The sequence below is a fragment of the Athene cunicularia genome (assembly GCF_003259725.1).
Source record: "Athene cunicularia isolate RWA chromosome 13 unlocalized genomic scaffold, athCun1 chr13_part1, whole genome shotgun sequence".
NCBI classification, from domain to species: Eukaryota; Metazoa; Chordata; class Aves; order Strigiformes; family Strigidae; genus Athene; species Athene cunicularia.
Genome location: NW_020799117.1, coordinates 12,547,398 through 12,619,486, shown reverse-complemented (window position 1 = coordinate 12,619,486; position 72,089 = coordinate 12,547,398). Strand labels below are relative to the sequence as shown.

At 38.9% G+C, this 72,089-nt stretch overlaps 1 protein-coding gene across 1 annotated transcript; it reads right to left on the bottom strand.

Annotated features, from left to right (window-relative positions):
* Positions 1-13,875: 13,875 nt before the first annotated feature.
* Positions 13,876-47,980, bottom strand: ADRA1B (adrenoceptor alpha 1B). The gene is made up of 3 exons (XM_026858191.1): positions 47,906-47,980; positions 31,719-32,999; positions 13,876-14,975 (listed from the first exon to the last, which is right to left on the bottom strand). The coding sequence occupies exons 2-3, from the start codon at positions 32,689-32,691 to the stop codon at positions 14,413-14,415; spliced, it is 1,536 nt and encodes a 511-aa protein (XP_026713992.1). The 5' UTR covers positions 32,692-32,999; positions 47,906-47,980; the 3' UTR covers positions 13,876-14,412.
* Between the last annotated feature and the right edge of the window lie 24,109 nt (positions 47,981-72,089).

The window sequence follows — 72,089 nt, the reverse complement described above, 5'->3', positions numbered from 1 at the left end:
GGCCCTTTTGCACACCTGGAAGGGGGCCTCTTGTACTTGGTTGGGCTCCCTGGAAGGTTAGAAGTTACACCTTGAACCTGCGCCTGTGAGCAGGCCCCTGTTAGGCTGGGTGCAGGGTAGCTCTCAGGACATGAGCCTGGGGGCTGTTGGCCCAGAGGAATCTCAAGGGATCAGGTGCAGTTAAAGCTGTGGGAAGTCCTTGGGGTGGTAAAGCTCTGCTCCAGTTCTCCACATCCACGGTGAGGGCCCTCCTCTGGCTCACCAGGAGGTGGTTGAGGGATGGGATATGTGTGGGAGATGAAGAGACACAGGGCATGGCTATGGATGATATGGGTGGGCCGTGGGAGAGGCGTGGTCTTGGGCAAGTAACCTGGCTTGGAAGGATAAATCAGGGTGCAAACATGATCAGCTGAAAAAAAAAGTTTTGGTAGACAGACAAAAAGAGGGATCATATCTACAGCAGCAGATCAGTGTTACTGATCCAGGTTCTGTTGCCTGCACTACTTTAGCCTAGAGGTGAGTTTATCTAGTGAGTGACTAGCAGCATGTGATAGCTGTATCCCTTCTAAGGCGCCATGAACTGGTGGTTTCCAGTGCAGACTTCCAGTTTTGGGTTTTCTGTTCCAGTGACACGTGAAGACGTAAATTCTATCTAATCAAGCACTGGCATAAAACTCCCTTTCATCCTGTTTGCATGTGTTCATTGAGTACCCTGCAAATGGTTATCCCAAAATTTTGAAACAAAACTGAATTTTCACAGATTTTGAAGTCAAAGGTATGTGAAACTGTATTTTTATTGCAAATCACTATGTCAAGCCATGATGTGGTTAAGGCATATTCTTATGAGGTTTTCCTTGCTCTAAGGAGCTTTTCAGTAAGCAAGTTCTGATGAGAGATAAAGTTTAAAATGTTCCTCTAAATTAAAGCTCTTAAATGCTCTAATTTAAGAAGAAACCCTAATACCAAAACCCAACAGCAACAAAAAAGCCCCTGCAATATATAGGCTGTTCCAGATTTGGATTAGGTAGAATCTGTTCTGATCAGTGGGTCATGGTTGCGGATTATCCTCAGAGAACACAGGTTCTTACAAATGAGGTAATCAATCTTTTACTGAGAGGATGATTCTCATTCTTCTTTCTCCTCATACTGTGGGGAAGTATGCTGCACTTTTGGAGTTACCAACCACCATTGCTAAAATACCAAGAAAGTATTAAATCTGGCTGAACTCCGTTAGTGGACTCAAGTGTATCTATCCCATATGAGGGTGCTGAGGAGGAGGTACATCTTTAGAAATATTTTGAGAGGAGTCCTGACTTCTGAACTTCTAACTGACATCACCAGACTTTGGTTGAAGCCTGAAGGGCCTGTGGGATGTTTGGCATTTCAAAGTTGGGGTAGAAATTGAAGATTTGGATGTCAGATTCATTTTTGGTCTTAATTTGTTTGATTGCTCTGCTAAATGAACATGTCTGATGACTGAGTCTGTTGGTGCCAGTGATGGATGTGAGTATTAACAGAAGATTGGAACACTTTTCAGTAAGTTGGCAAGAACATGGCTAGTTACAATGAAAGCAAACAGGAGCTCTATGGCTGATTTTTCTCCCTCTCTCTCTTGATAAAAAAAGTAGATTCAGCGTTCTGCAATAGCCCAGCTGCAATGATTTAGCCCACAAAAATTTGCCTTTCTGCTGTTCTGCTAGCACTATGTAATTTGTTCTGACTTACAGAAAATATTTCTGAACCTTCACACTGTCCTGTTAAATATCATGTAATTTGAAAAGAGAGAAGGAAATTACAGCTGTGGTACAAAATCAATCCATGAAGTTTTGAATTTGTGGAAGTGCTTTTTAAATCTCCTCTGGGTGTGCAAAGAGCACAGGTGGTTGCATAAGTCATGGTGTTTCATCCCCAGAAGGAATTGAACCGATAAGAAGAATACTGGACATCAGGTGGTGTGCTAGCCTTTATTTTAACTTTTCCAAAAAAGAGTTTATTTGCTAGCAAAAACTCTACAGGAATTGAACCTCCTTGGAAGTTTTGAGCTGCTGCTGCTCAGTGGCAAGATACTACCTTGCGTCTGTGTGAGGCAGGGTCTTCTGTCTTCCACACAGCTCTGAACTTAGTGGGAGCCAGGACTAGGAACGTTTGCTTTTCAGGAATGCTGTGGCTCCCAATTCCAGTACCGGGCCAGCCCTGTTGCAGACCATCCAAAAGCCTATCTGCTGCCTTTGGCTTCTATCCCATGGGGTGACTATTCCAAAATGACTGACAATTTTTCCTTATCATCACATTTTAAAATAGATTTCCTCAACTTTGATGAAACATACTGTCTTACTGACTTCATAGGAAGAAATGTCAGAAAAATTGGCAAATTTTACCATATAAATTTTCTGCCTGCACCTCCTCTGATCTGGAGAAGCTTTGGGTCTCCCTGAACTTTATAACTGGGGGCTAATCAGCATTTTAGTTTTTTCCAACACAGCAAGGGGGAAAAGGTTCAACTCCCCAGGACCCCAGTTCCCTGCTCTCATTAGGGATGATTTTCCTTTATGAATCTTTACCCGAGATGTAACAAGAAGGGCAAGCTTTCCCATGGTCTTATTTTATTAAAGACAGGGTTGTCCCCAGGAGTCCTTTTCAGCAGAGTGACCTTTGAGCCTCATGGCCACTGTTTAGGGTTGTTGGTTGCCGCGGGGGTGAGCCCTGAACAAGCTGCAGCTCAGTGGAAGTCTCTGAATCTCTCCCCTGTGGAAGTGCTCCTCAGTGCCACTGTGAAGTGAAATTTCAAAGGCCTCACTGGCATTCAGGGAATTGACACCTGCCAGGAGAACTGGGGGCTCTCTTCCCTCCGTTGGGGGACCAATCCTCCACCTAGCAAATGAAGAGGCAGAGGCTTTCTATCCCCTCATAAGGCATCGATGTTAGTCAGTGCCTATGACTTTCTGTCTTTAAGGTTCCCATGTCTGTATGTCTCACTTTCTCTTCTTTAACTTTCCTCACAGGAGTGTTGTGTTCAGAGGTTACTTTATGTTTGAAAAATACAAGAACAAGTTGTCTTACAATATTTTCAAACATACGCATTTTAGTAAGAAACACTTACCCTGGAGGTTATAGGGCAGTTGCCAGTTCTACCACTAAATCTTACTTGTTCAAACACAGAACATGTTACTGCTTTAATCAGTCTAGGATTAGAACTTCTGATTCATTGCTCTAAGTGGAAGTGTATGAACAGCTGAAGATTGTATATATACAAAGAGAAGACTTGGTATCATTTGTTTAATCTTCTTGGTGCTAAGGGATTTTTCAGAGCATTGGTGTTTGCTTAAGTGAACACCTGTTGAAAAAATCAAGAACATATAATCCTGAATAAGTAGATATGTTTGGATAAGTGTTCAGTGATGGAAGCCTTAGCTTGTATTGTTGAGATTTACTCTGTGTTTTGAATGGGTTTACCTCTCTGGGTGAGACGCAGCAGAATCCAGGGTCACAGAGTACCTCAAGTGGAACGCTTTCATACTATAACACAGGCATAAATTGAAGAGGTAAAGTCAGAGAAGGAGTCTGTGTCTCAATACTTTCCTCCAGCAAAAACTTCCTTACCTTAGATTTTGCCTACCTCTTGTAACTATTAATACTATTATAGAAGACAAGAGGGCAACTGGGAGGAGTGGAGCATTTTATTCATATTGTTAAAACCACATTTTAAAAATGCGTAATAGTTCCTATTTTGCAGCAATGCCTGATTGGCAGTTGGTGAAATGACTCTGCACTTTTAATAGTTATGGAAATTCATAGCCTAATATCCTTGAGTTCACTAAAACATCTTCTAGCAAGACTGAAGACAATGAGAATTTCTCGTATTTCCAAGAATAAAATGTTCATAAAGTGTAACAACAGACACACAGTAGTTTAAATATTACAGGCCAGCTGATTTTATGCTGAACAAACTCCTGGCAACAACACCTGGCAACTAAATCTCACACTGGGAGTTTTAGCTCTAGTATTTATGGCCACATTTTCAAGAGGGCTCTGCACACAATTAGGCATCTCATCTGCGTGCATAATTACAGTGATTTCAGGGACACATTGGTTGACACGTTACTGTTGAATTTCATTGTTTGCTCATTTGCTTGATTTATGTGAAAAAGCAAGAAAGCTGAGCATAACAAAAAAGATGTACCTGCATTTTGAAAAAAATAATTTGGAAAACATTCTGGGTCTTGTGATAAATAAAAGCAGGTCTTTGCTACAGCTTGCATTCCCTCCTGAAGACCTGTGATACCCACATATTTCATTTGTCTTTGTGGATAACAATTATCTAATATTTAATTCCAGAAAGTTGCATTGTTTTTCTAAATGTTTCCATGAACTGTGAATTATTCCAGTTCTGAGCTCCTCTGACGAACATTTCATGTTTATATAACTCAGGAATATGTGGATTTTCCCATGTAACTTTGAGATGATCCTAAACTTGTTTAGTCTCACATACCATTATGGTTTCATATGATATTAAAGGTGTTAAGGTATTTCAAATCTGAGCCGGAAGGGAGGTTTAAATTTTCCCAGTAGAACCAAAACCCTGGATTCAAACAGCCAGAGACTATGAGGATATGCATTTGAATCTTGCTGTCTTTAGGCATTCTTAAATACTAATATTTACAGCAGAGGATTCACGCGGTAGAGCCAATGTGAGGCCCACAAACTGAGCAATGTGTATTGCATGCTTCTTGTTTTTCACACAATGTCTAAACTTTGCAGGAGGACCACAGCAAGACTAGAGCAAATGTGGGTTATGAATTCTGTATATCAAAAGGATCTTTTCTCTGTAGCCTGTTTTGGGCTTGCTCTGTTGCCCAAGTGCATCTCCTCTCAGTTAAGTATTGCACTACAATCCCTACGCTGGACTCTATTTTTACCCAGTCATGGAGGCAGGAGCCTTTGTTGTTGGGTGAAAATGGCTAATTTGCACTCAAACTTGTAAAGTATCTGCTGCTGGTAACTCCTGATGTATTTTAAAAGTATGCATTCCTTGAGAAAAATAACAGGCTTGTGCTGCTTAAGACAGGAATGATGTAAAAAACCAGGCATACAACAAGAGTTTGTGAATGTGGACATTAAGGCACTTCACGCCACGTTGGGTGCAATACTGGTACAGTACCAGCACTGCAAAGATGCATATAAATCATTGCACTCACAGCTAGGGTACAGACGGGCCGTCTGGTGTGTACTGCAGCAGAGTGCAATTTGTGCTGCTAAAACTCAGCATCCTGGAAAATAGCTTCTATTTTATTTTTTATTATTATAGTAAACTCGTGTGTTTTGCACAAGAGGTGAATTATTTTAGAAATGAACGAAAGAGCTCCTACTCAAAGAATGTGTGTTATATCTGGAAGCTTTCAATCAAAGGAAGAGGTGCTTTTCACAGCTTTCCTTTTTTTTTTTTTTTTAATAGGTTCTAGAGCCAAGTTGCTTGAACAGCATTCTCCCTTTTTAAAAATAAACCAGAATAAAACTTCAAGACACAGGGATTTCTGTGGAAACCAAATTGCCGCTTCATGTACTTAAAGTTTAAGGAGGGGAGTTCTGAAGGTATCTGCAGTATTTAGTTATCTTTTTTTTTCCTGTAAACTTGTCAATCAACTTTACTTCACTGATTTTACTGTAAAAAAATTCAAAACCAACACGTTTTGATGAAACAAACTGAGCTTTGGGAAGTCATCTCTTCTGGAAGAGACTCAGTTGAAACTGAAGACAGGATATCTAAGTCCTTTTGCTGCCCTAAGAAAAGGTCTTCCTGATTTACTGTTAAAGAGGCTGAATTTGTGGTATGGGAAACGGGAATCTTAACTGGATTAGAGTATTTGTGAATCTCACCGGGAATAGAAATCCAATAGGTGGCGATGTTGGATTTTCAAAGCCAGGTCCCCATTCCTTTCCTTTCCTTGTAAAACCGATCCAGTTCTTACTGAAATCAGGGCTGAAGCTCCCCTGTCTTGCAGTAGTGCAGGACTGGACTCGAAGCTAACTATAAGAGGGATGAACTGTTCCACAATTACCTCGGGCTCCAGAGCATATGATAAATTTTCTTTTTGGGACAGCTGTTTTGATCTTCATTGTGAAGAAACCAAAGCTCAACAAATCAAGCAAAGAAAAAATAATTACCATTTTCCAGAGGTCATATAAAGTTCAGGTTCTTTGCTAGAATTAAACATTTGCACACAAGTCTCAGTGGAATCAAATTATTGTTCTTCCCAAAGAACATTTTAAAGGAAATTGTGAAATAGGCAATTAAAGGCTTTTTAATCACAGCTATAAATTAAAGTTTTACTACATCTGCTTTTTAAGTTGACTTATTAAAGAAATTGTGAACCATTCTTATTAATTTTGAACATCCATTCTGTCTTTCTCCATGTCTTGGCTGGAGTCCTATAAAGATTATGGGAATTACTAGATAGAGAGCATGTTCTTCATTGGTCAAGCTAATATATTTTGACATAAGAAATTTCCAGTAACACCAGACTTCCTTTCCCTGTCACCTTCCACTTATCTGAATGACCCTATCCCAGTATTTTTTCAAGTCTTCCATTGCTTTCATCAGTTTGACTCAAATTCACAGGGTATAAAATAAGGGCCCAACCTGTTAATTTGGACTATTTGCCTTCATCACTCTTTACATGTTTGGTAGAGGATGGATGCTGCTTGTTCAGTCAGTGTGAATATGTCTCATTTGAGCTCAAAACGATGCCAATTCACATTGTTAGAGTATCTAAAGCAGGGTTTGCCATAGTGAAGTCACTGACTCATCTGGTGGGATAGCATGCCCTAGCAATGACTTTCATTTGGGGCATGCTCCTTCTTACACTGGTTTCAGACTTACACCCTCAGCAATGCTAATGGAAAAGTGAAGTGACTGAGACAAGTTTATAATCTCTGTGGTATTCACTAGTTACAGGAATAAATAAAAAATGCAAATTTAACATTAAGCCAGTGCTTGATTAAAATCAGCAATAAGTGCATAATTGTGAATGACTAAAAAGCAGAAAAAACTTGTTTCAGATTAGTCATATTAGAACTGTGTACTCAAATTTGAATGTGATATTCCTAAAATTATGGATATTCTAGGAAAAAGCTCAGCCATAGATTACAACTGAGTATAAATTGTGCTTTACAATTATGCTTTTACAACCAAGGCAAGAGAACAGAGGAATGCAGATTCATCTGTCCATGTCAGTGACATAAATTGACATAATATCCTTGCTTTACTCTACAGACTTTGCTTATCTCCTCATTTTAGTTACAAACCAATCAGATAAACATGGTATAACAAGTTGTCCTGTGACCATAAGGATGAATAAAGGCTGATTTATGGATTTGCAGCCTTTATCTCTTAACTCTGCTCCATTGGTATTTTCAGCACCCTCTTTGTCTTCCATGTTGTCCTCCCACATGCCCTGTTCCACGTTGCCCTATCTTATTGGGCAAATGGGAGCATGTGCCTTAGCTGCCTCTGGACTATGTGTGTGCTGACTAGCTAGTCACAGTATCCCGCAGAATCACAAAATCACCTAGGTTGGAAAGGACCTCGAAGATCATCTAGTCCAACCGTTAACCTAGCACTGACAGTTCCCAACTACACCGTATCCCTAAGCGCTAGTCAGCATGTACAAACTTAGTAGTCAGCAGGCTTTGAAATTGGTTAAGGGACAGACTTCTAAAGATCTCCTCCTGAGAGGAGGCATTCATTTGGGTCTCTTCCCTTTATTCAGCCACAAATTTTTATAATACAGAATTGATTATCTTTCTTAATTTAACTTCTTGTTCAATTTGGTAGAAATCAATGAAGAAGCTCAAAGCCTAATAAGAAGAGGATGAGAAAGAAAGCTGACAGATGGATGGACAGACAGAATGATAGTGTCTCATTTCTTTAAAATATCAGGGTAAGGATTCATGCAAGTTAATGAGCAATATGTTATTTGCAAACTTTTATATGTATTCATATGTTTATCTACAATTAAAGGTGAAAGCAGCTTTCCAGTAATGTATCGGAATAAAGTCTCTGTTCCGGAGTCCAGAATTTTCTATGAATAGGCTAAACCACATCTATTTTTATATATAGATTTCATTCTCTGTTTCCCAGAAGATGTTACACACTGTCCAATATATATGAATTTCGTTGATGCCTTCAAACGTCATGCTTGTTCTCAGCTGGGTGGCACAAATATCTCTATGCAGACGGGAGAATGCAATAAAAAAATTTTGTGCACTTTACCACAGAAAGCATGGTTAATGATGCTTTGATTACTGTGTGTTCAGAGAGAAATTTCTCTTCCATTTCATAGACAAACCAATAATTACATATCCCAAGAGAATAATGAGGGAGTTTAGAGGTGTTTGTGTGTATAAGTATACAAACCTAAAATAGTAATGGATAGAGGGAGCTTAAGAAGATAGATCGTTTCTGTCTGCTTGTAATGTCAGCTGAGCAGATGGCTCCAATGAGCCACTTTACGTGTAAAAGAGCTGTTCCCTTTTCTTCTGTGAGTCTTTGGAGGTTTTCTTTCGTACTTAACATATTTGCTGAATGCTATACATAGGCCTGTTAAAAAGTATTAAACTCTTGTAAGACAAATATGTGAAAAAATAGTTGCTGAAAGAAAAAATATGCTTCATAAATAAGGGTTATCTAGGGTGATAATACAAGACAACAAAATACTGTTGTCTATGGACTGTGTGCAATGCAGAGTTAGGTGTTTGACAATGGGATCTAATACAGACTACCTGGGAGAACCTGAGCTAAAAGCTGCCTGCTGGCATGTACTAGGACATTGCTGGGAGGACAGAAGGCATTCTGAAACCAAGGACCTCCCCAAAACCTTGTTGTATGCTGCAGGAAGGTATCCCCAAACACTTGGGATCTGCAGTCTAGATATATCTGCTGAGAGTATGCACTTTCAACTGTACTTTGAAGGGAAGAGCAAAGTTCATTCTTTCAAAAAATACAGTTAGAGGAGGCTCAAGAGTTACAGAACAGCAACTGGCATATCACTCATTATGTACGAGGGACTCATAGGTTCAAATTTCTCTTCACTCTAGGGACTGCCTTAAACCGTTGAGAAAAAGTTTTTCTTGTCGAAGCCATGCCACTGTATAGGTGTGACCTCAAGATGCGTTGTGCAAGGGGGAGGGAATGTCATGCCACAGTGCTGTGCGCAGGCCCCTGAAAGGGAGGAGTACTGTTCTCTGCTGCTTGCACTGTCTGTGCAGATTATTAGACAGCCTGGGGATGAAACACAAAACTGTTGTTAAGGGAGAGGCTGGAATTTTCCTAGGTTAGTGCTCTGTCCACTGTGTTACTGCTTCAGGTGTTTTACTGATCTTGGGAATCATGACTTAGCTTTTGCACAAATGACATGCTTCATGAGAAAGGTAACTAGTACCCCTTCAGTCTAAAAAACTTCATAGTGGGTGGAAACATTTTTTCATTCCATTAAAGTGACTTAAACTAGCATGATGTGTGTTCATATTCTGAAGGGGTTTTTTTTTGACCATTTCAGGATGAAAATGGTATTTCTTTGTCTGATGCATCATCCCTGCAATACCATATTCTGTACTACAAAGTGTGTGACCCCCAGCGCTGCCAGCATGGTTTGGGAAAAAGGTAAGCATATCTGTTGTTAAGTGTATCAAAAGAGAATCCAGTTTATTCTTACAGGAATGAGCTGGTTAGTTTGTGGCCACTAACCGGAAGAAGCAGTTGTTATTTATACTGATAACCTCATAGCATAGCCGCTGTGGTTATCATCTCCTGTCTTGTGCAGTTTTATGCTCATTTGTATCAGGTGAAAGTCAAGCACAGAAACTGAGAGCAGAGTGCACATCTGTTGAATAGGAAGTTGCTATTTTTACATTTTCCAAACTAGAACTGCACTTTATAATATTAATGTCCCCTCTTCTCTCCCTGTCACATTTAGAAAGATAATAGAAAACTGCACTTCCAAAGAGTAAAGGATGTAGAATGGTCTAGAGTTTCAGTCTCATTCAGCTGGATTGATTTTACCATAACTCTTTTATAAATAAGAAGCACTTTTGTGATAGCTGAGTGCATAGAAGCTTAATGGGTTTAATTTATGTGCAGCTGGGCTGTAACAATACTCCGTGAGCCATTACAGCTGTGCCTCTCAACTGAATGGCCTTGTACAAGCCCCTAGTTAGTGATTAAGCTCCACACAGTAGCTTAACCTGGAAGAATTCACAGTGTTTTATGAACACCTTCTGTGCTAAATGGCAGCAAGTCCTCTTTGGAGGCAAATCTATTTGCTCACAAAATGGGTTAATCAGAAGGTCTGTTAATATGCATAAAAAATATGCATGATGGAGTATAGCTGCATCTGATAGACCACCATCGTGTGCCAATTGTCATTTCACTAGCTTGTGGATGTTCTGCTTGTCAAACTAATTTTGGCTGCACTAAAAAAATGGGCTAATGTGGGCTCGTCCCACAAGGTTTGATGATGATGCCCTGACCCAAATAGATTTTAATTTAAAGGAAAACATTGCAACAAGTGAAGGACTAACAAAGGGAAGAAGGTGATTTGTATGGCCTCATTTGGGCTGGCTTTGCCCACTGGAGGTTGTAGAGGATTCCAGTTGTAAAAATAAAGGTATGTAGAATAGATTTGTTCTAGAGAAGTCAGGTGACCTTGCAAGCGTTTAATATTTTAAGGTGGTGTATCAGACTTTCTCCTCTATAATCTTTGTGGTCCCTCCTTCAGATCCATATATTTTTTTCCATTTTTACTATCATTTTTATTGCCTGTATCTTAATTGAAGCTGTGACTGGAGGTGAAGCAGGTGTTGTTGGCAGCTTATGAGTAGATGTGACATGACTCATTTGAGCTCTTAGGTAGTTTAGCTTATTTGCATGGATGGGACCCCACTGGTACAGTGTTCCTGAGTATGAGAACAGGCTATATGGGACCCTACAAAAATGGGAATTCATGAGGCAAAAAGTAAAGAGCTTAGAAGAAGAGCAGTCATCTACTTGGTTTTGGGCAGTCATGTAATATCATGCATAGCTATGAAGAGCCCAGCATGGCAAGATATGTACATGACCTGGAAAAAAGCTTGGAGAAGAGAAATGTATTTTTGAGAAATATTTGGAATCCTTCCTTTTTATATTTTTTACAGCTACAGGTTCCAGGCTCTCCAAATTTAATTGGGTAGTGATGAGACACAGTTTGTTAAAATTCTATCTAAAGTATATATCAGGTATTGCCTGAACTTGTTCTCACTTCTTTCTGTTATCACTGGTTGCTTAGCTGGAGCCTACAGTTTGTCGTTCCTTCCTCTTTCTGATGGTAGGGATTGTATGAGATGATCCCTTAGGATGTGACCTGATGAATATAAAAAAGGGGCCTGATATAAATGTCTGTGTTAGAAATGACAGAGTGTATTTGTTCTGATTGCCTGTGATTATTTCCAAATTCTTGATTTCCAACTTCAACTTGTTGAATAAACTTTTTTACCCTTCTTGTTTTCCCTAGTATCAGAAATTCCAAAGCAAAGCTTCTCTTAGTTTCCTGTTTTCTTGGCAAAGCAGCATAACCTAGTCATGTCCCCAGGGAGGTTGCCCTTAACATACTTGCAGGACTCGGGCTTGAGCAAGGGTAGAGATCTTGTGGCTTTTGAGCCACATATGTTTTAAGCATGCAGTTCAGATGTGCCTCCCACGCTAGGTAGGACACAGGAAGAGCAGCAGTGCTCTGGCTGGCTGTGAGAGAAAGTGGATGAGCCTGTGTCCCTGCCCCTGCACAGTCCAGCAGCCTTCCCACCTTAAGCTTGCAGAAGGGCAGTGCAACTCTTGAGGAAAAGTATCACTGTCTGCCTGTGGAATGTCTTCTCTTCTCTACTCTTTAAGGCTCATGAGACATGCATCTTGGGGTTTTTGGCTCTCTGAGGATTTTGGTATATGATTCATAACGTCAGAGGCACCAGATATTCTAAACGGCATGGACCAGCATGATGTTAATGCACACCTCCTGATCAATTACAGTGTTTAGAGAAAGCTGATTTTCAGTACTAAAATGGCTGAAATTCTTATTTTATAGATTTTAAAAAAAAAGCAGTAAGGGAAGTTTCCTTGCCATTTCTGTGACATTACATGTAAAAATATACAAAGATAATAAAACATTTATTATCACTTAAGTATGGGATAAAAGCCTACCTGATTTCTTAGGTAATTAGAAAATTATGTCATTGTTTAATGAGCTTAAATGATAATCAGAGATCACACAGCCTCTGTTAAGATTAGAAACTAATTAAGAGAATTATCAGACTGAGAGCTACATAGTTAAAGGCTTTAGAGTAATGCAGTGCTATTTATTCTGAAACCTTGCAGTATCACTTAGAAATTCTCAAATATGGATAACATTACTTTGGTGTACTTTACACTGTACAAGTCATGTGTGACTCAAAATTTAGCTGAAGTGTGCTGCCAGGTGGTTACACAAATTTATTTCCAATTAACAGTAATTTTGAAGAAGCTTTACAAAACCCAGATGTATTTGACAGGCTATTGTAGGTTCCCCCCCCAAATTATAATAGGTTAGAAATACAGTTCTCTGCCATTTGGAGGCCCAGAGAGAATAGCTTCATACTAGTATATCAGAATTAGATAGAATATTCTTTATGACAACCTCAATCTATGATCAACAAGAGTTTGTTTATCTGTTTTATAATACTTATAAATTTTATAAGCATTGTCCTTTTAACAAGGAATTACAGCTTTCCCCACAATCAAAATGGAATTATTGAAATAGGAGATTGACCACAACTTCAGTCAGGATAAGACCTAAATTATAGTTAGGTGGTTCTTACTATAACATAGGACCATGGGAGGACCTTGGAAAATGATTTTCCTATCATTGCTCACTGAGCTGAGGGATATTTCATCTAACAACAAGCCACATCCATCCCTGTCAATGAGAGGCTACACATTTAAAGCAACAAAAGGAAATTGCTTTCCCTTGGGACCTAGCATTGTTAAATTGTCCCTAAGTGTTTTTAGTACATCTGTTTATGGTTCATTCTCTGTTTCAAGCTTTAAAAATATATCTCCAAAATTCCTAATAAGGAAAGTCTCGGTTTGAGGAAGCAGTAAATACCAATTTTCACAGTTTGTACCACTTCATGTAAAAAAGTCGGTCATTTGTTTCATGATTCACACTTAATTGCAAGAGATGAAAATAACTCCCAAACATGACCTAAAATGTCCTAGAAGATATTCTCAGGAATTCTGTTACAGTACTATATTAAGCTGAAAATATTAATGACAGTGAAACGTACACTACTCCATTGTTTTGACTTTTCTTCTCTGAGTGACAAAGTAAAAGTGCTAAATGTGCAATGCTACTTTCAAAGTGTGCTGAAAGCACCAGGCCTTCAGTGTATTTGTCCTAAGGCTGGGTTTTGGGCCTCCAGCGGTCAGTGCTCTTTTGTGCTGTGTCCACGACACTGTTTATGAGGTATTTGGAGTGATTTATGAGTGTTGCTTTTAGAAATCATATCCTCTGGTAGCCTGTATGTTTACAGGACACTCATTAATGTGCTGAAATGTAGATTCTGAGCTCTCATCGTTGCTGGTCTTTTCAAACTTTCAAAAATGAACATGGTGAAGGATAGAGAGGTCACATATGTTGGTGATAAGGGAATCATGGAAGGGAAGCAACTGCAGAGAGATTCAAGAGCATCCTAGGAGATACAGTGGCAAACTTAACTGTTATGAGTGTTTTATTTTGAAGGGAAAATCGTGATGAGGGATCCTGGCTGAATTCCAGTCCTACAGTAATAGGTGCAAGTGTTTCAGTTGTTGCGAAATTACTTTAATGTTTGACATGGTTTTCCATTTCTAAAGTGCTAATGTACAGTGAAGTACAACAATAAGAATTTACAGGCAAAATCAGCGGCAATGAGTACCCTGGAGGGGTACAAATAACACTGCATTGCTCACTTCCACTCTCAGGCATCCATACATGCGGCTGGCACACATGTGCACACACACATTCATACTCATTTCCCCTGCCCGCCCCCATATTTTTACATTCTTTCTATATACATATGTGTTTGGCTGTTCCACAGCACTTCCACAATAGCTGAATAGTTAGATGTGCACTTCCCTGGGTTTATGTGGCACCTTCCCTGCATTCTGTTTTTGCCTCAGTAGCCTCTCTAGCAATTGTCTGGGAATATGGTTAGCCCCTGCCCCTACACTTTGCCACTCTTGTGACAGAAATCTGCCTGTTCCTCACTGACTGACTTCTAGGGCTATACTGAGAAAGTGGGCAAAGGTACCTTCACCTGGGCTAAACGTCAAACAGGTTGGTGTACAAAGAGAACAGACAGTTTAGAATCTGTTCATTCCAGCGTCATGTTTGCTCTACAGTCAGTTTTTCCATTCAGTGTGTCACAGATGGCCTCATGATCCCCACTCCTGGAGATCTGGCTGCCAGCAGGAACACGTCCATTGTGCTCTGTTAAGAGGTTGAAAGTAAAGAACTGGCATGGGTCCTTTTGTCTGCTGCCTTCCTGTAAGGGGCTTAGGAAAGAGCTGGAGTTTTTCCATTCCTGGAATGTGCACATCTCCATATGTGGGTGAGTGATTTTGCTCAGGTAGCCAGGACTGGGAGATGCTGAAGATAACGTCCTCTGACTGCCACTTAGGAAACTCCCGCAGTCTTCCAGGGAGTCTTTCCTAGGGTGTTCAAAGGAGCACCGATTCCAGTTTCTGTAGCTGTAGGCCCACCACCCCAACTGCTTTCGACGGTGGCACTGGCATTTTAGGATCTGTATAAAAGCCCTCTTGAATTCTTTGCTTGAGCAAGGGTAGATGATTGGATTCAAGCAGCTGTTAAAGTAGCCAAGCCAAAATATCACCTTGAAGATCGTTTCAGGGGGCTTCAGAGCCGAAAACAGAGATCCTGTCCAGAAGAAACAAGCAGAGACAATATCTGAGATAATTGGTTTATCTGCCTTTAGGAAGGGCAAATGTCCCAGTTAAAATCTGTTTATTAAAAATCTTTAATGCATGTTGCTTTAATTTTTGGTCTTTTGGTAATAAAATGTTCTTTTTGTTATTGTAAAAGCTAATACGGAAATGTTTTCTACAATATGAAAGCTAAAGGATCACATAATTAAGGTAGAATTAAAAAATAAAAAGCAGTCCTTGCGTTTATATGTACACATCTGTTGCACTAACATCATTGATCTCAATGAAAGACCAAACATCCATTGTCCATGCTGCTGGTACAATGCACACATGGAATAAGGTTGTGCCTTCTTCAAAGAACTTTGCTTGTCATTTTTGAAGAAAAAGATCTAACTGTTCAGGCTTCTCAGGAGTATGTTCAGATATATAACTTCTAATACATTCTTTGGCAGCTCTTAAATATCACCCCATTTATCTAGATTATTATGGTAGTACAAACCTCTTGAAACTTGAAGTTAATTATGATACTTCCCATATCTCAGTCATTCATAAAAATGGTGTAACCCAAACAAAGAGGTTATTTTATGAATACTTCCTTTTCCGTTCACAACCAAATAATTACCCTAAAAAGGCTGCCCAAATGAAAAATTCATGCTGGGAAATCCATTTCATGTACTTTTAGTATTAAAAACATGCAATTGATCAGCTAAATTTAGCAAATGGGGCTTTATAAAAGAATGTATGACATTTTTAAAGCAAAACAGGCATTCAGCAGTTATCCAGCTGGGAAAACACCTTAGTGTCTGGCTCAAGTAATCAAAGAACAGGTAGTCAGGAGAGAATTCTTATGTCAAGAACTGGAATTAGATTTGAAGAGTTTTTCAAATAGAAGGTGACACTCAAGCCTGAATGTCATGTCTCTGAGAAGAGCGACCTTTTACACTTGGAGTGGTTTCAGATTCTCTGGGCTGTGAAAGCAGCTGAGTCAGTTGTGACTGTCAGGATGCCTTAGAGGGGAGGGATATGATTCTAGGCATATTTCCCATCTCATAGCAATGTAGAGGCCATGGCTTGGGCCTCAAAACTATGCAAAAGCACTTCCTAGCTTCTTGGATAAATAGCTCTTATGTGCCACAGCAGATACTGCTGATTATCTATATGATATTGCTGGCCTGGTGCTGACTATAGGGGCTCTGAGTCTCAGCTCACAGGAAAACCAAAGGGAGGTAAGTATGTGTCATTCCTCACACATCCACTGCCCTCCTCAGTGTGTCAGCTAGTCCCTGGCTCAGAAGAGGAAATAAGATCCTGAGATGGCATCAGCTATCTGGAAAGACTCTTCCTCCCCCTCACTTGGGCAATAGGAGTCAGGAAAGATCCTGTGAATGCAGAGTAGTAATTTTTTCCCTGGCAGTGTTTTGGTGCCAGCTAGCACTAGCTCTAGCTATTGCCTCAGAGCTAAGCAACATGCTTTCCCTTAAGGTTAAAGTGAAGGTTTTTTAAATTACAAGGTTCATAGTATTTCTTTCATGACTCCTGCACGTTAATGACTTTTACTCCATGTGCAACACTCTTGTAAGTTGAACCCATGTCCTTTATTGCTTTGCTGCTGTTGAACAATGCCTCTTCTGTCCATCTGATGGAGATGCTACATTTGTCCTGATTGATACTGCAGAAAGTACAGAGTACAACATGTCTATCATTAGAGAAATTATGAATTGTATTTGATAAATTTCCAACAGATAAATCAAATCAATGCAAGCACTTAAAACTGTGTCTTGTTAGTGTTACATACTCTTTGATGAAAGACTCAGCAACAATTCATGTGGTTCTATGGAATAAGCTGTTAAACACGTGTCAAATTCTTATAAAGCTTTAGGAAAAGTTGACCTAGGTTTATAACTGCAGCCAAGATGGGGAAGATGCTCCAAAATCTCCCACATGCACGGTTGCAAACCTTTTCAGGATTCATTTTGTCAACAAGAATTGCTAATATTTTCCTTTCAATTTAGGCAAAACAGACATTTTGTGACTTTACAAACCAAGTATAAAGCATTATTATGTACATCAAGGAACTTTTTGGAGCCCATAATGGTAAATTTCTTACATTGTTTTCTGGAACTCCTTTAAAATATATATGATTTTTAGCTCTTAAAGCCCAGTAAACCTCATGAAGGGGCTAAAGAGCTCCCATTTTTTCTTATGTTTGAATGTTGAGTGAGCAGTGGTGAATTTTTCCAGATCAGTTGGTTTGCTTTTCTCTCATACTGTAACAACTGAACATCTACAAGACATTCCTCTACCAGATTTAAATATTTTTAGGCAGATTAAATATGGACAGACTAAACGCTATGGTATAGTTTTCAATAAAATTTAAAAAAACACATTAAGGAAGTTTACTGACAAATTTGGGAAATGCCCTAAGGACACAGAAAATGAGCTAAGCTAGAGAGAAGAAAACTGGGAACCAATGCAGATAAATTGTGTTTGTATAATTTATATTGCACGTGAACTGAATACAACTATATACAGTAGACTGAGACCAAACAAGGAAAAAGGTAGAAAGCTGAGTGCTGAAAAATGGTGAATCTTTGTAAACTGCTTCAAGAAATATGTGTTCCTTAAGGAATAAAAAGGTAAGGAGCTTATGCTTATCTCATGATAATCTGTTTTTCAAATGCCATTTGAAAAAAATGACAGCAAGCCATTTTCAGCAGCTGCAGAAGCATTTTCAAAGCTCTTTAATTTTAAAGGGCAGTAACACAAAAGAGCAGAGAATTTCCTCATAGCAACCCTGACTGACAGAGGCACCTTGTGTTCAGGCCTGATTCTAGAAAAATCACTGAGCCCCAATCAATCATTTAAAAGCTATTATGACCTTAGCTGAGTCATTAACAGAAAATTTGGTAATAGATCCGTTTGGAAAGCTATGTGGTGTTGTGATTTAAAAATAAAGATCAGCATTTAGCTACAGTAATAGAAACATTTTGAAATTAAGAAATCCAGGAATAAGTGTCAAAGAGTTAAAGAAAACACTGATTATTAAACAGTACTTCATTCCCCACTTTTCCCTGGTCCTGCAGACAGCACCACACAAGTGTTGCTTCACTCTTAAATTATACACAAACTAGTAGATTAAGTTTTCACAAGAAGGCAAAGAGTATGCTTTTCTGAACAAGGAATATTTATTTGATAAATAAGCCATTGATTTATAGACTGGTGTGTTAGTTGCTCTTATTTTAGACTGATGTATTAAAACTGGATAGAATTCTTAACTCCTCTACCCTTTTGCAGATATCTATATATATATATGCAATTGCTCTGAAGGGGGATGGATTCGATCTATGAATTTTGTCTATGGTATAATGCACTATTGTTTCCTAGTTTTTTTCAAAAGTCAGATAGTAGATGATTATTCCAAGCAGGCCCTAGCAATAAGGGAGGACACTGCACTCCCAGTGAGAATAAATTCATCTATAAGAGCACGACTCATTTGCTCTCAGAAAGCACTTTTCATGTGTCATCCTGACTTTGTGCCATCCTCCTGATTTTACCAGTGGGCAATCTGAGCTAGGGCAAGGTAAAAGCAATCAGCTGAAGGTCATGTGCTAAATCATTTTCACCAGTAAGAAAGTTTTTGTTTTACCAGGAAGAGAAACATGACTCTCTTAACCACTAGAATTCACAGTGGATAGTACAGTGCATTCAAGTGGTGTATTTGGTGGGTCTTTCTACTTTTGCCACCACCAAAGAAAAATCAGAATTCAAGAATGTTTCCTGAGATTAGCAGAAACTGGTTGATGCATGTGATCAGCTATACTGCTGGCCCTGCAGAGACTGTATGCAGTGACTACATGATTGTAGCAAAACTCCACCTATGAAGGAATCCATGGCTAATGAAGGGATCCTCTACCACCAAAAGCTACAGATGCTCTGAAATGTAGTAGTTTTGTAATACCGCTTTCATCATGGTAAAGGGAAAAGGACTGAGAACAGACATGACAATTTATCTTTAAAAACATAAAAGCTACCTGCAAAGAAGAAGGAAATTAAATTGTTTTCCATGTCCACAGTGGCATATATACGAAGCACGGGGTTTTGAATTGCAGAAGATAAACTGATATTATGAACTGGGAAACACTTTCTGTCTTCCAAGATAGAAATATTCTGGAACATATGGCCCAATAAGGGTGTAAAAAAATCTAACCCTGGAGCCTCTTCAAAACAGAGTAGACACATCTACTGATTTATGTATAGCTGATCCAGCCTTTCGGTTGGAGGATGCCCTGAATGACCTCTTCAGATCCCTTCTAGTCCTTCTTTCTCTGATTAACTCTGCAGAATATAACTGTGTTCATCAGGAAAATTTTATGGCTTAAATTTTGGCAGCCTAGCAGAGTTTTACATTTGCAGTACTGGAATCCCACTGACACTGTGGTTTTAGATCCCCTTGGTAAATATATCCATTATTTAGGTGGAGGATTAACTGTTAGAAAAATGGAATGTCCAAGACAGATACTTATTTGGGCACTTATTCTCTTCAGGGCTTTGGAAAGTTACTGAGTTTTTGTGTTCAGTCCCTCCTCACTGGGTGGAAGCCCAGCCTGAGTTTTCTACAGAGAGAGAAGAGAAGCTGTTCTTTATTATCCAGAAGGTGGTTTAGATGTATTTTTAAGTATAGTTTAATTTGGTGACTATTGTGCAAAGCCTCACTGCCTTTCACCATATAAAGATATGAAAAATATTTTGATTAGCTTGTATATTTTTAACATTACCCTTTTCCCTACCTTGTTCTGGGAATTAACAACAATACCTTTTATTTAGCTGCACACATGCTTTACCTCATAATTAACCTGTCAGGAGCAAACAACTGTGGGCTATTTTGGTACTTTGATAAAATGATAAAGCTAAGCCTACTAGACACACTCTCTAAACATCAGACTAATATTTCTTCCCCTAATCTCCAACTACTTTCCCATCACAGTCTGATAAACAGATTAAATATTTCCCTGTACTGATTTAGATTGCTTTTCAAAATGGCTGGAAAATTTTGCATATGATTATCTCCTCAGTGATTTATTTGTGATGGAGGTAGCCAGAGTGACTTCCCTACTCAAACTGATTGCTCTCCTGATGCTTCATGTTTAACGGCTTCACTCAAAGGGAATGTATATTTTCTATTCTCTTTTATTTTTCTGCACTAAACCCTATGATTTATTGAACATAGCACCACAATCTTACCTCTGATTGCACCGTTGACACCAATGAAGTTTTTTCAAAGCCTGCATCCAGCACAAATGAAGAACGGGAAATATTTCAGAAACTCAATCAACTAGATCAATTTTGATTGTTTTTTGCCCATGCTCACCGGACTTGATAGAGCTATTCAGTTTGGAAATACACTGAGCAACAGCAAATATAAAAAGGAATTAAGAAGTATTTTATTTAGTAAAAGTAATTTCATTTAGGGTCTGACTGGTTCTTTATAACGAATGCTTTACTACACAGAAAGTAAGTAAAACACCCTCAGTGAAATTAACGATCACCGTGGGAAACAATTTGCCATATTAATTGTCTTCACATATTCTGCAGAATATCTGGCCAGAACACCGCTGAGACATTAAAATTCAGAGTCCACTGGAGTCAGTGGGAGTCTTCAAAAGCCTTTGTAAAGGCTCATAAGGGCTTCAACAGACTTTGGAAGAATCCTTAAAATAGCAGGGTGAGCAGCAGGAAAATCTTCTGGACTGGCTTAATCCCAATACTCTTAATTAACAAAAACTCTTCACTGAAGGAGGTTTGGATGTAGCCTTCTGCAGAGGAGAAACACACACGCATGCCTGCGCATACACACACCACTCTCTCATATCCTTTCCTGCTCTGTTATTTTTCTTCCATCTAAGTATCTGCTCCTTCACTACTTCTCACAACTGACTGCTGTATTTGTAGAGAAAGGAAGATGGAAAGTTAAGACCTTCTATTTAAGGATCCTTAATGTAATAGTTGGCGAACTTCTTGACAAAAGTGTAATACATGGGACATGTTTGAGTTTCCACTTCCATTTTATGAAAGAAGGAAACTTAGCATCAAAATTACACCTGCCAATGCAACCAACCAACCAGATAACCTCCCCCAAACTACTTCCAGTAGAAAGGAAAAAATTTGCTACTCCCGTTGTGTATGTATGCAAAGTGATCAGATACTATAGTGATTAGCTGGAGTTTAAATCTGAAAAATAACATGTAAGATAATGTTTATGAGCTAAAACTTTTGAAATTGAACTTTGATATTTCTGTGCCAACCTACTCTGTGTGGCCCTTCCAGTCACACAGACAAATTAACAACTAGGTATAAGTGACCAACAGTTGTTTGTGACAACCGTCTTTTGTGAAACATCACTGGGTGCCATTGTGTGGTTATACTCCCTCCCTTCATCCTTCATGCAAGGAATATTTATATGTATTTATACATGATGGGCCTGAAAGCCAAGTACTTAATAGAATTACAGAATTATTGCATTGGGAAGGGATGTTACAGGGTCTCTTGTGCAGGCCCCTGCTCAAAGCAGGGTCAACAATTCATTAGATCCCCTGAAGCGTTCCCTTCTCCAGGCTGAAGAGGGCTGAAGTTCCTTCGCCCTCTCCTCACACAACGTGCTCCTCCACTGGACTTACTCCAGTTTATCATTGTCTTCCCCTACATGGATGCAGTACTCCAGACATGGCCTAATGACTGTTGAACAAAAGGGCTTAAATAACTTCGTTCCATCTACTGGCTCCATTCCTGTCATACAGCCCAATATGCTGCAGCTTGCATCTGATAGGGGCATCTGAAAAATTCTACATCCTGTGTTAGTTTGTGTGAGTCATCTTCATGGGAGAGGGTACTCTGTGTGTGTGTATTTTCAAGAATGCCATATATTTATTATTTGTACCCAGTGGGAGGAAAATTTTAAACTATTAATGTTTTCTTAATCTAAAATTAACCGCATTCTCATTTACTGTCTGCCTTCTCTTTAATATCTGCTTTTTTTTTTTTTTTTTTTTTTTTTTTTTCTGTCCAGGCATGTTCACTTTCCAGTTACTTATTTCTTTTCTTCCTCTTAATGTTTAATTATTTATTTCTACTCTCCTTATGTCTTGTTTAATTTTTAACTCCAACTGCTAATCTCCTTTCTAATCACTTTATGTTGTGATAGTTGACTTCCTATTAATTAAACATCCATTTAAAATAATTTGCGTATTTGATATCAATTAAGTATCTAAATTGCTCAGAGAATCATCAGTTCTGTTCAGAATCAAGTATATGACACTTAGATTAGATAATAGTTGGGCAGGACTACTGTGAAGTTCCTGGATTTAAGGAGAAAAGGTTTCTATGGGTGAGTTTTGGGTTATCAGATGCAGTTTTCTGCCTGTTACAAAAAAATGGCATTTCAGAGTGTTCTAAATCCGGTTTTTCTTAGATGAGAGCCAACCTAGGGTGAGTGTATGTTCCTGTTTACTGGAACAAATACAACATTTGTTTTTATTGAAACAAAATGGTCTGGAATTGTTTAAGAATTTCACTGTGTGTCTGTTGATATCCCAGTAACAGCAAACTAGCTTCAATAAAACATGTTGTGAAGCAATAATGAGGTAGGAGACCTTTACTGCACAGGTTTTTGTCATTGTCTTAATATTAAAGAAAAGCCATACAATTTGAAACTACTTGGCTTTATTTGTAACAAGTAGAAATTGAAGTGTTTCAAAACTTGAAACACCGAGTGGGGGTATTATGGAGAGAAACCCACCTTCTTGTTTGAGTATCGTAACAGAAATATTTAGACAATTGGTAAAAAGTATTTGGAAGTTTTGTTATAGAGTCTGGTCAAATTTAAACAGTTAAGATACCCTTGGAAGGCAGATTTATTCTCCTTCATTCAGAGTAGAGAATTATTCAATTTTGGTGCAGCTTGGAGTAATTCTGACTGGATTTAAATCTGAATTTTTCAACATTCCAGGCAAGAGAAAATGTCAGTGTTTTAAAAACTGCTGTAATGATGAAAAGGCATTGCAAAATACAAAATGATAACAAATGAGTTCTGAAACATGAAGACCAGGAAACTTCAACAATATCAAGTCACTGTCTCTCAATCTGTTCTTGAGAAGAAACTTTTTGCAAAAATGAGAATTGTTTTGCAAGAAATTTGTTTTATGATGGAACTCAGCCTTCCTGTGAAAAGTGACTTGATCAGATTTGTGATGTGATCAGTGAGAGACTTTCCCGGTGCCAGGCAGTAGCTGGGTGATGATGATGGCCTGGCTGGGAAGCTCTGCCTCTCCCCAGCAGTTCACGCTGTCATTCCTGCTGCAGCCCTAACTGCTGGTAGCTGCTAGTGGCTGAGTTACGGCCACTTCCTAATGGACAGGGAAAGCTCAAATGCCACATGCGTATAGCCAGTAAAATTCTCCCTGTAAAAGTAATAAGCTGCCTCTGACTAGAGTTGCTATGAGTATGAGTTTAGAGAATGTGGAAAGGATGTGTTCGTCTTTTATTTAAGCTTTCTGTGGGCCTTTTTACCACATGCTTAGGCGAGTCAGCATGCGAGGGTTTTAAAGCTAATTGGATTTCTAAAGCTCCTGATTTCTTTCCTTCCAGCATTCAGTGTTTGTTTACATTCCCCTGGACTTATTTAGTATAGGAAAAAACCCCACAGTTTACAAACAGTAGAGGATGAAATAGAGAGTATGGTTATAAAATTAAGAGTTGATCAAGCTGGGAGGGGCTGCAGGCCTTCTGGAGAAGAGGGTTAGGATAACAGTGAAAAAAGATCTTGAGAAATAGGAAAAGCATCCAAAATCAACAGAGTAAAATTCAATAAAGAAAATGAAATGAAAGATGGTTAAATTATAACTACTACAAACAAGTAACGATGGCTAGCATTTGGGGTTTGGTTTTGAGAATGTTGGTGTCTCAGTGGGATACCTTGGGCTGCATATCCCAGCAGTGCCTGGGCTGCCGGCTGGGGGACACCATGGGAATCACAGCAACCCCAGAGTCACCAACACGGTGCAGAGCTGCACACCATTTGTGGGCAACTTGTGTGTGTGTTGAGGGAGAGCATTTTGCTGTTGAGGAAGGAGAAACATCACAAGGAATAACTGACTAAGTGACATTGTAGAAGATAATGTGGGAGATCTAGAAATACAAAGATGATGCTGTTGCAGGTACAGCAGTTCTCATTCTTCATTTTATTAACAGGTACATTAGGTATATGTCCAAGGATCTAGGACAGCTATTAAGAAAAGTGTCCTGGTTATGAGGAATTTATGTCCTAGAGCTGACTAACTATAGCAGTTGTGAGATTCTCTTTGCTGGAGCCTTCTGGCCCTACAGTGAGCAAATACTTGTGAAGGGTGGTGAAGGTATTGTTCAACCAGCCCTTCATTTATCTGTTTTACAGTTGAGTCAAGGATGTCACAGAGAGAAATTTCCCCTAACTGTCCTGATGGGGTTAAGGTGTTTAATACAGATTCCTCCATCCCAGTCAAAGAGGGAAATAAATGTCTGCAAACGAACACATTATTGGCATTAAATAAATGCAGTAACTCCTACCAATCTAAGGCCTGATCCTGTGTAGACAAGTTCTTAAGCAGGCAAATGAAAGTGGCAGACATACATAAATGAAGAATCTGACCATTAGAGTACATCCTCCTATGGATATGTTCATGATTAGGAGCAAAACCTAGGGAAAATATTTTCCTTGCTGTCTCATAGTCTGAGAAAGGTTATTGTTTCTATTTTCCTATCCTAATTAACATTCACAATTTCTTATCACCCACACTATCTATCTGTGATAAAGGATGTCTCATATTTCAGATGAACAAATCACTTCTATGAGACCTGCATGAACTTCAATCACATTGGCTCAAATTTGAAAGCCTTTTAAAGGCTCCAAAAATAGACACTTCTCTAGGATGGCCAAAATAAAACCAGGGCTTTATCTCCCTGGAAGCTTTGCTGATGGAAGTTATACTACAAATAGTGATCAGATCTTTTAACTAAACCCCAGAGTTGCTACACCTTACATTATAAACAATCGCAAAGCAGAGTAACTATATTTGCATTTTTAAAGGGACAGTGCCTATGTATTTAACTGCAGAGCTGCTAACAATGGCACTCTTGGCATGGTAAGATTGTCCCTGATTGATAAGCAGAAGTTAAGAGATAAATTGTCATTTCCAGAGATCTTGTTCTGGTCTGCAGTCCATGACTGTCCTTCTTACAGTGTCATACAAAAGATGGTGTTGACGCTTAAAGCATTGAGAGTTGAAAATTATTTTTATAAACTTATGATGCAACAGACCATTTGCAAGTTGGTATTTAGGAGAGCAACAGAAAAGACAAACAGGAGCTTTATTTGCCCAGCACAGACAATGAAAGAGGAAAGCTGTACTTCAAAAAAGAGCAACAAAAAAAGTGCAACAAGATTAAGGTTTTTCATGCCTCATCTATAGTTGTCATATTATCAGAAATATTCAATAACAGATTATTGAGATACAAGATATGGAAAATACATGAGAGAAGGAAAAATTCCATTGAGCACTTACATTTTTTACACAAACCCTAAATATCCTATATACTAGTCTATCATCTCTCAGTCCAGGATAGCTATGATGACTTACACTACGGAGAGAATTCACTTATGTTTAAATTGTGTTGCCCTCATATATAAATACAATAAAATCAAGATCAATTTTAGTAAGAATCTTGTTCAGTGTGTTAAAACTGGCAGTAGATAGGGACAGAAATATTATATTATTTTGTCCAAAAGAGTTACAGACCTTTGCAGCTTGCTAACTAGAAAGAATATGGGCTAAGCTTATGCTTGTTTTGTAAATGATTATCTGATTAAGGGAGTCTAGAAAAGCTAATCTAAGTCTGCTGACATTTCATTTATTATACTTAAATATCTAAATATCTTCAATTACTGGGCATGCTTTGGTGTCTTTTTCTCCCCTTCTTGTTCTGACTTGTAACTGAGGCAATCTGTCTTGGACATTGTTGGTAAATAATAGGATTCTAGCATGGACTTGCGTAACACAGCTGAAAGAGATTGTATGAACTTCCATTATATTTTTTCTCTTTTGTTACTTAGAGACTGATAGTTATCGCTTTTCAGTTTCTAGGTGTCACTTGAAAGACCATCAAAATAGCTCAAAATCTTGCAATGGGCTATGGAGGACTTTAGTGAAGATACTATAAAACTCATCACTTTTTGTTCATGTCTGTATTTCACAGATAGGTACACTAAAGAACATGCAGCTGAGATCCTGAGGTATGGCGTCAATGCTTTAGGACCACATGTATAACTACTCAGTGCTTTCATCATGACTGCCAACCTGAGCAGTAGCACATGCGTTTGCAAATACTTTTAAGTACCTTGAGCCTGCTGCCTTGCTGGATGCTGAAAGCAGTGTTTCCTCTGAAATGATCACTTCTCTCCTGTCTTTGATTTCAGTAGTTTTGAGATTTCGTACTGATGCCCAGTGTCTCACTCCCGATTTTTTTTATTCCTTGGAGCTTTCTCATTACCTGACACAGGAATTGCTGCAATCCCTCAGGTTGAATAGTCAACATGAGCTGACTTCTTTGATTTTTTTCTGTATTGCTTTGCATATTTGTTTTTGTAACACTGTACACTTGAAGATTTCTCTTTGTTCCTCTGACTGGTAAATCAAAAGCCTACATAGGAAGTACCCCAGAATTTGTACAGTTTTATCTGCTTTGATAACAAAAACTTTGTTCTAAAAAATAGGAGTCTGTAAGTAATTGATAATTGTCATCCTTTGCAAACCAAAAGGCTTAAACTAGGACTTAAGGGAGGCTCTTTTAGTAGTAAAATGAGTAATCTTGAAATAACCTAGTCCTCCACATGTGACAAAACATGCTGTACTGATCAAGAAATGCCCTTATGATGTTTAGTTTTACGGGAATTGGCTAGAAAATAGGAGGAGCAGGTTCCTGCTGTCACCTGTGTAATTGAACATTGTACCAGTGATTGATCTGCAAGTGGGCAGAGGGTCAGATTGCCACATATATATTTAATTTGTCCAAATTCTGTATAACTATTAACTTGAGAACATCAAATCTAGAGAGCTAGGCTAGTTGGAGAGGGGAAGAGGGGACAAGACCAAAATGAGATGAAAGACAAAACCAGGCCTAAAGCCTTGCAGAAAGCAGAACCCAGTAGCATTGACAGCACTGAACCTAATGCCTTGAAGTGTTTCCCATGGAAAACTAAGTAGCCTAATTTGGTATTTTTGGTGCAGAGATGCAGAGGTTGGGCTGATGTAACATAAATCTACATACTCTACTTGAATAACATTTCGAGAATAATTTTGTAGTGGCTGACCTGCAGCATGCAGAATATTTTTATGTTCTTTTTTATTATTTTATAGAGAGGTTTCAAAAGCTTAATATATAAGGATAGTCAAAACAGTTGTATCTTCATTATGAGACTCTTGGGACCTTATCCCACTGCCAGTTAAGTTACAAGAACTTTGTTTCTGACTTCAGTGGATAAGATTACAGTTTTTTGGGAGCAGGGGTAGTTGGGCTCTGAAATGGGAAGTGAATAATGCTCCCCTGATCTCCACTGGTGTTAAGCAATATTCTGGAGAAGTTAATACGCTGGAAGTAATAAGTTTTCCATTTGTAGGAGGTGTGTGTGTCTGGGAGAAGACTGGAAAGCCCACTCTAATATGTCAATTAACAGAAATGAGACCAAACTTTTACCTAGTAGGCAGGGGAAAACATATATCTTTCATTCTGGATTAATTTTTAAAATAAAGGTATTGGCTTAAAATTGGATATTCATTTGTTTAAAGGAGGGGATTTTAATGAGTGTTACCTTATTTCTGCAGAGCTCTAGTCTTTAGATAAAAATAATCTATTTTACCTAGCATTTTTCATCAGTGCATATTTAATAGAGTCCTAATGCCTAAAAAAGGATTTGTATTAGGGGAAAGAAAAGAAACATTTGTTTTAAAGAAGCAAGATATTTACTTTTCAAAGCTGAGTCATTGAATTTATGGCACAAGAAGTTGTCTCAAAGACACATATGTCTTCATTTTGTTTTTTTATGCTGTACTACAAATAATTTTGAGTGGCAACACAATTGTTATCAAGCCATGGGGTGTTTATGAATGTGTGCAACAAGGATATTTTGTATCTCTATTGCTATCTGGAAAGAATATCTGGTAGCTACTGGAACAAAAACAAATTTCCGACATGATTCTCTTTGATACCAGTTTTGCTGCATCATCAGGTGCTTAAAACTAAAGGCAGCATGGTTCAGTCCTACAAAAAGAGATTGTAGGTCATTCCGTGTGATGATCATTTCATGATGCTCAGTACATGATAGTGCCAGTGCTGTAATTCCTCTCCATAGCTGTGTACAGAGCTCTGTCAGAGAGCTTTCCTTGCAAAGCCTTTTGATACTTGCTTGAAAAACACTCTGTAAGTGTTAATATTATTTATTTTCCTTTGTCGTGGAATATTTATTCAAGCAATATCCCTGCTTTCAGCACCGCATCAGTTCCCAGTACATATATCTGCCACCAATGCAATAATCCTTTATCTAGAATATAAAAGTGGGTAGCTGTGGAATATATTGAAATTCCAGAGTGGAAGAATTATAATTTTCTGGGAAACTAGTAGAAGAGCTGAGAACACTTTTAACATGAAGGAAACTACATATAAGCAGATTTGTTAAGACATGGGTTTGGGGTGTTGCAGAAATAATGTTTATCGACTTGTCAAATGTTTTGTGTTTGGATCCCCAGAAATCCAGAGCTGCTCTGCTAACACCATTCTGCAGAGTCATGGCATTACTGAGTGAAGCATGGAGCAAAACCCATAGTAAGTATGTGGATGTGAGGGTAGGATTTGGGTTAATGGTGCAAATACAAGGTATGAAAAAATACAGGCTAAGGAAGAAGCCTATCCTTCCCATATAGGGAAGGTAAGTATCTAGTCTGCACTCAGTAGCAGAAATGGTATTGTAGTTTGCAGTCTTGCACTGATGAGCAAGTGGGTTGTGATTAAAGCATCCCAGGGCACCTATGGAGAGTTTTGTAAATCACTGGTACCTTTTGGATTCTATGATTTGCCTACCACTGAAACTGGTTTCATACCATTGTGTGCTTTTGTAAGTGTTTTTAATAGCAATAATTTAATTTTGTGACTTCAAGACACAAAGCAAAAGATTTCTGGTATGAAGAACTGCAGCACACAGCAAGCTCCTTAAGAAGTCTTTCTCCAGCACTCTACGCTCTTTTTGTTTAAGAATGGCTGCAGTATGCATGTCAGGAAAAGGTCTTTTCCCCTGTTTTAGTGAGCAATGCTTTAGTCATGCCTAACACCATTAATTAACTTTGCACTGATACACAGAGATGAAAAGTACAAGCTTCTGAAGTGTGCCGAATAAATTAAAAAAAAAGAGATCGGGGACAAGGAACAAAGCCAGCCCTATTCCTAGTCAGCAAAACAAAGGAAAATACCTACTATTTAAAAGCATTTGGATGCTATGTTGGATACTATGTGTACCTTTTTTCCCGTTCTTAGACTAAAGGCTATCAGTTCAGAGTTGGGCCCCCAGAATGATTTCTACACAGAGGACAGGAGAGCCAGCAGTCTATATTGCAATGCCAAGATGCTGATTTTTTCACTCTTTCACTTTTTCGACTAACACAATGGCAACTCTTTCTGAACCTCAGCTCTGTGGGGCAGCAAGTGCTCACAGCGCTGAAGTGAGAGTGTTGGGGGTTACAGGCACTCAGTCTGTGGGGTCAGAGCCCACAGCAGTGGGCTTGGACCTTCAGCCTACCCAGCACCTCTGCCAGCACACAGTGTGCTGTGGTGGAGGCTCTCAGCTTGTCACCTCACTGATGCCTTGGGCACAATGTATATGGGAGATAAAATCATATTGTGACAAGAAATAAATTCTCCTCTCAGGTGTCTTAAGCAATGACTCATTAAGCCTCCTGGTAAAGACCAGGAGTTTTGAAATAACTTCTCAAAGGGAAAACTGCCACTCTTTTAAGAATCTTGTTTCTCACACTGCTTCTGCCCTGTAACCATAAAGTTTTTAATGGACTAATATGCATCTGTGTTCCTTGAACAGTGTCAGTAGCTATAGTGGCTTCTGCTAGCTAAGGATATGTTCTGCTGCATTCACGTTTGCTTTTTTTTCCCCAAAGTTCCTTCAATAATTCAAAATCAAGGAGGGAATCTCTCTTATCAGGGAATCATGAACTACTAGCTACATATCTAGTACTACTACTAGTACTGTATGGTGAAAATATATTTCTATCCACAGATGTGTATTTTTGCAATAGCTGGAAACTTGCTCTATGTTATAAACTTTCTTTAAGAGCCAGCACAAGGACTTAAACTTTTGTAGCCAGAGAGAACGTTGCTCACCATTTTCTTGCATTTGGAGTTCTTCACATCCTTAACATTAGCTTTATCTTGAATCATAGAGGTTTTTAAGTTTATGATACAATAAACTAGAGATTATAAAGTTGCCCTGCAATAGCTTAAGTAGTTGTCTTGCAGTAAAGATTCTAGTCTAAATGATACTACACATTCACTGAAATTATAATTTATAACACTTCACCAGAACCAGGTTGCTGAACTCAGTTTAGTTTTCTACAACAGACTCTAAAAATATTCGCTTACCACTCAATAAGAAATGCTTTGGTAGGGTAACTAAGTAAACATGAATACAGAACATTAATAAAGGCTTTTTCTCTCTTTTCTTTTTCCACCTCTTTCCATATTTAGGCTGCCAGACTCTCTGTGTCTCAGAGAAATTAATTTTAGACAGATATTTTTGAAAGCTTAGTAATTCAGTGTCTTGAGATACTCCACTTCAGAGGTAATGCTAATATTAAAAACAATACAGGCAAATTTCACAAGGACTTGGGAACACAGAACAAATCAAAAAAGCAAACAAAAAGCTGCATAAAATGCTTTAATAATGTTTTAAAGTTGAAAGTGAGCAAAGTGGCTGCCAAAATTTCACATGGCTGACTCCTGAAATGCTTGAATTAAGACCTATTGAAACCAGTGAGAACCTTTCTGTGGGGATCAGTGGGCTTTGTGTGTTTACTTTGGGGATTTGATCAGTTTGAACTGAGAACTAGAACTTTTTCAGCTTCCCAAAGCTCGGGGAATCACCTCATCATTAGATCAGGTTCATTTCCATTTAAGACACCTAACAATGCCACAAGACCTACTGTGTTATAGTGCAAACATGTAATAGTAAACTAAAACAAGAACATTTCAGTGCTGAAACTTTTTTTATCTTATCTAGGATTTTTGTCAAAGCACCCTGTAAAATAGGTTTCTGAAAGCTAATTAAATTCAAACAAAGACCATAAAGGGGGATTTAATATATAAACTCTGAAGATATTGTCCCCTGATTTGACATCTGCCCCATCAGGGAGGGATTAACAGATGAGCAGACTTTGTGCAGGCTGCACACTTCACAGAGTTTCAGCATGAGTCTGAAAAAGCCAACATCAGAAGTAAATTACTTTCACTTCCCTTCCTTTCATCTGTTCACAGCAGTTCTCAAAATGATATCTACTTATCATTTGTCTGATTTTTTTCAAAGGTATTTTTGTAATAAACAACTAAACCTCTTCCTCCCCCTCCCCTCACAAGCCCTTGATTACCAACTTACCTAGTGGCAGAACGATGAAGAAAGGTAGCCAGCACAAAATAAACATGCCAACCACAATTCCCAATGTCTTGGCTGCTTTCTTTTCTCTAGAGAATTTAAAAAGTTTGAAAGCTAAGGTGTTCCTGGGATTATGACCCTTGGATTTTGTGCTGTTTAATGCGTCCTCATGAATGTTCCTGTAATGAATCCGTAAAGTCAGCTCCTTGGAGTTGGACATTTCTTTCATAACCCCAGCCTCCAGGTTTTTAGTAGTCCTTTTTGCCACTATGTAGACCCGACAATACATCACGAGGATGACGATTAAAGGAATGTAAAATGACCCCAAGGAAGAAAACAAAGCATAGAATGGTTCTTCAGTGATACGGCACTCTTTATCGTCCTTGGGTGCTGGCTCTTTCCAGCCCAAAAGAGGCCCAATAGAAATCACCATGGAAAGAACCCAGACACCTAGGAGAGCTAAAATTGCCCTTCTTCTTGTTACCAAAGTTGGATACTGGAGAGAATAACGTACCCCTATATATCTGTCTATAGAAATTGCACACAGACTTAAAATAGAAGCTGTACAGCATAGCACATCAACTGCTGCCCAGATATCACAAAATATCCTCCCCAAAACCCAGTAGCCAAGGATTTCCAGTGTAGCAGAGAATGGAAGGACAGTAAAACTCAGCAACAAATCTGCTATTGCAAGGTTAATTATGAAATAGTTTGTAGGGATTCTTAAATGTCTATTGCAAGCAACAGAGAGAATTACCAAGATATTACCTATAATAGCAAAGAGTATAAAGGCACCTAGGATAAGCCCCACAATTATCGCCCTACGGATATCCAAGGCAGGTGAATCCAGATTGCTTGCTGTCTCATTGGAGTTGTTTGCAGAAAGATTGCCATTATTTAGTGCAGACACTTTCAGATATCCAGGTACCGATGAATTGGATTTATCGCCGAGGTAGGTATTCATCTTAAAAATCATCCTCCATAGCAAATTACGATTGGGTCCCTTGCACAACACGCAGGTGGTTTGAGTTCAGTTGAAAGTTATCTCTCTACCCAAGAAGTTGCTGCAAAGCCCCCGCCGGTTTTAGATTGAGAACTCATCTCCTCAGCAAGCTGTCAGCTATGAGCACGTAAAACTTGCACAGTGTGAAGTCCTCTGAAGCCTGTCAGAAATAATAGGCTGTTCAAACTTGCTTAATTTCTCATACGAACTCGTTTAAACAGAAATTAGCAGGCAGAAGTCTTGGCTGGAGCTCGAAAGTAGCTGTTTCGATCATGACGTCCCTGAAATAAAAGATAGGTTTACTGTTCTCCCTTGTGGATCTGTGGTTCTGTTGGAAGGATGCCCCTGTCTAGCTGCTGTGACATGCGTCTCCGAGGAGTTTGTCAGCATTTAGGCAGCTCTGCATGAACTGCCCGTCTGTGCTCACCCTGCATGTGCTGGTGACATCACTGTGGCCGGCCCGGGCCAGCGCTAGAGGGCAATGCAGTGCAACTTAAAACTTCCGTATCAAAGTCTGAAAGCTAAACAAATGGAATATATCAATCTTAATTAAAGCATTTGCCACATAAATCTGGAATGGAAACCTTCAAAAAAACAGTTTCATTATCTGAGAAAAATATACTCGGTGGGATGTGGTGAAAAAAGCAATTTCAGTACAAAATGATCTAGTGCCCTTTGCCTTTTGCTCACTGAGGAAATGTATTTGAGTTTATTCTGTAATCGAAGTGAATCACATGCCATTTTAGAGAACAAATCATCTCCCACCTGCTAAGGACAAATAGGCAGGTTCCAAAAATCCCGAATCTATTTATAGATTCAGTATTTAATGATGGCATAAAAATATACATGATGTAGTTTGTTTCTAATTGTAAACTTTCTGTTAATAAAGCAAAACTAACAGATGATCAAACCCAGTATCTCTATTAAGATCTTTATGTTTGTCCTGTACTCCTGTGTATCAGGCACATCTGTGGCTTCATCTCCTCTTTTTTACCTAGATAACTTTTCTAAGCATAGGTGCATTATGAATCCCAGCCTTGAACAGAGCTGAGCACCCTCACCCACAGCCAAAGTGAAGGCAATAAAAAGTATTTAGTAGCCTTTTCAAGGTAGTCTTTATGCTTAAATTTCTTCCTATATCTTTGCTAAGGGCTGTGAGATCACTGAAACTGTTATTAACTCGTAGCTCTCCAAAGAGCTATCCTCTTACAGTATTCTATAAAGGAAAAAATAAGGAACAACTGATTTATTTTTTTAGGTAATAGCCTTTGATGTTGAAAACAGTGGTTTCTTGGTTTCTTCATTTTGTGTAGCTTTAGATCACCAGGTGGGGAGAAATCTCAGATCTTTATAGCTCGGTGCCATTAAAAACAAAAAGCGAAAGATTAGCTGAACATATAACTGCCAAGACACTGTTCTCAACTTTCTGACATCAGATTATGTCCTACAGCTGTTGTCTGCAGTACTCTGGATTACTGTATATTGATCGTCCTGTTACAAAATGTACCGTGTTTAAAATAAAAGGTTCATTTTTAATAAGGCAGCTATGGCTGAAAGTTGCAGCTGGAGTGCTGGTTTTAAGGACAAACTATATAAACAAAAGCTCTGGTTGAATTTTCTTTGAGGAGTGTGTGGCAGATGTTTGTGTAGCCCTTCCCAACCTCAGGGACTATAGCAAAGCAGTATCGTTCAAAAACTTTGAAACATTTACAAGAATGACATGATAACATATCATGGAGTCACTGAAGGGAAGAGGAACAAACAGTCTATGAGCTCAGCCTCAGCTTTTCTGCCTCTGCTCTCTCGAAGGCAGAGCTTTCACTTCTAATAAAAGCAGTTAGCAGCCTTTGATTTTGGACATGTATCCTTTGCACCATTCTTGCTGGACTCCACACAACCACTCTGAGTTTTGTTTGTGATTTCTGATTTTGTTTCTCTGCCTTGTCTGTTTATACCATTAATTCCTCAGGCTAGGGGCTCTCTGCTGCTGTGAAGGTGCAGGCACAGCTGCCAGGAGGTGTGATTCCAGCTGTGTGCACCCAGGGCGACTGACTCAGCACCACTCGCAGTGGAGCTGTGGTAGCACAGAGGGCAGCTGGAGCAGCTGCTTGCCTGGGCATCCTGGTGGGACTGCGTAGCCTACAGTGAAGCCTGCATCTTCCCACTCTTGGTGCTTGATCTAAATTGATTAAATCTAGTTTTATTAGATAATTAGTTCAGGGCATCACAACGTTTCAGCCTCTAGCATGTAATAAAATACGATCACTGCAAAACGTGGAGAGGTTGGGTAAGAAGAGGGAGTACACTGGTCTACTTCAGTTTTTTATCTGGCAACATGTGGGACACGCCCAGCCTGCAAAGAATAACAGAGTGGCCTGTAACTCCTCCCTGGTTTTGGCGACACTACATTAAGATTTTGTAGCCCGGAGGAACCAGGTCTTTCATAGCCTTTCAACAGTCAGTCCAGGAGTCAGCTGGTTCCAGCTTGCTGGCAAGGTCCAGGACACGGTGCCAACAGCAGTGGCAGGCAAGGGCAGAAGGGCAGGGAACAGGGATTCTAACTGGTAGCAGTTGGACACATTTCTTTGCTCAGTATCTTTTGCTGGCAGGGGTACTGGGACCAGGCTGCTTCCCTTATTACTGCTGCTTTCTGTGCCCCTCTAGATGAAACAACAGAAAAGTTCTATTCTAGGGGACAAAGACGAAGACAAAGCTACTGCTCATCGCTTAACAGCCCTACTGAGAAGTCTGATGTGATTTTACATCTCTGTTTACCAGTCTATGTAATAATGTACTGGCTGAATAGTCATGAGACTCAGCTGATTAATGTTCACAAATTGCTTTGAGATCTGCAGTGGCAGGTGCTATGATAAGGCAGAGTGTATTGAAACCCAGACATGAACATTAACTATTTACCTACCTTAAGATGAATGATAGAATAGGTATTGTGAAAAGTATGCTACTTTTAATGCAAAGTTCAAGCTAGTGCAATCGAAAACAACTGATCAGAGAAGTGCAGATAGTATTCATTGCAGAGTTGCTTTCATTCAGATGACTCATAGTTTTCAATGAAAAAGTAAATTTAATAGCCTGGAGATTCTACTCAATATTATTTCAATAATGATGAACAGCAAGACAGGATGCCCTTTAGCTATTCATTGTACCTCTGCCGAGAGTTTGTTGAAGCAGCAAAAGACTGGATACAGAGCATACGTTTGAGGAAACATGGACAACATTTTCATATGTTCTTAGACTAGTTCAAAATTTGAAATATGCTGAACTTTTAAAATGCATTTTCTTGCACCAGATAAATGATGCAAAAGGAGTCCTATTGTCATGGCTCTATTTTCTCAAGAGCTTGTTCCTTTTATGTTTCTTTTACAAAGTGACGTTAAAAATATGTACTGGCTTTTTGATCTGATTTCAGAAACACAGAAGAAGCACTTGCAGAGTACTTTTGCAACACCAGTGAATAACAATACATCCTGCTCCTAATTGAGCATGGGAGTGTGAGCTGATACAGAATTTAAATGAGTGTACCTAGGTATAGTTTCTTAATTCTTTGATTTAATTAGAAACCCTGATAATTCACAGAAATAAACAGATATGACTGAAGAAAAACAAGCCTATAGTGTCTGAAATAGTTTAGCTTATTCACTCTGACTCGAACAGTATTATGAACTTGCTATCACATTTGATACAAGTATTCTTGTCATACCAGCACAAACCAGAAAGCCTTCCTCCCCTGAAAGAAGTATGAAAAGCAAGAAGCAATGAGGAGGGCATTGGATGCAGCTGTAGAAATATCTCACTTCTCTGCCACTGTCTCTGATACTAACACATTCCCAAGAAGTGAAGAGGTGGGCTTGGGGAAGGTTTTCTGTATGATTGTGGGTGAGTATTTAGACTCATGTGATGCACAGAATGTATCTGCACTCAGAGAAAATGTGAGACTGATTGTTTAGTACTAGATTATTTTCTTCATAATGCAGCTTCTTTATGGATGGTGTCAGTCATTAAAAATATAATGATAAAAATGAAACTCCTCTCTGTTTTTGTTAGAAACTTCAGTGTTAGTTACATAGATACATTTATTTTATTGCTTGTTTTATTAGTTACAGATGGTGCACAATGTTACTACTGTTTTGGTACAAGTGTTCTTTCTGAATTCTTCTTTCTTGCTCTAAGGACCACTGGACAACACTTAAAATCCACAGACAGGGTGATCCACAAAATTTCTTTCTTTCATTTCTATTACTGCTGATTAACAGATCTTTGTCCTTCATAGAAAACCTCTTTGGCTTAGCCAGAGTTGTAAAAAATTTCCAGGCTTTGGAAATCCTTTGAATGTGTGCACACAAACTCTGAACCTCAGGAAAGGGTCAATTTCCATGAAGAAAAGAGGAAAAACGCATTTAAAATGCTAATTTTCAGTTGTCCAGCAATGATATGTAAAAACCTGGGGTTTTATTTTCAGAGTAAGAAAAATGTCTAATAAGACTGTTTTAAAGGTAAGGTTATTAGCTTGAACTTGTAAAAGAAGATTGCAAACATTTGCAATTTTGAATAATGTTTTTTCTGCGGTGAATCAGTGCTTGTGATTTTTTATGTAAGTAGAATTTAAAGATAATTTTCTAAGTAAAATGTAGTAAAATAACTAAAATACTATGCATTATGTTGTCACTGGCTCTTAAATCCTCTTCCAGATTTAGGTTTTGTGGGCCCATTTCCCACACTACAACATGTTTTTTCTCACACTCCTTTGGCTGAGTATTTCTGCTAGAGTTGTGCTAAAGACTCACAAAATTAGAAACCATCTCAGAAACAGACTTCATGAGGATGATGTCAGTTCAACTCTTTGGGGCAGAGGGTAATGGACTATGTATTTAGGTCTGGTAAAAAATCAGTATTTGGAAGTCTGGAAAAAAGTATGTTCCTGCCTTAAAGAGAGAGAAGATAACACAGGCTTTCCCTCTCCAGCAGCAAGAGGAATGAGTGCACATCTGTGTGTAGTTTTCATCTTAAAAATGCTTAGGAAGCTGATGGACCCACTTAATGCTGTCAGTCTTTGCAAAAATGTCATAAAGTAATTGATTTTTTTTTAAAAAAACCACACCGATGTGGAATTCACGGTGCTGCAAATTACATCCTCTCTAAAGACAAACCTAGGTGTTACAGATCTCTGAGATAGTTTTGGGGGTTGCTGCTCTTTTAATGCAGACTGCACTTTATCAGAAACTGTGGGGCCAGTTTGGTGCACAGGTTCCCCTCAGGCTCCATTCCGCAAGTTCACAGAAGGGAGGAGCTTTAGATGGACAGATGCTGTTTTGTGTCTTCTGCTGTGAGATTCTTACCTGACTTCCACAAAGTACACAGTCTGCAACCAAACACTGCACTAAACAGACCCACAAAGAGCAGAGACAGGGGGGGACCTACTAATCCCAGCAAGCTCCAGGGTCCTTTCTTTCTCTGTGTATCATAACATAGTATGACTGTAGCATCCAGTAAGCACAGGTGACTGCGAGCAGTTTCAGCCTCCCCAAAACAAGAGGAAACAAGAGTAAAAAGATGCTACATATGAGTCTCTCTGTTTTTTCTTTATGTTTTATCTAAACTGTGTATTTTTTCCATTTATCTACCTCCATGTTTTGATCATGTGGTCCATGACCATTTGCTCTCTTTTGCCACCTGCCCTCTGCTCCCTGGAGCTGGGGAGAAAGGAGAGGGCAGAGCACTACTACTCATAAGACAATCTCTTGTCATCTCACTGAAGCTCTGGTAGCAACTCCAGCTGGCACACGCTCCTGCTACAAGAACAAAACATCACTTAGCCAGTAGAACCAATGAACAGCTATAAACAGGCTCCTTCAGACTCCTTGAACTAGGTCACTGGGTTGCTGATCTTCAAAAAAAAACCCCTCAACACTTCTCCCTGCTCCAAGGTAATATTATTGACATCTTCCCAGGAGAGAACTAAAACTGCTGGAGAAGTAACACAGAGTTAGATAAATATCAGACAAATATCACCAGAGGATGAGGAAAAAAGTGAGAATTCATGAACTCCTGACTTTTCTTTGTGGTCTGCTGGCAGGCTGGTGGACAGGATACAATTTTTTTATTATTTATGACCCTCTTATCAATTCATGCAGACAACTTATTTTGTGTGTGTGGTTGCATTGTGACTATCACTGAAACAAAACACATGGTTCTATCTTGTAACATCTCCTGTTGCCAAAAAAAAAATAAATAAATGTTTCTACAATCACTCATATGGTTCTTTTATAAACTGCAGGTCTCTTCTTAAGTGTTTCCACCTACTGACAATAGCACATTCTGGGAGGATAAAAAGAAATTCTTGTGGTAGAAAAAAATTTCATTTTATTAAGCCTCCTTTGACTTTTTCCAGGAAGTCACGCTGGCTTGGAGCTGACTGCAAACTATTGGGAGATCACAGAGCTATTGGAAGTTAATATTAGCTGACAAGATGTTCTGACATACCATAATGCAGTAAAAAAATCAATCTTACTAAATTACTCATACAAAGTTTAGGGTATCTTTGCTGAAAGTAAGAAAAAGCCATGAAGCTGTGTTTGATACATGTGCAGGATTGTAGTGTTGTAGTCATGTTTGTATGAATGCAAAATAGTGAAAATCTGTCATAGACTATCAATGTAAAGATGCTTGCAAAAATGCCCTGTGCTTGGTGAGCTGCTGTGATAGGACTGGCCCTGCACTGTATGTGCTGCTGCTCTGGTTGTGCAATGTGCAGTCTTGATTGGTTTCCTCTTTTCTTCTCTGTCTAGAAATATGGTCACTTAGTTGCTATTGCACTGCAGTGTGGCTAGTAAGAACAACATGGATTAAAGTCGCAAATGCAGGAGGAGAAAGGGAAACTTTTCAAATGCTTTTCCTGTGCCCTCTCAATTGTTGCTTAAAATAGATATACTTTGTAGAAAAAACAGTCTCCACCCCAAAATAAAGACCATAGTCCTTATTAACTACACCTTGAAATTAAAAGGGATGAAAGGAAAATGTGTGTTAGATTCAGAAATCTCTCTCTAATTCCATGAGACTTTATTATTTAGTTAGGAGCTCATTCCCTTTCTCAAACCACTGAGATAAGCTAAGAATTCTCAAATGGGCAGTGGGAAGTAAAAACGAGTTAACTTAGTCTTCAGGAGCCATTTTCACAGTTTTTGTATGGGTACATAAACTAAATTCTTTATTTAAGGCTGTGGACTTGCCATGGTGAACACTGGCTAAATGGCAGTGCAGGGTACACAGTGCTCCCTGCAATGAATTTCTAATAATGGTTGATGCTGGGGCTGATCAGAACTCCCTTCTATCTTCCATCCTTCCTTAATAGTCAGATTTTCCCTCAGTCCTACCTATGACCTTTTAAAATATGTTTAGATTCTTTCATAAACCTATTGATCTGTAAGCTAAGAAGGAATCTAAGCTCTGGCAGCCTAACCATTATATATTACGAAGATTGGCATGACTCAGGTGCCTGAAAAAAGCCCCAACTGTAAGTCAGTTGCCAGCTCATGGCAGACATCTCTTGGCATGCATTTGAATGGGCCATTTGAAGGACTCATACTTTAAATAAAACACAGCAGAATGCAGAATAAGTATTCTATGAGAAAGTTATTACAAAAAGAATTGTTTTGGTGAGTGTAGTAAAATAGACCTGTAGCAAAGTGTGGTGGTTAGTCATGGTTGGAACGTATCTCATCTGCAGTGATAACCTGGGCAGAAGCTGTCAAAAGAAAGTGTAAATCCCTTGTGGTGCTGTGCTAAACTACACTGAGGAAAGAGGATTTCTTCCTGATCTCAGCTGAAGGTGAGTCCTAAACCTTGGTGAAATGTTTGACGAGCAATCTTTCAGAATTTTAATCCAGTAAGGGGACATTTATGGGAACCAGATGAGTTTCAATGCAGACTGTTAGCCTGCTCAGCCCAGCAGTGGAACAGCCGTGATAGCTGAACTAGGCCACTGCTTCTCCCAGACAGGCTTTTTAGCCTGAACACTCACCTCAGGAAGATGGCTATGTGGCTTCTTAGCCAGAGGTAGCTAAAGCCTGGCCAAGGTGAAGTATGAGTGAAGTGAGACAGGTCTGCCCATGCCTGCCCAGAAGTCACCATGTTAAATGCCACCATGATTTATTTAGAAAGTTGCCACACTTTATTTGAACTGTTTTGCAAGACTCTGTGCACCTTTACCTCTCATTAGGATCTTACAGTGTAGCCTTGCAGTGACAGTGGCCAGTTCCCTCAGCACCACCTTGATCTCAGAAGTTTATTTTAAAAAAAATTCTTCATAGAATAGAATAGAATAGAATCATAGAATGGTTTGGGTTGGAAGAGACCTTAAAGATCATCCAGTCCCAACCCCCCAGCCACAGGCAGGGACACCTTCCACCAGCCCAGGTTGCTCACAGCCCCGTCCAACCTGGCCTTGAGCCCTGCCAGGGAGGGGGCAGCCACAGCTTCTCTGGGCAGCCTGTGCCAGTGTCTCACCACCCTCACAGGGAAGAATTTATTCCTTATATCTAATCCAAATCTACCTCCTTTCAGTTTAAAACCATTACTCGTCATCCTATTCCTATACTCCCTGATAAAGAGTCCCTCCCCCCTTTCCTGTAGCCCCCTTTAAGCACTGGAAGGCCACTACAAGGTTTCCCTGGAGCCTTCTCTTCTCCAGCTGAACCCCCCCAACTCTCTCAGCCTGTCCTCACAGGGGGGTGCTCCAGCCCCTGATCATCTTCATGGCCTCCTCTGGACCTGCTCGAGCAGCTCCGTGTCCTTCTGATGTTGGAGGGCCCCAGAGCTGAACACAGCACTGCAGGGGGGTCTCACAAGAGTGGAGCAGAGGGGGAGAATCCCCTCCCTTGCCCTGCTGGCCACACTTGATGCAACCCAGGACATGGTTGGCTTTCTGGTCTGCAAGCACACATTGCTTTTTCATAGTCAGTTTTCCTTCCATCCACTAATGCCTCCAAGTCCTTTTCTGCAGGGCTGCTCTCAATCCCCCCATTGCCCTGACCTTGGGATTGCCCCGACCCATGCACAGGACCTTGCACTTGGCCTTGTTGAACTTTATGAGATTTGCACAGGCCCACCTCTCCAGTCTGTCCCTCTGGATGACACAGCCCTTCCCTCCAGTGTGTCGACCGCACCACACAGCTCAGTGTTGTTGGTGAATTGCTGAGGGTGCCTCGAGCCCACTGTCCATGTCACCAACAAAGATGTTAAACAGTGCTCATCCTGACACTGACCCCTGAGGATGCCACTTGTCACTGCTCTCCACTTGGACATCGAGCTGTTGACCAAAAGTCTTTGAGTGAGACCATCCAGCCAGTTCCTTATCCAGTGGGTGGTCCATCCATCAAATCCATGTCTCTCCAATTTATAGACAAAGAAGCAGGACAGTGTCAAAAGCTTTGCACAAGTTCAGGTAGATGATGTCAGTTGTTCTTCCCTTATCCACCAGTGCTGTAACCATCAGCAAGTCCTACTGGTGCACAAGAGGGCTTGTCGGATGTTGAGCTGGGTTTCCTAGGTAAAGCAGTTGAACTGCAGTAGTGAGGCAGGAAAAGGATACCTGGCTCTCCCAAAGGAATCCTTTCCTTTCCTATGCATTTAAGCTATCTCATAACTTGACTTTTTTAGAATAGAATTAAAATGGAATGAACTTGAGGTTTTAATCATATTAGTCTATTCTAGATGATAAAAATGAAAATTAATACAGATCACACAGTCATTTTTAAAAAAGGCATATGGCTGGATATAGTTATTTACATTAAATAAGCTAGTCATTTAAAATATTTAATGTGACATTAAAAGAACAGTAATTAAATATTGAAAAAAGAAGAACATTTTAAACACAACACATAACTCATGTTACTCACTGTCATAAAATAACATTGTGTCAAGAGCTGTGCAAGATCAAAAGGAGATTAGACATTTATGTAGCTAACGAAACAATCACTCAGACTAGCTAAAATGACTGCAGTGTTATAAATCTCCATGCCTCAAGAAATAAACTAGAAGGTAGATTCAGGCTGGATAGAAGCTTCTCGTACTGGCAGATTATGTCATAAGTAATTAGTCTCATTTCTGTGCCTTCTGAACCATTTATTCATTCTAATAATCAGGTGCTGAGCCTAGAGTAATATTTTTAACAACAGAAATGTGGCTGGGAAAGAGATTTTTCAAAGATATCTAGGCTGGCTCAATGCTGTCGTTGCACTCAGTGGAAATTGTGCTGTCTTGATATTTTTTTACCTTTAACTTTAAGCACCAGAATACCTTATCGGCCCTTAGAAACTTCTGAAGACTTCCCCCTTATCTGTGCACAAGATCCAGAATTACTTCAGGGCCTGATGATAGCCTTCCCTTTGTTTTTAACTATCCAGATGATTTATTCTGCCCCTAGCAGGTTGTAGTAATTTGGGTCCCAAAGTGCTGGGGCATTTAAAATCTGAACTTGGACTTTATAAGTTGGGACATTTTTGTGAAAGACCAGTATTTCCTTTTTTACAAAAATAACATAAACTTATTTTTCATCTCTCTCCATTTCATTAAGTTCTGATGATGGTGTGCACAGTACTTCATTACATCTTTATGACATTCAGAATTTGCAATTGCAGCATAAATATCTTATTGCCAGTAAGTGGATGGGGACTCACTACTGATAAACACTGAAATTCGTCTTTCTGTGGAGATATACCAACCCATTCTGATGTTTTGCCTTGATGAAAATGCATGGGAGAGTCGGTGACTGAGTTTTATGTGTGCAATAATATAGGACTTAAAATATAGACCCTAGATCTTCATTCAAAGAAATTGATGTCAGTTTATCATCCAATTTGATCTGTTCCTTTTAATATCTTTATTGGAATCAAGTATTTTTTACTTCAGGTTTTGTTAAAATATGGGTATCTCTGAGAAAGGAAGCAAATCTAGGCTTCCTGTCTTATTTGTTCCCTGCTCCAGCTAAAGATCTTAGAGAAGCTGGAAACATATTTCTCCTCCATATCTCAGTAATTATCCAGTCTTTGCTGAAATTGCAGTAAAAATAATAATGTTAAATGGCAGAGTTGTTTGGGGAAGGACTGCAAATGGATAGAAAATTTCTTTGGTCCAGTGTTGGAAACATTAAGATAATAAAGAAGTAAAGGACAAAGAGGACCTCTTTAATTTACGAGGGAGTAAATAAAAGAAGTGCATGCTACTCTGTCTTTTAGAGATGAGTGTAAGAAGAGAAGTAAATATACCTAGTGCATCAGTGACAGTTGAGCACTCAGTGGCTAGAACATATACTTAGAGGTGGAACTGGGAGAACTTCCAAGAAAAGAATTGGAGTTTGGTTTGTATTTCCTGTTAAAATGAACACTGAAGTCTTCTTTGAATTAATGTTAAGCAGTCATGAATCTGCTGCTTTTTTCATATTTTGTTCTTGTGAGAAACCATAAAAATCTACAGCCACTCTTTATTTCTCCAGAGAAGAATAAGGTGAAAGGAAACATTTGTTTCATCTTTTTTCCTGTAAAGATATGGAATAATCGTATCTACTGTTAAAGCAACCAGGAAAGACCTAATTCTATTTGATTCTAATTAAGTGTGCATTAGATATAAAAGTGAACTGCATTGTGTGTTGTCTAATACACATTGTGTAGTGTAAAAGAACAATGAGAACAGCTTTATTTTGTAGAGTTAAAATAATCTCTGCTGCTTTCGTATTCCTGTGGTTTAACAGAGGGATGGACACATGAGATCTGTCTGCTGCTTATCCACACATGTCCTGTGGCAGTGCAAATCAGAGTGCAGATGGTTTTGGAATCATTGCATAAATGGGTTCAAGCCAGGGAAACCACCTGATCCCTCCATATTGCCAAAGAGAGAAAGAAGAAAACCCACAAACCACCTTGCAGGTCTCGCTTTGATTATTTAATTACTTTGACAGGTGCCTAAGCAGTCTAAATGTTTATTATGGATTGCATAGGCATGTTGTGCCTACCAGTGCAGTGCCCAGATGTTATACATAATTTGGAGTCAGAAGCATTCACCATTACAAGGAGTTTATGGTTTATAATCCTTTTTATCATCAACAACTAAACCCAGACAGCTACAAGAAATACTCTCCAATAGGAGAAAAACAATCTGATCATTATCAAGAAGCACGAACGACGATCCAATTGCCAACACTGGCTAATGCCACCAGGCAGGAGGGCTGGCTCCTGGGACCAGCCTGATCCCATGTCCTAGACTGTCTGAAGTCTCATCACTGGGACAGTTGCCTGAGCATTCTAGTGCTAAATGCAGATTATGCAGCAGGACAGGTAAGGCAAACTGGTGGAATTCAAATTATTAAGAACTTTATAGTCTAACCTGCACCTTAGCTATAACCTGGAGGTTTACTGGCAGCAGTGTAGAACTTAGTGTAGAGCAGAGATTGGATAGTTCAGTAGCATTCTACTTCAGATTCCTCACAGAGCTATCAATAATTTATTAAAAGTAAACACAGTTATTGATTTGTCATTTTCTTACATAAACAATATAGCTGTAACACCGGGCATACAAGATAAGTGCCTTTTCCTGAAAAGGCCTATAACCTCACGAGTATCTACTCTTGGATTCATTTACCAAAAGCAAAGCAGTGTGGCGCTGCAGAATGCAACTGCTTAAAGCTGTTGTTGAGCTGAGGTAATAAATAAGATTTTGATGCAATTCACATTTTTTACATGCTCATTTCAAGATATATTCTTGAAAGTGTCAGAAGTTACTGTAAGTCAGAAATAAAAGTGATCTAAAGGCAGCAGTTTTGACCCATCAGGGATAGTGTCACACTCAGAGAGATTTTGCAAGATCATTCTACAAGCTGTCCCCCACCAACATCGGGCAGTACATGACCCGCAGACAGTCATAACCACATGTCCTGGAGAACATCTCATTATCTTGCTAGTGTTTGGTGTAAATAACTAGTGTGTGGTGTAAAGAACTAAATGACAAAGGAGTACTATGAATAACTGTGTCTGGGGAAAGACCTGAGAGCTCTGTGAGTAAAACTGTCTGCCTGAATCTGTCAGAAGTATGTGGAGGGACAATGGGAATCTTTTGGAAAAGTTGAATGCACCAGTGGGTATGGCACATTGCAGTGTATAAAAAAGGACTAGGCACTTGATAGCATACTCAGAAATTCATGTTTTGAGATATTGCCAATGATTTCTGGTCCCTGAGTTTTTTAATTATAGAAAATACATGTTGCAAACAAATAGGAAATTATCCTTTAGAAATAATCTGTTAATGAGCTGATACATGGAGTATCATTGGGATAATTTGTGTCCTAACCAGGCAGTGCTTCTGCAGATTTTGTCCATTCCAAGTCTATTACCCAAGTTAGTATTTGTTGTAATTAAGAATGACATTCTTGACTCCATCACTGTACATATCCTTTAGAAAAAACAATTCAATAAGGCGTCGACTAGCTTACAAGTTAGTGATGCCAAATGAAGTCATTAGACTTGTCAGTCAGTCTGGCACCACTCTTCTGATTAGCAATTTTCCTTATTTGGGTAGGAATCACCCAACATCTCTGTGGCTTAAGGAGGTTTAGTTGTAACCAGAAACTACTCCAACAGTCTCTGGTTAAAAAACTAACTCACCTTTGTTTAAGGACATCTAAGGAAAGAGCGTTCTTGACCTACTTCTGATAGGAAACTAGTCACAGCTTCTTTCCTGATGACCTTTTGGAATGAGCATGAACGTTTGCCCGTGATGAAGATAATGGAAGAAAGTGTGTAGGAGAATGATTCACTGAAATTTTTGTTCAGAAGGCAAGATCCAGGATCCCAAGAGATCTTTATTTATAGCCTAAGCAAACTCAATGGAGAGTTTCAGGAGGACAAATGAAACTACAGAAGTGAAAGTAATTAATAATGAACATGCTATTTCCATCACAAATTAAATGAGCACATTATAGTAGTAAAACTGCAAAAAAGCTAAAATGGTTTTAATTCTGTGGAGCCCTTCAAGCCTTTTTGGAATCTATGTTGGAGAAAAGGTTGCATTTCACTTGTTGCCTTTATCTCTATCTAAGCAGTGCAGTAGATGTCTGGAATAGAAACAGCTACAAATATGGAGAATATTCAGAATAATACTATGGTCTGTATCTCATCTTTGTGTCTGTGTGTCTTCAGTCCTACCACCTCAGAGTGTAATATTACCATAAATGTATTGAAATATATTCAGGAACAAAAAGTATTTACAGTTGCAAGGGTAAAATCAGACTGCTTCAGTGTGACATGTCTGTCACTCTCGACAGTCATAATAAAGTAACTGCAGACAGAAAATAGATCCTGGACTTCTCCAGAGCTGATGAAGGAGAGAAAAGGTCCTGTTATGCCTGTTATTTAATGAAAACAAAGATCCTCATTATTTTACATGAATGAGTTGCCTGCATATACATGTAACAGAAAGGCACCACCAAGTTAACAGCAGTACAATGCACATTAAGAATATCCAAATGTCACAACACTGTTCCTCAGCCTGTGGGCTGCAATCTCTTCTGATCAGACTGACTCTTTGATACATACAGCCTACCTCCAGGGTCTGGTGTGGAGAGCTGTGCTGCTATTAGGTAGGGAGCTGGCCTGAGCATGAGGAAATGGTAATTGTAGACTGAGTTCTTTTAATGGGTTGCTGAGTGAATTTAGACAATTCATACACCCTCCCAATGCCTCAGTTTCTCTACCTTTCACAAGAAAAGGATGATGCCTGTCTTTAAGTATAATACCTTCAGACATTTCTCTGAAAAATGATCTATCAGAAAGATACTATTTCTACCTGGGAGGAAAATATAATTCTGTGAACACCCAAGCTTTCCCCCTTCCACATGCATATATAGAGATATATAGTTATATATCTGTTTATATCTATCTATATATAGATAGATATTCAGACCCACTTTAGTACAAGTGTAATTTTATTCTGTTTATACTTACAATCATGATTCCTGTGTCTCGGCTTCTGCTAGAGTGAATTTTTCACAGAGCCTCTGTAGCCTTTTACGCATACTAACAGGGTGAGTGCCTGTTCATCTGGTGTGTGACTCTGAGGCTATTACAGAGAGAAATAACATCAATGTTTAAAAACAAATGAGCAACTGAGAACTTTAGTGATGTACCTGTCTCTGTGACATCCTTCAGTCTTGGGAAAATGGAGCAGTTGGAAATACAACTTTGGTCTTTTTGGTGGTGGATGTGTCGGCTGCAGCGCGTGCTCTTGCTGGCTGTAACAGGATTATTTTTGGAATGGATGAAGGGGTGATTCTCTTGCCTTGCTTTGCACGTCACTATGATCTCAGTGCTGCCGAATATATGATGCGTCTCAAACTGCAAGTCTCTCTTGCAGCAGCTGCATGATGAATGTAAACTGCTACCAGAAGAAATGAAGGTAACTCCCAAGTAGGGGATAATAGCTATTTTTTTCACTGTTTATTGCTGGATTGTACCATAAGAGGTTTCCATATGTTTGAAATTTAAACTGTGTCTCCGGTAAGCAAACATTTGAGATATGGATCAGAATTTTCCAGTGAAACAGATTTTCATCAGAAATTCTTGAAAATCGATATAAATTCTTTAAAATTCTTTGTAATCCAAACTTTCCATAAGAACATGGAGATTTTGCTGAACTTTCACTTACTGTTATGTGGCAGGGTGAAAGTTCTGATCAGTATCAGAGATAAAGGCCCATCACGACATATCTCTGTGACAAAGTTATTCATCTGAATTATGGGTAGGCCAGCATTCAGATTCCTCTTCTATGTGTCTCAAAGTGGGACATCCAACTGCTCACCCATATATATGGCTCTTACATTTCCTTTCTTTCCCATGGTTGTCAAGAGAGTTTTCCTTCCATCAGTTTTCTCCTTTTTGCCTGCCTGTTCCTGCCTGGCACTGTTCTTTGAATGCTCTCAGCTGGGTGCCTGGCTAGCAGATGCACTCTCCAGCATGCTTGCAGAAGGACGGGATAAATGTTGGAGTGACAAGTAAATAAGGGATAGCTCAATATTTAGCTGTACCTAGAGCTTTTTTTTTTTTTTTCGTTTTAGACTGAAGAAATTGTAGAGGTTGGTTAATAGCTAGATGTCCCCAGGAATATGGAAAGGTGTGTACTGGAGGGGAGCTGCTGGGGATTTCCAGAGATGGTGGAGGCTGCTGATCTGTGATCATGGCAGGGGTTGGAGTGGAGGTCACTGCTAGGGCACAGACAGGTTTGCCATAAGGTTGCCAAGGTTGTCTTGATGTGCCTGCTGTATTTTGAGAAGGAGCTGCTGTCTACAAGTGAGGCAAAGTCGTTGGCTGTGGAGGGCGTTAAAGGGAAGGAACAGAGTGGAGGACTGTAATGGGCAATGCCTGCTGGGAGGGAGGCCTAGAAACTCCCACTGCAGGGTGGTGTTTGACAATAATCCTTGCTTCTCTGGTGGGAAACTTCAGATGGATAATGAATGAGTTTTGCTGTTGCTGAATATCTAACAACTATGTTTCTAATATCTCCAGTGTGGTCTTCCATCATCTATTAAATGATGGGCCAGACACCTTTCCTGTAGCAGTAAGGGAAGTCCTAGAGGAAGTGACTGTGATCATGCGTTCAGCAAATGAAACGGAGCGTGTTATTTGTCTAAAAATTCCTTATGATAAATGGGGAAGTAAAAAGCAGAAACCCTGTATAATTTGCAGATCCATGTCTGAACTTACATTAAAAAAAAAAAAAAGTAACATAAAAGACCATTAAATATTGTACAGTGGATCTGACTGATTTTGAGATTTTGGTAAATGGTAATAACAAACCTCATGAAATTTTCATGACAATATTCTAATTTTCTGAAGCTTTACATCTCTCAGATTCTTATTTGTCATTATTAGTCAAGAGTCTGAAAGTATTTTGCAAAAAGTAGTAAGAATATACTCAGAAAACATACATCTTTATTAAATATCTTTGAGAGTGGGTTTTCGTGTTCATGAAAGTGAAAAAAAGCCAAATTAACATATTCTGAATACAAAGGACTGCATTAGCCTGGTTATTACAGGTTTAGAAAGGAAGTGATATGCAGGAACCCAGACAGGAGCAGAGGCTCATAGGATAGCATTATGGACTTATTTTGATTGGTTTGTTATTTATTCTATGCAAGTGAAATTAAAAGTACCAATAATTTGGTAAAATTCTCCTTGTTGGCATTTGTTCAGAGTTGGACTAATTAAACCGCTGAGTGATAGAGTTCTCCAGTCTAGTTACAATTTACTCCTCTTCCCTGTCTGGTAGGTGAGTGAAAGTTTAGCTGAAAGGCTGGTGCTCTCTGCTTAGCTGCTCTCCACATGGACATGGAGGTCCAGAGCTGTGACAGCGATGATTTAGAGCAGTCTGACCCAAAATGATCTTCCAAAAATGACAAGATATGGCTTCAGCTCCTGGCATTCTCACAAATAGCAGTACAATTCCATAGTATTAATTTTGCTTTGAGATGTAGAGTTGTATTTAGAGAATTTCTGTCAGAGTCTGCATATTCCTTAATCTTGGGGTTATGGACACTCATAAAATATATTCTTTGTCTTTCTTAAGACTTTTATAACTGCATAATCTAACTCCAGTTTTCCAGGTAAAATCCTGGCCCTCTAAGTAAATGGAAATTTAATGGAATTAATATTTTAATTTATGGAACAAAAAGAACTAAAGGTGACAGAAATAAAATGTTTCACTGCAGAGCTTTTTTTTATCAGCTATTTAATTTTTGCTGTGATGCTGTCATTACACTAATTTCAGTGGGTTTTTTCCTTTTATATATAGCCACATTTTTCATAAATCAGATTCAACTTTCATTTCAGAAAACACTCTTATGCATCTTTGATCTTTTGTATGTTTAATAAGAAAAATTGATCTTATTAGTGTACTTGCATGTCTTAGAAAATTTTTTATGGTAAATGGATTTTGCCTGTTTATTGAAAATAATGGGTTTAGTCCTGGATATATGAAATTAGTTAATTTAATACACTATCTTCAACTAAATAATTGGCCTGCATTTTAAGGAGAAAGGTGTGATTGTTACTTGTTAACTGCTTCTCTTGTTGCCTTATCTAGAAAAAACAAGTTTAGTTAGTAGAATAAAGGTAAGCTCCATGAAATTAATAATCATAAATGTCAGAGTCTTTTAACAACTGGTAATAAATAATGAAGTTATTTTCTTATGACTATCATTCATGTGATACCAAAGTCTGCTTTGTTGCTTTATTCTTTATTGCCACCTATGTGAGTGCAATTGGCTAGCTGGAGACGTGTTTATTAAATATAGCAGGTACAGGTCCTACCAGTAAAATCTTTTAGAAAACTGTATTAAACAAATTAAAGAACATGATGGTATAATTTTTTTTTTATATACAAACATCACATTCTGACTTTTCTACAACTTCCTTAATAGGAAACATGCTTAATCAGAGAATGGTATTGGAAACTGGGTTGTTATCTCTCTGTGCCCAGCAGTGTTTTATTTGCATATGATGTATCAATATTGCTTCTAAATACCACATAGGTAGGTTACAAGCAAAAAATGAACCTGTGTGAGTGAATGAACCAATGCTCCTCGGTGCTCCTGTTCTTTTCTTATAGATGTCAAGGAAATGGGATTACTCTATGTGAAATTAGGTATAATAAGAAGTGTAAAGAATTACAAGCAATGTTCAGATGTAACATTTTACTACACCATATATATGGTAGCTTGTTTTCTGTATTTCAGAATGCTTTCAGTTTGATTTTGTAGTACAGCATTTAATGAATACGGAAAGTCTATTCCCTATCCTGTCACTCTCCTTCATCATCTCTGCTAAGTTTTTGTTACTTGATCCTTTCATCCTCTAACAGATATATATTTCCTGCCTCCTAGACTTGGATGAATATATGCAAAGCGTTATTAATGTTCTTAGACAAGGAGCAATGTTAGCATTTCATGTCATAATATTTATTTTTGTTAAGCATTATGCCAGCTGTCCCATGTTTTATGGAGGTTTAAGCAATGATAACATGCTGTGTCATCTGTAGTCATGCTGTTGACCTACTTGGTTTGACAGAAACAGAAATTATGCTAGACTGGCTATCTCCAAAATGGTCTGCTTCATTTGTGTTCATCCAAAGGATACGATGCAAACTGCCTTTTGCTTGTTTTGTTTATAAGCCATCCCACATTTCGGAGGGTTTTGCTAAGCATGCTGCTTGAATCTAGGTGGGGATTTCACCTGATTGACCCACAGAGCTGCTGAAAAAGGCCAGCCAAAAATGAGAAGTATTTCCAAGAGCTTTGCCAGTGCTGCTGGGAGACGTGCCCTGCAAAGGCATTCAAATTTCTGATTCACAGGCTTGTAAGATATAAATGTAGCACTTCCGATACAGAACATCTGAATGGGGAAGAGCTTGGCATCTGGATAGGTCAGTGCCCCAAAGGACATGGTGCTCTGAAAAGTCACCTGTGTCTCATCCTGAGTAGTACCCATTCCCATGGCCTCCTGTATATGTCTAGGTCAGATCAGGGTGTGACAAATTCCACAGCTACAGAGGAAGAAGTAGGAGCCCTGGGCTTCTCAGTCTGAGTCTGTGAGAACACTGATGTTGTGGCAGCCAACAGAATCAGACACACTTAGAATGAAATCATCAAAGAGACTCAACATGTCCTAGCACCAGGAGAGCTAGAAGGGCTGGCATTAGAGTATGGAGTCGTGAGGCCATGACAGCTTTCTGAGCTCATGTGGAAAGGCTGGCAGAACTGAGGTTATTTAAGAACTGGTGCCAGAAAAAACCCCAATGGTGTCATTTCAACCCTCTGTTCTTGTAACTTATAAACTGTCTCTTGCTTCCTTTCCTAAAGCTTCAAACTCTAATGAAATTAGTTCAAGTTTATTACCCCCCTGAGGTTGAACTTCTCCAGACGTTGTTTCATTTGTGTGTTTTACCCTTTCTCTTCTGTAATGACTACTGTTTTCTTTCGTATTACTTCAGTCAAGTCATGGCTACATCAAGCTGGTTTAACACAGCAGTGATTTACGTTTGATGAGGAGACTGCTGGTACAACTCACAGCTTGAGCACTGCTATTTCTACAGACTTCTGGTTTTGATTCATCATTCTCCTCCACTTTTTATTCAGCCATTTATGGACTGAATCATGAGTATGATGGGTTTTTACTTAGATGAGTTTTCAGCAGACTTATTTTTACAGAGATATGGATGTTCTGGGTTATATCTAATAGCATCTTAATGAACATTTTATTAAATAAACAGTTAATGTTTTGTGGTTGCATGGATCAGTAACCATCTACAAATTTGTGGTCAGGATAGCTTAAAGTTCATTGCAAATTTCCTCTTCCTAGAATAGGATCTTCTTTCTCAGCACCATGACATAAGGCCAGAAAGATACAAATGCAGTTAAATGCTTGTTTTATAAGTGAGACTATAGTGCAGAATTTTAGCCTATTGTGAGGAAAAACATTTGGTATCTACTGTTGATCAGTTAAGGATGATATATGAAATTTCAGCACTGAAATCTTGTGCTGATGCCAAGACAGTATCTGGGAAAAATGAAAAAGATTCCAAGATTTTGCGACTTTCAGAAAATGGCACAGTGTTACAGGCAGACAGTGTATTGGTGATGCAGGACTACAGTCTGGAGAAGAGGGTGTCTTTTTCTCTCTCTAAACAGAGGTGCCTGGGTTAGACTCTACCCAGTGTCTGATCTGGACTGGGTATCGCAGAGCAACTGAGCCAAGTGACAGTTATGCTGCTGGCTGCCCTTTGTCTTGAGGACTCTCCAGAGCAGGCCTGTGATGGGGGCATGGGAAAGAGTAACACATGGAAACTCCTTTGGTGTTCTACGAGTTTTTCAGTGCTGCCTTCTTTGCTGAGGGCCCAAGGTGCTGCCTCTAGCACATAACTAGATCTGTATCTGTCAGTGGAGTGGATTACACTGTCCACTGTCACATGTGTTCGTGTGCATCCCCAGGTACCTTCAGGATAGGCTGGGTGACCAATCCTTGCTGTACAGTTGTTCATCAGTACTCTCCAGCCATCTTCCTGAGGCAGTGCTACAGCATGTTGTCAGCATCTGAGTGTCTGACAGTCTTGATTGTAGAAGGATTCTTGCAAACTGCTTTCTTTTTAAAAGGTTTTCTAACACCTCCATTGTTTGCTGAAGAGGCTTGACATTCAGCAGGGTGAAAAGCCCTTGCATCTTTCCACTTCTAGGCAGTTCTGGCTTGGCTGTGTTACTAAAAGTAAAAAACCCACAAATTCCCTTCTCTCACTTAATTTCCAGGACATTATTGGCAAGCTGGTAACTACAAACACTGAAACTAGACACAGACTTGGGTCCCCCTCCCCTGACATCAGCAGCAGTACAAATTACAGTGAGGGGTATAAGGACAGAGAAAGCCCAGGCCTGACTGAGAAAGTTGTAGCAACAGTATACACTCACTATATTCCCAGCCTCTCACTTTTGCACTTTGGCACAACACCTGAAGCAGGGGTTCATAAGAAGAACAAATTAAGGACGGTGAGGTGGGATGAATTTTCCCTTTAATGTATCTGTATCACATATGCAGTTCCAGCAGTCATGGTAGGAGTTATCAGTCTGTGCGGCAGGATCTTACTTTTAGCATATAACCTTGTCTACTTCAATTTTCAAAATGAATAAATAAATAAAGAAAAAGTTAGCTCTAGCTTCAATACATATGCCCTTTGTGACCTTTAGGACTTTGACTTTTCAATTGAAATTAATTTAAATTTGATTTTCATTGTGCATATAAGCTGAGGAAACGTAGACTACTAATTATCATGAAGGACTTGTAGTCATGTCAGGGATCAAACTTGTAGCCTAAACTCTGAGTCTGTTTGCAGCTGTGAGGAAAGTCATGACATTTCTCTGTACTTCAGTTTAGTAGACATTAAGCTTTTCATAGCGGTACAATAGCATCCATGTCAAAGGATGTGAAGCTCTCAGAGTGTGAGAACATCCTCATGTTTTGTGCTGACACTGCTGGCAACTAAAATAAGGGGCTGAGAATGACAGCAAGAAACGGGATTCTATTCTACAGGAAGCAAGAAACTGAGGAGGGGGCTGAGAGCAGGCACTCACTGTTGTTCCCACATTCAGTTTTCACATCTTCAAAATGGAGAAGAGTAGCATATATGAGACTTTAGCCAATGTTTATAAATGGAGTATAATGAAAATAGGAAATGAGAAAGTGATAGTAAACACTAGAAGGAAAAATCAGAGATTTGGAAGACTACAAACCCTCCTGGCTCATACCACATCCTAGTGATCAGGGATTAGGGAAGATTTTCTTCAGATTCACTCCACCTGAGGAGTCAGTTAACAGTCTAGCACCTGAGGCGGTGATAGGTGTTGTCAGGCTGGATTTGGGGCTGGCTGGACGTGGTCTCTCCTGAGGAAGGGTAAATCTTAGTTTTTTGATATTCTGATTTGAGAGCACTGTGTGTACTCAAAGGATTTTACATGTTACAGATGTAGGTTTCACAAAGCTAATCCCACTTTATGTAGGTGCTGTGTTCAGAAAGACTCTTCCCTGGGATAATGGATGTTGGTGATGATGATTAGAGGTTATTGTAATGCTTACTGCAGGCAGCAGAGAGGCTGAGCAGGCATGGATAGGGCAGTTTTGCTGCAGGAAGCTTGCTTTCAAAGCTATTAATGAATGTGTTTTCAAGGTTATCAAGAAATGTAACCAGGGTTTTTTTTTGGTTTTGGGGTTTGGTTTTTTTTTTTACTAATTTGTTGCTACTCTGCTATAAACTTTTATGTAGTGTCTGCCTTTCCTCTGTGTGTTTGCCATGAGTCTCAAAAACTATGTCTAAAATGCCAAAATCCCAGAGAGCAGCAGTGCCTAGGTTTTTAAAATAAATCTAAGTGCAAGAAAGTAAAACTCCTAACTGTCCATGGTTGTGGCTGAGAGTTACTGGATATTTCTTCCTTATCCAGCAGAGCTATCTGTCCTCAGGCTGGCTTTATTTGAATGAATGAAATCCTTAGGGATTAAAATACTATAAAAATTATGTATAAAATTGGGAGGCTATGTGGGAGAAAGGGTACAAGTAGAGGTGGATTAATAGTACAAGTAAATAGCTCCAGGCAGCACATGTCAGTCATTTCCTTTGGGATCTGCTTGACCCTTGTTGAATAGAAGGAGAAGCTGGCTTTGGTCAGTAAACCCACAGATATCTCATGACCTTTGTGGAAGTTCATTTGCCTAAATGCTATTTCTTGGACCCAGTGGCATCAAGGGACCCAAGAAGCTTTGCTGATGATGTGGTTCTATGGACTGCTGCTTCCAAACCTTCACCTCTTGGCAGAGATAGGGCTCACTGCTTATGATAGGGAACAGAATTTCATTTTAACTGTCACGTTATTGTGCTTTTGACAGAGCTGAACAGGAAAATCATCTGTTAGCTTGGTAAAACAACTAGATTTCATGCAAATGTTGCTAAGAGAGAAACTTTGCAGTTTTACCACATGCCAAGTATATTCTCTCCAAAAAATAAGCTAAAGAGTGAAATACCTGCTTTTAAAACTTAACTGCATTTGAAAGACTTCTGGTCATTACAAGGAAATAGTGAGTAATCTTAGCCTTTTCTTTACCCAAACTTAAATAAGATATCAGAGGCTTAGCTGCCAGAAGTAATTCTGGGAATATAAGAAAGTCACCTGAAGAGTCAAAAGCTTTTTTTAAACCATCACTTCACTAGGTGTTTCCCTATTGCTGTATCTGCTGCTAGCTACCCTAAGGTATGAGTTTGCATTTGCTCTTCCAACAGCTGAAAATAGCTAGAGCGTCTTTACTTTGTTTTAGTGATCAGTGCAAACATCTGTTGGAGCACGTCTCTAAAGTGAGGTATAGTCATTGAAATGGTTTCAACTTGCGTCTGTGGAAATATATTTATTTTTGTATCCCCTGACCTGTGGGAAAATATGATTTTGAATATCAGGGTGAGGTCATGGAACTGGATGGAGGAAAACATCACAGAAAGAATTAGTTTGGTTTTCAAGCTAATCAAGACATATTATTCAATATTCTGAGTCAGATGTATTACGACTATGCTAGATTTTCTAAATAAGATGCTTAAATACAAAATCTAGTAGAAAAGATTTTTTGGCAAAGTACCACTTGAACATCTATTTGCATTTGTCTTCGTTGACACTCATTTATCTTCTCCAAAGAATGAAACAGTTTAAGCCAACACGAACAATGTAAATGAATAGGCTCAAAACAAAACATGAACCGATTATGAGTAAGACTGCTTTTTAATGCCATTGTTACATCAGCTTTAGTCTGTGGTAGGACTATATTATCACTCAGACATGTCTTGTTTCAAGCAAAGATGCTTCTACAGCTATAAGAGCCACCAAGTTTCACTGAAGATCTTTTCCATAAACCGAGTTACACATAATTTTTCAAAAGGGAAGAATATGAGATAATCAACAGCACAGGTAGTAGAATCTCTCTTCTTCCAGGAGAGAAAGGATCCTACTGAAATGTTTGTAATAGCACTAGAAATAATTTGGTTCCTGTAGCTAAGCTGTTTTCAGTATCAGACTATAGGAAATCCATCTTTAACATTGATGGAAGAGTTTTCCACAATAGTTTAGCATTAAGGGTGGCACTGTCATCTGCCACTTGAAACTATTAAACACTTTTTACTGACTTGGAAGCAAAACCAGTTGAGTTGCAACATATGCCAGTCACAGTAAAAGCTTTTCTAAAGTCTGCTGTGTGCATTTAGCTGTTCTTCACAGCCTAAGCAGCAGAGTACACCACAAAGTGATCAGAATGCGGTTTCAGTAAAGGAGTGTAAGGACAATCTATCTTTCTTCTAAAACAATAAAATGGCAGCTGAGCTTCCAAAGGACTTGGATTAGCATGCAGAAGCCAAGAAAACATCTCACTGTGTTTTGTTCTTTGAGCTGATATTCCAGGGAAAGGTAACCAACAGCTACCTATAGCATTTGAATACCTTTTCATTGACTGCAAGGGAAAAATTACTGTGAAGAGGGGACATACTTTCAGATACATAATTTCAGGTTTATGTCAGGCTGATTTGCTGGTGAAGAACTGTGAACATGGACATGTAAACTCAATCAGTATAGCAGTCCTGCCTGGAAAACTGTTAGGGATTTCTGGTTTCAAAGGGAGAAATTTCTGCCTTCTTCCCCGTAAAATTTCATGGTGAATCTGTCCAACACAGGGTTGATTTTCCTTCTTGATATTTTTTTCTGAAATTATAGCTTTGCTAAAAAGAGAGGGCCAGTCTTGGGAAAATGTTCAAAACTAGATGAAGAAAGAAAGTTTAAAAGACAACTAGACGTATTGAAGAAATCACAACAAAGCAAACATAATTTAGTCAGCACTCGGCCTCTTTCAGAGGGCTTTGTGGACATAAACACTACTGAAAATTAGTTCCTTCTCAACAGCGTTAGCCTTAGCATTTATTCCAGGCTTTTAGGAGCCATTGGTTAGCTGGTAAGTTATGCACAAATAATGGTTGTGTGTGTCACAATAATTCCCAGGACAGCTATATAATCTGTTATGGTTTGGCTTGGGCTTCTCCTTGCGGGCACTGTATGTACAGGTTGGTTGTGTCTGATTCTTCCAAGGCAGCGGATCTCTGCTTTGCTTCCACCTTGCTCCAAGTGAAGGGATGCTGGACAGAAGGACAGCATTGCTTTTTTGGGGGGAGTGGGGACGAAGAAGGAGAAAACCCTGGAAGACAAGGAGCGGTGGGAAGATCTGAGTGCAAAATCTAAAGCTTGAGTGAGGGGACAAGTTGGAGATAAGGAACAGGTAAGGATGTGAGCACAGAATAGATAAAGCTGTTCTGCAAACTTCTCCATAGCTCTCCAAACCTGCTGGTTGGTACTCATCAGCCCAGCCTCAATTTTGTTGTTCTTGCCTGTGCATTTACCAATCAGGCTGAGAAACAAAATCAGATATACTGTGCTCTTAATTAAGAAGGCCAGCCACTCATGGAGGGCTCCAGAGAATGTCTTTGATTCTTTGATGAGTCAGGTTCTGCCTTAGCTGTGTGCACTTCTGGATCAGTAGAACAGTGACGTACGTAGTGCCAATGTGGGGCAATACTTTCTACCCACTCCCAGTGGCTTTTGGACCATGTAGCACTCCTCATGTTCTCACTGGTGAAGAAACTAAAGGTGCTGATATGCCATGTCCCCCTTAAGACATTTATGGACTCGATGAGAACTTCAGACAAGTTTTTATTAGTTTATTCCAAAAGTGGTATCACTCAAAATAATTTTATTCCTCAAGAAGTTGCAACAAAACTCTTCAAAACAGACCTGTGTGAACTTCTCTACCAATGCTAATTTTTGTTGTCTCTTTGGTGTGTTTTCTAGCTTCTGAATGATCCATAGCACAGACCAGACCACCTAGTGTATTGACACAGGAGCTAAACACAAATCCTGAGCTTTGTTGTGCAGCGGGGTTAATTGGGGGTTGTATTATTAATTATAATTTTCTTTCATTCATGGCTGAGAAAGAGATTGGGGTGGGGGAAGTTTTTTTCTCCCCTGAACATGAATGTTTTTCCAAAGTATTTAACAATGGACAGTGAATCAATATTTCCATCAGTAGTCACAAGAATAACATTAAAATCATTTTGTTACTCAGAAAGATACACTTTGTCTTCTGTGACCCTGCAGCATAATGAGTTTCACATTTCTGTGTTTATATTACAAGTAGTAAACATCAATGTAGAGTCTTAGAAGACAGTTAATTCCTGTTTTTATATGAAATTTGCCATTAGTCTATGCAACTATGGAATGACTTTTCTTGAGAAATGACAGACTGTTATAACCAGGAAAATATTTTACTTAGCTTCTATATATGCACTTCTTTCTTCTCAGAGGTTCAGATTGGAGCACTGAGTTTTCAGATAGCTAGGACTAATTTATCAATGGGAAACAGAAACAAGAATGCACTTCATGTTTAATAAAAGTAGTGATCTAAAATTCCTTTTCATACATATGGGACTGAATCTTCCATTGAGCAGATTCAATTTGAAATGCAACTGTTTCCTGGAAAAACATTCAAGAAAGCAGATGGTGCCTGATATGGAGGAGAACATGAGAGATCTACTCTACTGAGTTTATTCACTAAGAGCCAGCAAATTTAACTTGCTTTCTCAGCAAAGCAGAGAAATCTAGCTCTAGTTGTTCTCACACCTGGGAGCTGCCTTTGGATTTCCTTCCATCAAAATTGCTGGCCCTTCCTGCCCTTGAGCATGGAAAGACGCTCAGTTCACTGCTGCAGCCTGAGCTTTTGTAAATAAATAAATTTAAAAAAAGTATTTACTGAACCAGAGGGAGACTGGCAAAGATAGCCTATTACTGTGAGTGTTTACTGGGGATGTTTACTGGGGAAATGAAAACAGATTCTGCTGCAGTAAATCTGGCGAGATGAAGATAAGGAAGAGTATTAGTCTTTCCCACTTACATTTGGAAAAAGGAGCAGTTCACTGAGAAATTGCTTTGCTTTCGGCATTAAGTCTACCACTGTGTTGTTATTTTTTGCAGCCAGTGGTAAGATCGTGGAGTTTTACCAGGTGTGTTAATGCAGTGGTCTCTCTTGTAAAGGAAAGACTTGAACAATATGTATTTCACAGAAAAGATAGCAGAATAATCATCCTAGAAAAGCTTTGTTGGGTACAAAATGTTATTCCAGTATTTTTATTAAAGAAAAAAAACCTTACCACAAAAATTAGCTTAAATTTTGAATAACTATAAGGAAAGAAATGTTACCAACATTCCCCTTTCTGGAGGAGCCATCCATATTATTTAATTTCAGAGCAGTTTTACGTTCCAGCAACTGGGATTTAATTACTATCTCCTTTTCTAATTCATTTTAATAACTTTAATTATAATTTCCTTCAATGGTCAATGCTTTGGACACTTCATATAATTATAAGGAATTGTGATATGATTTTGCATTAATGAATATTCACTGATTATATGACTCTCAATATCTTTTATTATTAAAATGTTCCAATCAGAATAAAATTCAACGATAGCTTAAAGACAGTGCAGGGCAATAATTTTTTGGATGACTGAATAAATAAGAAGATCATATTGTTTTTCAGCTTCATATCTGTTTCAGGAAGAAGATGGACATATCAGTGGTCTGTTTTGCTCAGTGAAATGGAAAACATGAAAACAGTAAAACATACATTAATTAGAAATGGGCTGAGACACAAGAATGAGACTTGAATTTTAAACATCAAATTTTAGGGAAATGAATAGTTTTTATTTATCTTCTGGTTTTGGATAGAGGGGGAGGAAAAAGGGGAGTGTGGAATTCAAGCTTGAGTATGGATCAGCGGTACTTGGCAATGAGAGCTTGGCTCAGACCCCCTCTGTTTATTTCTGAATAGAAACAATAATTGATGTTTCTACAGTTGCAGCTGTTCTGCATCACTGTGCCATGTGAATCAGGGTAGCACAACACAGCTATATGTACTTAAGTGTACAAAAGTACACTCAACATAATTCTCGAATATCTTCAAGATCTCGAGCATCACCATGGCTGCTTTTCCTTTTGGTGCTATGAAGTGACCTAAAACTATATTTAGAAAGAACTCTGAAATGGCAAACTAAACCTCTAGTAAAACCTCTGGAAGTTTCTGGGTTTTGTTTTGGTTTGTGGTTGATTTTTTTTTTTTTTTTTTTTTTTAAATGTATGGGAGGTCAGGAATGATATATTGGTTAGATTTGCTTATCTTAATCACTAGCCTCAAGTATATCTCATGGGTATTGCATATTGTATGGGTGAAGTTTTGTTTGTTTAAAATCTGTAAAAAGGTAAAAAGAGTAAATTCATCAAACTGAAAAGAGAAGTGCCAAGAACACTGGGGCGAATAGTGAAAACAGGCTTTCAGAGATTCCTTCTCAGTATTTGGTCTTGGGAGTGTTGATAATGGTGCTCTTCATACTAACATAGAATTTTGTTTTTGAAATCATCAGCTAGGTTTCAACCCTTTTTCTCCCAAAGCACAGCTTTTTAGTGGTGGTTCCATGGAAGAATGTCTGTTCTAATTGGTATAAATTGGTAATACAAATATATCTGTTCTAAGTTACAAACATGAGTTTACCTGGTTACTGCCTTTTATAAAAAGAGAAGGTCTGCACTGTGAGAAAATGCTTATGAATCTGAGGTTGTTTCCTTGTCTAAATATGGAAGATTTTCTGATAACAGTAAATGTGTGCTTTGTGTGTGTTAGTTTCATCAGTGGTGGTTTTTCCAACTATCAGAAGCTCAGTTAACTCTGTAATGGATCCTACAGATAACTTGTTGGCATTGCGATCATCTTGTGGTAAAGTTTATGGGTCCCTCATGTCATTCAGTAACTACTTTTTCCAAGTTGTAGTGGAATCCCAACAAAACTAAATATGTCAGAAACAAAGTTTGGCATGTACTGCGAAAGGGTGTGAGAACAAAGTTATGTTTTCATGAGAACAAGTGTTCTGTTATGAAATGAAGATAAATAATGAGAACAAACATTTCATTAAAAAAAAAAAGAGGATTTAATGAGCTGGAATTGTGGTCAGACCCAGGGAAAGCTCCCCCCCCCCCCCCCCCCCCCATTACCCAAATTCATATGTGATTTCTTGCAAGTATGTACCAAATTGACATTTGTTAGATCACATACTGCACTTTGCTTAAAATAGATCTCAGGTTTGTGTGGAAATTTATGGCTAATTTCCAGCCAGAGTGGGTCATCTTTATAAAGCATTATGATTATAATTGCAGACATGTATTTATAAAGTCATGATGCACATTCTTTCTGATGACTAAGGAGGTTAACATCCCACTAATGGAAACTTAGTTGCTCAATTATTATCAACTTTTCCCATTCCATTCTCAAGTGTATACCAGTTTGCTTACAAGAGTTTTCAGGGAGATCATCACCATTCCTGGTTGGACCCCAGTTCCTGGGACAGAGACTATTGGACTTTCATGAGGAAGGCTCATTTTGTAACACTTCTGGATCTGTGCTAACCTCGGAGCATCCACCATTCAGGGTGAATTACTGCAATGAACTGCTGAAGCTTGTTGCAATTTGTGTTTTATTATCAACAAACACTATTCTTATGCTCTGGTTTAAAGAAAACCAGAGAACATTAGGGTCCAGTTCTTGTATCTCTGAAATGAAGAGTAAATTATCTTCAGAGGAGTTAGCTCTGGATGCTTCTTCACCAAGGGAGGTGTTTGGGATGCAGCATCATCCCAAAGGTGGTCTCTTGTCCCCTTTGTTTGCTTGATCTCTTCAGAGTGATAGGAGGAGAGCCCTTTACAGCTGTTCTCAAACAGATCTTTCTCTGAAAAACATCTTGTGTTTCATAGAATCATAGTTTTAATGGGCAGATGGACAATTAGGTCATTTAGTCCAACCTCCAGCCTAACATTGGCCATAGAAATTCATCTGGTTTCAGATCATCAATTCCTTAAACAATAAAATACTTGTTTTACAACTTGGAGAAGGAAACAAAATGCACTTTGCTTTAGAGAAAACATCTGTGTGACTGGTTTATTTGTGAGACTGGTTTATGGAGCCTATTCACACTTACCACCATCTCCCAGACATAAGCCTTCTAGCTCATGAGACTATGGAGAGGCATAAATTTGGCATAAATCATCCCAGTCCACTGAAAAAACACCACTTCGGTCAGGGAGGTTTCTTTTATCTCAGCTGGTGAGAGTATGTTTGGCTGTTACATGAAAACCTATGGGTAAGAAGTTTCATCTTTGAGAGCCTCAGCTGGGACTGCAGCAAGTGAGCTCCAAGCAGAGCTCTGCTTTCCCTGACTCGGGCACCGACACACAGAAGCTGCGGTGCAAGCTGGCAGTCACAGTGCTTTTAACACCCAGCTCTCCCTGCAGGAGGATATTAGCAGTTGTTCACAAGTCGAAGCAACAGAAAGCATGTGCACAAAGTCTGGAAATTCAACACTAGAAGAAAAATTTGAAGCTGTTAAGGAGGAAAATCTGCTTCAGCCAAACTGAAATTCTTTATTGAACTAACAAACACTGCTACAAATTAGAGCCCTAGCACAAGGAGAGACCATGGTATAATTGCATGCCACTAGTCACTGAAAGACTATCTTGGCATTGAAGCAAGCTGATAATTTTCTTTTTCAGATAAATATAAATATTTCTGCCAAAGTAAGACTTACTCATCATTCATAAATTTACAGTATCTGAGCAAAGGGACGGAATGTACTGCAGTGGCTGACGAGAAAATAGTTTCATAAATAACCTTCTTGACACATGTAAGTTGTTATACATTTTTTGAGGTTTAGGCAGGGTTTTGGGCAGCAGAGAGTTTATTTGCTTGTTTCAGTTTTAAGGCAACTTTTATTTTACCTCTTACCAATGGGTAGAATATTTCTGCTGGCTTCTCTGGTCTTTCCCTCTTCCAAGCAAGCATTCCACAGTGACTGATATTTAGCTGTAGGTGAGAGTTTCCAAAAACATGTATTATTTAATTTCAGTGAGACAGCTATTATTTGATTGATAATGTAATGATGAAGCAGGGAATATGCCATGAGTTATAATTAAAATTTTTAGTTCAGTATCCTTGTGCCATAAATCTGTACATACAATATATACATAGGAATCTATAATGGATGAAGTAGAGCAAAAGTGTTCTTTAACAGAAAAAAATGCATCAGTCCCAGCTCTAAAAAACTCATGATCTAAAAGGCATGGAGATGAACCAAGTATTTGTAGTAGAAGACCTGGAATGAACTGTCAAGAAAATGTCTGTAGCAAAAGACTAATAAAACAAGGTGTATCAGACTGAAGCAGCATCCTCAGTCAGGCAAGAAACTGAAGGGTATTCCAAGGGCTCTATTGTCTAAAAAAATAGACAAGACAAAAGAGCTGAAAGGACAGAATGACAAGTGGCATGGAATTTGCACAAGGAATACACACGTGTATGGTGCAAAAGGAAAATACTAGCTTCAACAGGCTTTCAAAGGCTACTTTCTCCTTTTTTATTTAACAATCAGATGAGACTTAGAGCCCCTTCTAATCATTAGCTATTACACAGAAGTGCCTGTCAGTGATCTCTGTCTTTTGTTTCAGGCCAGTGACTATTTCTTTCATTGAAGAAACGTATAGTGAATACAGTTCAGTGAAGCAGTAGTAATATGTCCATCAATGCCAGAGAAAAATCCCACTTATTAGATTAAAAAGAAATATCTGAACAGCTGTTGCACATCCAGTGCCCACAAGGTACAGAAATTATAGGAAGGGAGTTGGCTTTAAATGGTGCCTCTGTACCCACAACGGATATACATGGATATATGGTCTCCCCAGCCAGATTTCCCTTTCCCCAGCAGCTACTCTGCAGACGGGTGAAGATTTTATTCGTTCGTGTTGTTGTGCACTTCTGACTTCACAATTCCTTGCAACTCTCTTCAGTGAGACCTTACAACTTTTTTTTTTTTTTTTTCCCCTCAGTCTTTGCTTGGGTTTTTTGATTGTTTGAGAGGTTTATTTGAATATTTTTGGGTGTGTGTTGTTTTTACTTCTCAGCTAGGTTTATCTATTGTTTACTTTACTTTTTTGTCTTTTAAGGCACTCTTATTTTCTTCTCAGCTATTTTTAGAATGTCTGTTGTAGTCTGATTCAAAAGAAATAATCCATGTCTCTGTATTAAGAGCTTTCTCAACATCTTTTAATGACAGAATAGTGCATATCAACAATTTTTGAATGATCATGTGATCATCCCAGGAGAACTGGAATAGAACAAAATGTCTTAGTGAAATGAATTTTTTGGAATTTAATCACCAGCTGCATACTGTAGATCAGTGAGGGTGCATGTTCTTCTAAGCTACAAAAGTTAATTACACTAACAAGAGTGGCTCTGCTTCCCACTGCAGGTTCAGCTGACTGGCTGTTTGGCCAGTTGTACTGTTTTTACCAGAGGGAATGTTCATCAAAAGGCAAAGCATAGTTCAGTGACTCTGTACTAAACAACATAAATAAGAAACAGGAAATGAAATTACATGATAAAAATTATGAGACCACAATCCAGGAACCAAACGGACAAAGCAATTAAAAAAAAGAAAAAGAAAAAAGTATGTGCCTGTGTACACATTGTCTGTAACACATAGCCAGTTTTTTTAAGGGAGCATGTTACACTTACCAAACAACCGCAGCCTTGCAGAGTGAAAAGAGATGTAATAGTCCAGTTAGGAAGCACAAGGAGCTACTAACTGTTTAAAGCTAAAACCACACAGTGGTTACTAGAAGGAGCAGGAAAAGCTTTATCCTGATGTGTGATGTATACAGTATGGTACATATGGGCACAGTGACAAGAGGTATTTATCCCATTCAGTGTTGATGAGACAAGAAAACCTCCCCATTTCACTTCAAATAAAGGGTAAAGTAAAACCTGTTCCTCCTCCTATCCATGTAGGCTGATGCAAGTAGTAACAGTCTTCCTTGGGGTTGCAGTTGGGCATGTGATGCAGTCAAATTGGGAGCAGGTGGAGCTTTTACACTAAACTCTGGCTACAGTGCTGTCCATGCAGTGGTCCATAATGAAGGTGATTTTGCCTGGTGCTTGCCCTGTTTACAGGCTGCTGGGGGAGTCTCTGCAAGAGGAGAACCTTGTTCAGCGCCCACCCTATTGCTGCTTTTCCTCTGGTGTGTGTGTGCACAGAGCCCCTCTGCTGTGGGGCTTCCCCACAGGGATGGCAACAGCAGCTCCTCTTCCATAGCACTGGAGCAGAAGAGGGATGGCAAATTTGTCCTGTCCTCTGTCATATTCTCCCAAAACACACATAATGGCTTCAGTCATTGGAACCTGTCTCTTCTGTCTCTGTAAACATATTGAGATTTGGTCTGGGCTTTGAGAATGGTAGCTGTATTTATGAAGCATTTTTTACTAGATCATAATGTTCATGATGTAATAGGAAGCTACCCTGCCACAATTTGTTTCTAATCCCACTTGTACTAAAATATATTGAAATAAGTACATGTGTACCTACACATGAGCCAAAGACATGCTGATAGTTCTCCTGGGACTGGAAGAGTCTTCCTCTGCTCATCCTGCTATTAATACTGCTTTCCTAAGCATCTGCTATGATGGTCTTGCTTGTGATCACAGTCCTTCTAGAGAAGTCATCTGTGTCCCTGTTACAGATATATTTGTGGTCCTGGACAGCATCCTAATAGCAGAGTGAATGGCGGCTTAAAAAGGACAGGTGGAAGAGAAGGGGAATGGAGTTAGGAGCTGCAGGTGGAGGCTGAAGCACATTGGCAGAGCTGCTCTGAAGTAGGGCTGGATAGCACAGGGGTCCAGGTCAGAGCCTCAGCAGGGAAGCATGTGGGCATTTGCCCACCACCTTCAACACTGGCCAGTGCTGTCAATTACTGCAAAGCAAATTCTAAGAGAAAAGGAGCAAGACAAGAAGTTTCCTCGAGTCACTCTAAAAGATCTTGATTAACAAAATGTGCATGAAATCTTACTATTTCTTCAGATAAATTCTTAGGTTTCAGAGTTTATATTTAAAGTCATGAGGTCACCAATTATAGGCAGTTCCAAGAACACATAACATATTTTCCAAACCGATTACCTTTTTTGGTATTGTCCTTCTAAATCCTTGACAACTAGAATAACAACAATGTCATTTGAACTGAGTGACAGCTGGACATAGGGAAGAAGGGAGGGTGCTTTGGAGTAGAGGACTCTTGGAAATGAGTGGAATATTTTACTGTCATTGGCATACAGCAGAGAGATTATGTACTTCTGTAAATGAAAAAACTTTAGAGACAGTCTTGAGCCTGTCTGCTTGTATGTACCCCCTCTTGTAATGCGGAGAAAGCTGTTTACAACAACATAAATTGGCTTAAGTGATGCAAATTGCTTTGAAACTGCTGAGTGTTGTTATGCCACACTGTGCAGAAGACCTTCACCAACCCTTACTGACAGCTTATCATTTTACATTTCAGAAAACATCTTGGAATTACCTAGTGACTTGTAAATACCATAAATATACATAGGGTCACATTTTGCTTTTGGATGACTGTCAGAATCATAATTTTATTAAGAAGCAGAAGATAGAAAGTAGTGTGCTTTTGTACATTTAGATGGACGCACGTTCTCCTTTCTATAAATTCTAGGGAGCCAGGCAAGAAATTGCCAGCAATAAAGGTCAAGAACTGAAGCCTTACTGTTCATATATACATACTATCAATAATAATAGGTTTCTTCCATAAGTTCCTGTATTGATCATGATAACTTCTATAAGTGCCTTGATAGAATAAAAGATGTTTCTCTTGGCACACTAACTACCCACATCTGAGTTCAGTATGCTTAGGTAAACTTTCTTCTCTGTGCTTTCCTGCGTTCTGCAATTAATGTAACTTTTAACTCTATCACTATGGCTGGATCTATATCAACATGTTGAAGTGTCCTGGAAGAGCTTCTAGTGCCCTCATCTGAGACAGTTTGTCCCACCTTTTTATCATCTTGCCCAGGCCTCCATCTGGAGTGTGCCAGCTAGGGCATCTTAGTGAAAGACAGCAGTAGGAGGGGAATAGCTGGTGAACATGTAATAGGATGTCAGTGGATTAAATGAAATCCACTGGCAAAGGAATATTCTTATCAGCTTTCAGTTGCAGCTTTTAATTCAATTTGATATCTGTGGAAGCATGGTGATTTCACTTTCAGTATGAAGTGCTATACTGAACCCAAATTAGTGTCTCAGCTGAAATGGCTGGTATTTGTACTCTCATTTAAAATTACGTTTTATGTTTTTGTGTGCAAGAAATTGACACTACCACTTTTTTTTTTTTTTTTTTTTTTAAAGTGAACAGAGTTAAAATGAAGTCAGAGTGACCTCTCAATGTGGCTGAAGTCACCCACATGCAGTCCATAGCATTTGCCTTGGGAGCAATCCCACCAAAGAGCCACATTCAGAGACCGGGCACCATGGTAAGAGTCACCCCATCCTGACCTGCAGGAGCAGAGGTGTCCTTTACAGAGTCTCCTCATTGCTTGTAGAAAGTGCCCAGACAATGAACTAATTGTATAATTTGAGGTAATCAACATTAAGTGGATAAATCTGACTTCCAAACTATAAAGCTGTAGCTCACTGTTAACCATTCCTGTTTTCTGTTGTTGGTCACTTGTTGCAGAAGCTACCCTTAAATTTCAACACAACAATAGATTTTATAGGAAGGCCTGTATTACAGCCATAATTAGCTGTATCTTAGGGGAGAAATAGTAAACAAATCAATAATTAGTCAAGACAAGTCAAAACAATTAGTCAAGGTGGTAGTTGCTAAAATCTTTCATTGTTATGTGCAACATGATGAACATCTCCTGAGCATGACCAGGATGTGCTGTACATAGCAAGGTGATGTAAATCTTGGGTGCTATGTGGAAATTCCTAGGGACAAAAGAATTTATCCCGTGTCTTCAGCATGCTCCTATGTATCACATCAGGCTGTTTTGGTGTGGTAACTTTCAAGCTGCGTTTAACCTCCTTGGTCTTCTATAATTTCAGAAACATGTAATTAGCATTCAGACAGGCCCAGTTAATTTTTCACATCAGTCAGATGTGTGGTAGTGGGATCTCATTTGTTATGGTTTATGATTCAGAGTACCTGGTTAAAAAGGCTTCATGTACTGACAGCGTTCAATATACTTGCATCTCTACCTATGCTTAATCACGAAGTTCAGTGATACAAGAATGGTGGTTATGTAGAAAGGAACTGGTATGATCAAATGCAGTAAAACAGGTTCAGTTTTGGAGACTGCCAGATTCCCAGTCAATGCAGTGTCCACCAACTGGAGGGAAACTTATAGACAGAAATATGCACATAGGGTTGAATTTTTTGATCAAATACGTATACAAAATTATGTACCCAGCACCAAAAGTCAGCCTCAGAATTTTTATGTGAATTATTATGTATTTTTCCGGGGAATTCCGGGAAGGATAATGTTGGAAGATATAAGATAATGTGGACTATAAACCGAGAGAATTTTCTCTAAGGCTTCACTTGTATGGTATCACCTAGTAGGCAGAAGAGAATAGAATGATTAAAAAGCTGGGTCTTGCTAGATAACTGCAGAAGTATTCATCCTACCATGCAGAGGAGATGAAGCAGAGAAACACCTTTTTCAGCTTAAAAGAGACTAGCCTAAGTAGAATCAGTTCAGTTATTTCAGCTCAGAATACAATAAAAAGCAGTTCATATATTAAAATTACAATTACATGGTAATGTGAATTGTAATTTCTCTCCTTATTAATGCAATATACCAAAAAAATATGAAAACCTACAATGTTTCAGTGTTTGAGACTAGTTTATAGGAATTAGAAAAAACACTTAGACACTATGGATCTTTACGTTATCTGGCTTGACTTTGTTATTATAATATAGTGCCTTGAAATGGTAATTTTTAAGATTGATCTTGTTATTTGAGAGCCTGCAATACTGGTATAGTGTCTAGTACTATAATACACAGACTCTTTCACATTGGGAAATATTTCTCATAACTAAGTGACTTACTGGATCCCAAAATAAAGGGACACTTTGTGCTAATTACTGAGTATTTACATTAGCAATGCCAAACCCATGCACTGAAAAGTGAGTTCAGAGTCCAGGAAATTCACGAAATGAACTTCTAAGTCATGAAAGAAAAAAAAGAAAACAACATAGGATATTTTTTTGCTTTGCCTTATTTGGAGCCTAAGGGTATAAGGCTCCTTGTGTTTTCAAACCTTTCGCCACAAACATGTAGCCTAGAAACTTTCTTTTCAATTGCTGCTGGCTTTCTCACATAATTACACAACCGGGGCCTTAAGGAGGTACTATGCAACTTGCAAGAAAATAACTAGATTTGGCACCATAGTCAAGGCAGACACATACATCATTAATCCAAGGTAGTCGAGAACTGGTTGTGTCAATAACATCCAGAGGCCAACTGTATTATTTTTAGTTGCCTTTTAAACATCACGAGGCCAGAGCAGAGAGGGGGTGGGATAAGGAGACAAGACAGCTGCAAAATCAGCTTTCTAAGTGATAGCCTGCTGCCAAGCTGGGAGACAGCCCAGTCCACAGCATTAGCTAACTGGGTGTAGTCAGGGTCTGAGTACAGGCTGCAGGTTGCCAGGACAGGGCAGAGGGGGAGGCTGGAGAGAGCACAAGTATGGATGTAAGGGTGATGAAAAATAACCCATGAAGTACTTGGACAGGTGCTTTGAACGTCAGTTTGGCCTAGAGATACAGGAACAGTTGTATGTGCCATCAGTCAACACACCATTCCTTCTGATCAAATGGTGGCAATGTATTCTCATCCAGTTAAAGCTGTCTTACCCAACAGCCACCCCAGAATTTCCTTTTTCGTTCCTCAAACTTATGTCAAGGTTTGTGAGAGTGATAGTATAGATACAATAATTATTGATAAGTAGTTGGAGTTTTTGAACACGTGGATTAATTTCTTCCCTCCCCTTACTGTGTTTTCCTGTTTGTGCTTGTAAGGTACTGTTTTTTTTTTTTTCCGGGAAAAAATATTCTTGTAGTACTGTGAGCCTGCCCGGAAGCAGGAGTAGAAACCCATTAAACACGACTGCAGAGTCAAGGGCCAGGAGAGCAAAGGGACACCTGAACTACAAGGCACTTGAGAAAGACCTGGCAAATATCAGGTTTAATAATACATGAATCTGAGTCTGAACACAGGTATAAAAATTATAGGAAATTCTCTCTCTTTTCTTTCACATTCTTTCAGGAGAAAACAAACACTCCAAAAACCTAGGAGAAAATGCACATTTTCCAGCAGATTGTTGTATGTAAACAAACATGTCATTAAAATTTCATACTGAGCAAGTGTTAGATATGGCACATATAAAGGCATCAAAGATAGCAGAAGTTTATCAGGAAATGTAACTATTAAAATTTCCATAGTTGTATAATTATCCAGTCATCTTTGCTAGTATTAGTTCATGGATAAACAATTTAATAGTGTCTGTAATCTTTTTGTACTGTGTACATGTGCATGAATTTTTAATATCAGAAAAAAAAAAAAAAGCACCTTTAAGCATAAATTGTACAGTCAGTAAAGTGTAATTAGTAACCAATTCTGGACCACCAGCACATTGTGTCAAAGAGCAGCATGCTTTTGTTTTGCTGACAATCACTGCTTTAGAAGTTTACCTCAGTTAGGTAGGTGTTAGGCTGATTTCTTTTTTTCTTTCCTATCCTTTGAATACATTTTGAGAAGTGTGCTGGTAG

What these genes read in the sequence shown, in the direction of transcription:
- ADRA1B (XM_026858191.1), bottom strand. Translation starts at nt 32,691, where the DNA reads ATGATTTTTAAGATGAATACCTACCTCGGCGATAAATCCAATTCATCG. An exon ending in CTTCATCGTTCTGCCACTAG is followed by an intron (nt 14,976 to 31,718) that starts GTAAGTTGGTAA and finishes TCTTCTGGACAG; the next exon opens with GATCTCTGTTTTCGGCTCTG.